This window comes from Odontesthes bonariensis, chromosome 1 (genome assembly GCF_027942865.1).
Source record: "Odontesthes bonariensis isolate fOdoBon6 chromosome 1, fOdoBon6.hap1, whole genome shotgun sequence".
In the NCBI taxonomy this organism is placed as follows: domain Eukaryota; kingdom Metazoa; phylum Chordata; class Actinopteri; order Atheriniformes; family Atherinopsidae; genus Odontesthes; species Odontesthes bonariensis.
Window position 1 is genome coordinate 18,141,283 of NC_134506.1, and position 60,948 is coordinate 18,202,230.

General features: G+C 40.0%; 2 protein-coding genes across 5 annotated transcripts; one reads left to right on the forward strand and one right to left on the reverse strand.

Moving 5' to 3' along the window:
• Nucleotides 1-38,691: 38,691 nt before the first annotated feature.
• Nucleotides 38,692-51,780, forward strand: nkpd1 (NTPase, KAP family P-loop domain containing 1). 3 transcript variants are annotated; one of them, XM_075447947.1, is made up of 7 exons: nt 38,692-38,878; nt 40,971-41,037; nt 43,410-43,526; nt 44,793-45,121; nt 46,620-48,023; nt 50,094-50,115; nt 50,812-51,780. In XM_075447947.1, exons 2-7 carry the CDS (start codon nt 41,019-41,021, stop codon nt 50,931-50,933), a joined length of 2,013 nt encoding a protein of 670 aa, XP_075304062.1. In that variant the 5' UTR covers nt 38,692-38,878; nt 40,971-41,018; the 3' UTR covers nt 50,934-51,780. The 3 variants fall into 3 exon arrangements, with proteins under 3 accessions (XP_075304062.1, XP_075303913.1, XP_075303988.1); XM_075447798.1 differs by having other exon boundaries at nt 50,094-50,898; XM_075447873.1 differs by lacking the exon at nt 38,692-38,878 and adding an exon at nt 39,302-39,469 and having other exon boundaries at nt 50,094-50,898.
• lims1 (LIM and senescent cell antigen-like domains 1) lies at nt 51,612-58,921 on the reverse strand. Of its 2 annotated transcripts, none has more exons than XM_075448119.1 (10): nt 58,755-58,921; nt 57,107-57,263; nt 56,890-56,956; nt 56,091-56,211; nt 55,734-55,883; nt 55,472-55,622; nt 54,256-54,348; nt 54,090-54,138; nt 53,889-53,964; nt 51,612-53,205 (listed from the first exon to the last, which is right to left on the reverse strand). In XM_075448119.1, exons 1-10 carry the CDS (start codon nt 58,781-58,783, stop codon nt 53,091-53,093), a joined length of 1,008 nt encoding a protein of 335 aa, XP_075304234.1. In that variant the 5' UTR covers nt 58,784-58,921; the 3' UTR covers nt 51,612-53,090. The 2 variants fall into 2 exon arrangements, with proteins under 2 accessions (XP_075304234.1, XP_075304166.1); XM_075448051.1 differs by lacking the exon at nt 51,612-53,205 and adding an exon at nt 53,212-53,636.
• Nucleotides 58,922-60,948: the final 2,027 nt, after the last annotated feature.

Below are 60,948 nucleotides of genomic sequence, written 5' to 3' on the forward strand. Positions count from 1 at the left end.
ATTTAAATCTCCACACGCACATGATAAAGGCTAGCTGCAAAACACAAAACAACAGAAGACAATGAAAGCACATACTACGATCTCTCTCTCCCGGCTGTGGGTTTTGTCTGTCCAACACATACTGAGCAACTTGAAGGTATATTGCTTTTCTGATATCTCGCAAAGTGTGACCTTACTCACAAATGCACTTCTTCACCTTCGCCCAACAAGATATGGACACACACACACATGTTCAGCCAGATGAATACAGATATCTCCCCGTTATGTCAGATATACTGCTGGTTGCCCACTGCTGGCTTCAACTTTAAATCAAAAATCCATTATTAGTTTCATTTTGTCATTGGTCATAGCAGGAGCACATGAGAGATCAATGCATCACAATCATTTAATAAATGTCTGGAGCAATAAAAATCGGCTGACGGTTATATCTGTGATTAAGTCATAATCTCGCTCAACAAGGATCCCATTTATGGCAGTAACGTCATTTCCGTTCCTTGCAGAATCTTAAGGAAAAAAAAACTCAGAAGGAAGAATGATTTTGCGGTGTTTGATGGTCAAATTTTCTAGATCTGAGCTGAAACCAAAGTAAGTGCAACCAGAGAGTTAGTAATAAGCCCTGACTGCATAGAAAATGACAGTGTGAGTGGGCTGAGGGTGCCTGCAGAGCTGGTTGATAACTTCCGGTAGCTTCATCACTCTCAGCAAGCCTTGCATAGAATCATGTTCACTGCATTCCTACTTATTGTAAAATATGTATAAGAAAATTATGCTTAAAGAATTCTGAGCCTTTGTTGACCTATCTTATTGAAAAATGACATGCCCAGAGCCCACACCGTAAGAGCGGCAGCAAAACTTGCTATTAAAGCACGGTTCTACTTATGAATACTGAGAAGACTTTCCCTTGTATTATTCATCATTTGATAAAGTGCAGCACAGCACTTGTCATATCTCACCTGCGCTGCCTATTTATACTACCGTGTCAACCAGAAGTAAATTCTCATGAAGCTTATCTGCCACGACATTATGCATAATGATTAAAAGGAGCTCTGCAGGATGTGCAGCAGACACTGATAAACATGATCAATTCACTGAAACAACTCAGCTGTTGAGTGTATTTTAAGACTACCAAGGGTTTATGTTCAGTCCCATTACACTGAGCTCGCTGTTAGTGATTTGACCTTCAGTTCCTCTGTCATGAGCTGGAAATCCAAGGTAAAAGTGACATCTAGCTGGCACTCACTGACAGCAGCTAAGGAGGAGGTTTAGATGTGTGCATGGGAAAGAGATATTAAACCCTGAGAACCCAGAGTGCAAATGACATTTCCTCAGCTCCCGTTGTTTCCTGCAGTTTTTCAAACTTGTCTCCTCCCTATTGTTGTTTTTCCTTTTTTCTCACTCTGTCATCTGACACTTAAATGAACAGCAGGAGGCTTTTACTGAGGGGTTTCGATTACATTTCTTATTTTACAGTCCAATGCTCTATTTCTCTGAAACGTATAGTATGTTAATGCAAGCAGTCAAGCATGAGAAACGCATTTCTAAAGGTTCGGACCAAAGGGAGCTTTAGCATGAAAGAGATTAAGTTATGTTGTGTTGTTTTTGCCGTCTATGTTTTAATGGAGAGTTGAAATCAAACTGTGTTGCGTGGTACACTCTGTGGTCTGCAGAATAAATGGGACCTAATTTGGAAATTTAGTGCCAGTCGTTGGGATTCAACCGGATTCATTTTGATTTATCCAGTAACAGCTGGTCACAGACAGCGATATATGGGAAATTAAAACCCTTAAATCTTTTTCTTTGTACCAAGTATATTTATATCTTCTTAATTTGAAATCAAAATCAGCATGAAAGTGTTACTTGCAAAACAAACATTTGATGAAGTGTTTTATTTCTACAGGAACCTAAAGCTTCTAAAACAGGAGGCGGGGGGGCACTGAAAATCCACCTGCAGGTTGTATGCCTTCACTTCATCTAAAGGTAACGCTACTGTAGTCTTAAAAAAAACTTTGACAATGTCTCTGTTATTAAACCATATCTATTTCATATCTCTATTTCTGTTGCATCATACATCTTTTCCCCATATAAAATTTTCACAGCAGCGCCTCTCTGAAGTGAAATAACAAAGAAGCATTAGTCTGTGTAGTGTGAAACAATTTGCATATGATATCATGTCAACTTAAGGGAAGTTTGTGATTTTCTTCAGCTGTCGCTGACAAAGGTCATCCACTTCAGAAGGGATAAGCCGAGTATTCGCTGTTTTTCATTGTTCATTGCAATTGACAGCTGCAGTTGTGTTGATATAGGTATACAACAATGAAGGTAATAATGATAATCAGTCAAGCTGCAGTGTGTGCAGAAGATTTCCTGTGCTGCTCCACAAAACACCTATTCTATACACACCACAACCTGGCACAGTAATTCCAAAGTAAGTTGTTTTGTAGAAACTTCAATGCATATGAAGAGGGACTGAACCTTTCAATTTGTTTTTTAACTGTAAGCTTAATCAGCTCTGCACTGTGATGCAACGCGTCAATTTGTGTTGATCTTGACCTTTTTTCTTTTTTTAAATAATTAGCATTTCATGGGTTGAAAATGGATCAAAAAAGCAACTGCCTTTTCAAATTATCTTGAACGTTGCAAAGCCAACATAGAGCCAACCAACTGGGAATTTTCTTAAATATGCTAAAACAGAGCGAACACTTAATCAGGAGTCAACCCACCACTTCAAAACCTCAGCCTCCAGTGGGAGTCTGTGAAACACTTCTTATTTTCCAATATGCGCTGATTGAGACTTATCAACTTAGGGTAACTTAGGGTAGTTTTTGTCAGCTAGGTCATTGATATTTTAGGTTTTGCATGTGCAGTGGTTCTGACTTGTCCTTTTGTTTTCAGCACAAGCCCCACTGGACTGCTTTCTTTTTCCTATTACTAATATTATCATATCATATTACATAGCCGCTCACAGACAGCCTCTCTGTTCTTGCCTTGGCTCCCCAAGCTTCGGCTTTAGGCATTACTGCAGCTGGAGCCAGCTGTTCAAACTGATACAGCTCTGTTATCTGCAGGGGATCCAGCAGAGGAAAAGTACTCAATCTCAAAAGAGCGCTCTGTGGTAGGTACCTTACAATACTTCGGCTACACTGAGCAGCTCCCAATGCCTCACGCTCACTCTCTCTTCAGCTTTATCCTCTCCATTCCCTGTGCCCGTCTTACATGTTTGTCTTTTTCTGTATTTTTCGGAACGACGACTTGTTGTGTTTTACCAGATTTGATTTGTGAAAAACATATTTCCGTACAATGTCTAAATTCATTGTGTATCTACCTTTTTAATTTAAATAATCTGTACTCATTCTTTCGAGGGTTACAGCAAGAGGATTCTGGTTCAAATCCCAGCAGGGGCCTTTCTGTGTGGAGCATGTTCTCTCTATGTCTGCGTGGGTTCTCTCCAGATACTCCAGCCTCCTCCCACCACCCCAAAACATGCATGTTTACTGGTGTCTCTAAATTGATCCCAGGAGTGAGTGTGCATGTGTGAACCTGTGATGGACTGGGTGTAACCTGCCTCTCGTCCAGTGGCAGCTGGGATAGGCTCCAGCCCCCCCGGGACCCTGAGTTGGATTAAGCGGTTATATAAAATGGATGTATACATATCTATATATATATATATATATATATATATATATATATATATATATATATATATATATATATATATATATATATATATATAAAACCTCAACCATGCATCCTATACAAATTCAGCGCATTTAAAATAAAACGTTAGATTAGATATATACATGATATGGAACTGCCAAGGGACATTGTAAAGGGAGCAATTTAATACATTAATGTAAGATAAACTGAGCTTACTGCTGTTACGCTCATGGGCATGTACTTTGGAGCAACCAAGGGGTGGATATTTTAAAAATACAAACGTGTAATCGTGTTTGGTCTATGAGGAATCACAGTTTCGATTTACTCCACAGGAAGAATGTCCATTTTACTTTGCTAGTATAATCAATATGATGCTATGGTGGTCTCAGTAATAATGAGGTCGTTGAACAGGTTAGAAGCGGTTTGACCCTCAGCATGCTTTTCAATTTTCTTAAAGTTAGTCCTGGTTAGATAAAAATGTAACTATTTCCTCAAAGACTTTCTTCTTTTTTCTCAATTTTTTTAATCTGCAAACATAGCTGTCTTTGTTCTGCTCACTGGGATGCATGACTTGTACTACCACAAGGATGAGGGTGTAACACATTTGAATATTCTGTGTTCAAAATGACTAAAGCTGTGTTAAATCTTACCGTTACACTTCATTCTCATTCTCATCAGAGCCAGTCATTTAAAACAGTCAAAGTCACCTGTAGAGTCACCTAATTATTCTCTGTAATCTCATCTGAATGGAATATATTGATTGAAGCTACTTTAAGAAAGAATCCTGTAAATTAATTTTGTTTGTACTTGAGCAGTATATTTGTATCCTTTCTTTTTCTCAGCTTAAAAAAATTACACCTACCAAAACAGTGTGAATGTTTGCATTCCCATTTCAGATACTCCACAGCTAGCAAAGAAAAAGATCTGAGGTACAGTTCAAAGGCACACAGTGAGGGAAACATTTTTCAATTTAGTTGCGTGTCTTTGAGGGTTTGACTATGTAAAGAAAAAGGAGGAACTGAATTTTCAGCTTTGTTTGGGTCAGTACAGAGCAACCAAGAAGCTGAACACTGGAACAAGAGTAGGAATTTTTTTTTTCTATTTCATTAAGATTTGAGAAGAAAAATACAAAAATATTAAAAACTATCAAGGCCAAGATTTATTTGAAAAGGCTGCTGTACGCACACACGCACACACACACACATATACATATATACTGTATATTCTGGTGGAAACATGAAAAATGTCTGACTGTGAGATGTGTTGAGTGAGAAGAGTCTGCTCACCCTGATGAAACATGTTACATGAAACTCATGTCTGGATATTTCACTGCTGGAATTAATTTGCTGCTTGCAGGTCTATGACTGACATGTTATCATTCTAATTGCTAAGGAAATTGGAACAAAGAATGACCCAGCTGTGCGAACAGCAACTTCCTACTTTCTCCAAGCATTTTTATGTGAAAGGCTTTAAAAACACAAATTTCCCTTCAGGATCAAGAAAGTATCTATTTATCTATCTTTCTTTTCTAATTTCTTTACATTTTGAAGCTAACTATCAGTAGACACGAAAGACAAAAAAAAAATTATAGACAGGAGAGCTCCAGACCATTTAACACAAATGTTGCTATATGTTCACTTTGTATTTGAAGCTCTGAGATTGAGTGGACCTGACCTCCAAGCTGCACCTGTGCTCTGATAGCTTCTTTTTATGGCTGGGCTGTTTTCAGTCAGCCAACCCATTCTCATCCCAAAGCATCAAATGCTGCTGCTCTGTCTCAGCAGGTGTGAACAAAGTGCACTTTGTCACGGGTGCCTTGACATGCTTGATGTCAAGGAAGTCATTTTAGCATGCTTTCTTACAAACAAAAGAGGAAGTCCACATAACAAAGTTGTGGGGGTGGTGGTAGCACCGTTAATAGTGTGGTTCAACACTACTTTTCATTTACACTCCATTACACTGTTTACCCTTGGGATAAGCTTGGGTTTAAATACCAAAATTAGTTGGTTAAATGTATTTTACAACTTACAAGTGACACTAAAGTTTAAAAGAGTGCCTTTTCAGCATAAAAAAGTGACACTGACTAAAGGATGCCCTCTGCACTGATTTGTGACACAGAAAGCCACCTGACAAAACAAGTGCGTGATGCCTTTTCAGGAGTACCGGATTCGTTCACCACTGCAGATGCTTCATCAGTTGCTTTGGGATTCCACTTTGCCTTATGATCTTTTGTCTGTGAGGTAGTTTTGTTCTATCCTCTGCAAAGCTTCATACCACAATGATAATCTGTCAATCCATTCACGCTGGCAAAACATATATCTGAGTTTTTATGGAAATCAGACACAATTTAAGTAAGATATCACTTCTATAGATCTTGCAATTAACATCACTTCAAAAGTTAATCTGTGGTGTCATATAACACCTTATTTTTCAAAGATTTTGAATCTTATCTAATCAGTTGACTTCTGCCTCGGTTTTGACTGGTTAAGTTGATAAAGTAATATTATCTACAATCAGTGGCCTGCACAACCTGTTATATTTTGAAAACTAACCAGATTCTCTTTGCCATTGTATGACTAACTGTTCCTGTTCATCTCATCTGTAGACCTGTTGACTTGATATTAAGAGCCAAAGGAGATTGGCTGTTATCAGGACTCTCAAATCCTTTGCTGCAAATTTGGATAAATCACAGACACAGTCTTGAATCGCTGCAATGGAAGCCATGTCAGAGCCTGAGCATGACACCGGCTGCGTCTGCAGTAAACAACAGCAGGAAAGGTTTATCCAACACGGGTCACTTGTAAACTAGTATCACAAGTTCAGTAAGGTGTCGGAGAGGAGGACTGATTCCTAAGAATTGGACTCCCATCCAACATGGCCAATGCTGTTTTTCATTTCACATTTATTTTATTTTGACTTCAGGTTTTGATTTTCACTTTCTTCACTTCACTGTTGTACTACATGGTTACAAATTTAAAATACTTGGTTAGGTTAAGGTTTTAAAACTCACAATAAAAGACATAATTTTGAGGAAAGCTTTGCCAACATTCTCCACATTGCCATGTCGATGTGTCCCGACGCTGTTTCTCTCCCAGCCCGGAAAAACTCTGCACAACAATTTTCTTTATGGGTGTTTGAGACTAGCCTGGGTGCCAGCCGAACTTAGCCCCGCCCATAAAATTTTTGAAGTTCGGTCTGGCTCTGCTCAGTTGGGAAATCTCTATGCTCGACATCAAAACAGTCGACCCAATCAGATTGCCAGGGCGGGCTTTATACGATGATGGACAGATGATCAACAGGGACATTATCGACTACGTCACTAAACAGCGCTTGGTTTGAATTCGTTTGAAACAAACATGGCTGCCGCTGGAGAGCTAGGGTGTGTAGATTCTGCCATCGAGTCTGTTCTACAGGATCTCCACATTGCATTCATTTTGAAAGACGAACAGAGGAACGCAATAAAGGCTTTTATCGATAGAAAAGATGTTTTTGCCGTCCTTCCTACAACAAGTGTGTGTCGCGTAATCTACGTCACATACTACGTTGCTCTGATTGGTTGTAGGTCTATCCAATTGAGCGAAGAGGCATTTTTTCTCCTGGTTCGGTTGAAACACGCCCCATGCTCAAAACTCTATCCAGCGGTATCAGACTCACATTCTGACTAGAATCGTGAGTATGACGTAGTCAGGCTAGTTTGAGACGGTCCTGCTCCCCAAACTGCGCACATGTGGTGTTTGTTCCCGCATGCAACCTCTAGTGGTTGTTATAGAAACTGTACGTGGAGAGTAAAAATGTTTTCCATGACGGCGCAAGTTAGGCTGTAAAAAGAGTTTTTTTATCCCCAACCATGATTATTTTTCAAACTCTAACGAAACAGTTTTGGTTTCTAACCCTTCCCAAATGATGTAATTTTCTAAAACCAACCAGAAAGACACCTTTGTCATAATGTGTTGTGTTTACATGGAGACAATGAGCAAAATAGGAACGTTGTTAGAAGAATGTGTTTTAGACCAAACCACAATCTTTATGTATTCCTAACGAACAACCAAAGAAGTGACAAAGCGTGTAACTGACTGAATGTATGTAGGCCGTGATCTCACATCCCATAATGTGGTTTGTAGAAGGCACTCAGCTTAAATGTACCATTCATATCCCTTTCTTCCTCGTGTGGCTCGTTAAACAAAAGACCTTGAGAATAACTTCTGCAAATAAGCCGTATTTCCTTTCTGCCATTTGTAGGGTGGGTAAACAAACCACTTGTATTACCATTTCAGTTTGAGAAATTGTTGGTTCATTCTCGCACTCGCACAATGGGCTCCTGACCAAGCATCAATATGTCTTGGGTGTGAGTGAGAACAGGTTGCTTACACATGCACCTTTTGTCTTGCCTTCCTCAGTTCCTCGTTCAATGATCCAGGGGTGCGATCGTTCCTCCCAACTGCATCATCTTCAAACATTTGTTGAAATAATTTGTCTGGAAAAAGGTCCGGGGCAAAATATAGCAAAACATCTAGTTAAACAGAAACAGCGTTTGTGTACTAAAAAAGATTAATGTTAAAATATACATAAAAGGTCAACAAATTAAATCAATATTTCAGCTGTGAGACAAATGCACGTTCACCTGAATCTGCCTGCGAGCACATCTGAGTGTGTTGTGTGTAAATGATGACATCACTTGTATGCAGGGCTTTTCCACGCACATACACCTACACACCCCTGTTTGGCCCAGCACAAAGACATACACACTTCAAAGGCATAAGGTTTGGATCAAACACAGTGGGTGCAGGTACACAACTCTCTCCATGGCTCTGCTCCCTTCATCTATGCCTCTTTTCATGTCTCTGCTTGCAGAAGCAGTTGCTACAACACTCGAATCTTAATGAGAATTAATGATCTCAAATCAAATAAAACTGCTGTTCAAATGAATGAGATTTTGGAAACTGAGGGTAAAGCAATACTTGACCATGTGCCTTTGGTCATAAAGACCATTTGATTGCAATGCTTGACTTGAATAAAGTGGGTAAAAACTCTACCTAGAAAGCTGACAGCCTTTCAGAACCGTCTCCTATGCAGCCAATGTTGCATCTATCCACTGTAGGCACCTCAATCAGTTTGCTTCACATCACAAGATCCCCTATTTATCAGTGATGATGAAAAGTCTGAGCTAAACTCGAAATAGTTGCATTCATTTCTAAATCTTTTTGGAAATTTAAGTTACATAAACTAAAGACACACCAGTGTTTCCCACACATAGGCTAATTCGTGGCGGTGCGCCACAGATTAAACACCGGCCGCCACATATTGCGTTTCGTTATTATTTTTTTTTAACGCTATTTAAAAAATACTCGTATTCGTTAAGCTGCATTTCATTTCCCTGCTCTCCCTCCGTCTCTCTGTCCCTCGTGTCTCTCTCGCATAGCCTACTCACACACTCACACAGCCCCTCCCCTCCGTGCTTCCCTGGAAGCGTGGAAGCTTGCTAGTCTCAGCGTCGCGTTAGATTAGCTCAACCGAAAGAATTCACGAAAGGTTGGTATCACGTGCACCTTTATAAAATCACACATTAAAAAGTCCTATAAAAATATTTTATATTTTTAATACAATGTTGTCCCGTCCCGTCCCGACCCATAGCAAACAAGCGATTACGCCTTCTTTATAGTCGCAAGTTTGCCGTAAAAAAAAAAAAAAAAAAATGTAGTTGGGTTTGTCGAGGTCAAAACACTAGCAGCTGTGAATCAAATAAAGTAGTTTTTTAAACTCTTACACTGAATGTTTGCTGCTTCAATCCAGATGAGTATTGAAAAATATTTTCCGCGATTGAAAGAGAGAAGTGCGTGTTGAGGATGAGGAGCAGCCTGAACCGGAGGTATCAGTCTGAAACAGCTGAACAGTCCGACCAGTGTAATTAGCTATGTTATTCATTTGTTTACAATGAAGATGTGAAAATCTGCAGATAAGCCGCACCAGGTGTCACACATCCTTACGTCCCCCATAATTTTCCTTGATGGAGAAATTATCCAGGTACTTAAGTCCCAATGTGACATATATGTCACATTACAGATCTCTGACAGTGGGGGGGTGGTATTTTGTAAAAAAATTCTGAAATGGGTTCTATGTAGTCTATTTAGAATTTTAATTTAAGTAGAAATGGGTCTGGGTTCTTATGGGTTAATACAATAAAGTTCTGTGTGACCAATTATTAACGAAGGAATTATTTTGAAGAATTTTTTATGACAAAAATTCAAAATTACAGTAACCCGGATTTTTTTAAGTAAGCGACGCACCTCCACGTTATCAGTGCTAGTGTACAGTAATTAATAAATTATAAACAGCATAGTTTGTGCCTGTATAACGTTGCCCATAGGAAACCGTTTCATGGCCGAATATGTCAAGAGAGCAGCCAGACGCCTCTCGAATATCTTCGGAACAGCTCCAAATTACCACCAACAAGCAGGGGTGAGTAGAACATCATGTTATAATGTGAAATCAAGGGCCCAATGTCAAAAAAACGGTCTTGTCCTTTAATAAACCCCCATTTTGGTGTATTGCAAAAATTTGCTGTTGCCGTTCTGCTGCCCAAGTCTCATAGTCATTCAACTTTATTGTTGAAGTTTGACTTGTATCCCTTGGGGACCTGAAGGTCGCAGGCAGCAGGCTGAGCTTCCCCTCTGCCTTCCCACTCTTCTGCCCCCTCCTCCGTCTGCCTCCTCACTTCACCCATGGGACACAGGGAAGGTGAAGGAGGGTCACACAACTCAAACGCATGGTCAACTCTGTCTGTGCTTACATATCAGAATATACACTCACCCTGAACTCAGCTAGTCAGTGCAGATAGGTATCAACAAACAGACTGATCAATAAAACAGTCATTCAGTTTGGAAATTGGCTAAAATGAGCCTCATAATAACAAGTGTTTTTTCATGTTTTCATCTTTATTGGCCAGTTCGCCAAGTAAATTTAATAACTGCTAGCCACACTCCAGATATGTACCTGGATTCTCAAATGTGAAAAGAATATATTGCATTTCTGGGCTTACTTTGGACTTAATTGTTTTTTATGTTGTTTTTATAGACTTTGCTTGTACACCACAATCGTATTTTGGAATAAGACAGCTGAGGTTGTCTTTATAACCGAGCAGCATTAATCACGCTTAACCTGGTGATATTCATAAAACCTCCTTCCCATCCCTGCAAATTCCTCCAGATGCATCTCCTCAGATTCTGTCTGTATCTTATTAAATGCCTAATGGAATGTGATTGATGACAAAATTTCTTGTGATTAAAAAGAGCTGTGACAGGGATGGTTATATTGTAGGAAGAGTGCAGAATGTCACCGTGATGCTTTTAATGGGTTATGTTCAAATCACCTCTGAGATTTACAGGATTGCAAATAATTTAATATGCCAGTCCAGTAACGTTGTTGTAATAAGCCATCTAAAACAATTTATCGGATGTTCTCTCACAACAATTCATGAGGGTCATGCATGTTTTATGAATAATCAATCAAATCCAAACATCAGCAGGCTGGATAATGAGGAACTATTGAGAGGAATGAGGCCTGTTTAAGCTCAGAGATGGTGGGACAAATATCTTTTTCTATCTACAACCTTTAAAATGACTGTTTTTTGTTTTTTTTTCCTATGAAGGTGTGTTTTTGTCTTCTTTCACATGTCCACCTGTGAAAGACTAGAGTGACAGTGCATTTGAATGAGTCCATTTCTTAAACATGCAGTGTACTTTGATATTTGAGACATTTTTTCCCTATTTTGCCCAAGCCAGCTTTACGTATACAGATGGTGCAGACAGTTGGAGTCCCAATTCAGTCCATCATGGATTATTAAACAGAAAGTTTTATCAGCTCTATGTGACTATACTTAAGCTGCTTCAGTTTGAATGCTGCGGTTACCAGCTGTATAGTTGAGTTTGATGGGAACATCAGTATTCACAGTGATGTTCAGAACACTGGGTTGTTGACATTTTGCAGAAAGAATGAAGAATCACACATATTGAGACAGTATTACTTTAAACATACATGTGTGATGCAGGTCTGATTGGATGTGAAAACTTTGGGGCAGATTTTGATGGATCAAAAAGCTTTTTCATACATATTGCTTAATGTAGGTTCTCTGAAATCAGTGGGTATTACTTTCACGCTCAAAAGTGTTAATACAGCTCAACTCATATCCCGTTTAATGCCTCATAGCAAGTTGCAATTTGACCAGAACTTTTGGATCACCATCACAGAACATATGTTGGAATTCAATTATTCTTCTTGACAGAATAGGCAGAGTTACATTAACTAAATTCATACATTTGAAACAACTTGACTTGGTGGCATAGTCCATGTCTAGTAGCAGATCCCATCAGACTCAATAAACCGATCCACAAGGCAAGTAATGTTGTGAGGGTCAGAGGTGTCAAGTAACGAAGTACAAATACTTCGTTGCTATACTTAAGTACACTTTTTAGGTATCTGTACTTTACTCCATTACTTATTTTTCTGCCTACTTCTTACTTCTACTCATTACATTTTCACACAAGTATCTGTACTTTCTATTCCTTACATTTTCAAAACAAACAGCCTCGTTACTCTTGGCTTCAGTTTTTTTTTTTTTTTTTTAACTATTGGCTTCAGTTTAATGTTTATGTATTTCACGTCATGTGCGCCATCCACACCTAGTGAGAACGAGTGTAATTGGATGAATCATATAACGCAAACACTCATTGGTTAGGCTATTCGTCAAATTAAATCGTCATTCGTTAGAAGCGAGCAGGTGTTCTACAACTAACTGCAAACGCGAAGCTGCCACGCAAAATGTCCGATTCAGAAAAAGATTCAGAAAAAGATGGCGAAATGTCTGAAAGGTTGGACACAGGCGAGAGCGTATCGGGAGATGGAGACGGAGACCAAAGAGACCTTCCTCATCCTTGGCCCTATCCTTTTTCAAAATAGTCAGGTGCAAAAATGACTCAATGTAATGTGCAATGTAAACTCTGCACACCCAAGACCCACATAATTTTGGCGTTCAAGAACTCTCCCTCCAATTTGAAAAAACATGTAGAGGTAAAATATAAGCTTATTCTTTGTTACCACCGAACTGTGAACTGATAATTGATATATTTTGCTGCAGCTTGGCTAGCATAGGAACATGCCAAGACATGCCCGGTTAGCAGCTAACAATTGTCAAAGGCGTTAGCCTTGCCTCTGATGTTTTCGGAATAACAACTGGCATAGTTATATATTTTTTCAGGCAGTAAGACTTTTTTTTGTTTTTTTGATGGGACTGAATTCCAATAAAGTTTGAGAAAGAACATGCTCCTTGAGTGACTTTGTCTTTGACAGTAATGGTTTTATGATTGTTGTCTTGGGCCATATGTAGAACTAATCAGTTTTCAAATTAAGCTTGCAATTCATATAGTGGCATCTACCTTTTTGTGTGTGGGTTTAAAAAAAAAAATTATTTAAAGGTTACTTTATACTTTTATACTTTAAGTAGGTTTTGGAGCACGTACTTTTTCACTTTTACTTAAGTAAAAAGGTCAAGTTGATACTTCAACTTTTACCAGAGTGTTTTTAAACTGCAGTATCTATACTTCTACTTAAGTAACAAATGTGTGTACTTTTGACACCATTGGTGAGGGTTTAATTGGATAATAATCTCACAGAGGAGAAGGTCGGATGTGAAAAACCAAGATAAGGAGAAGACCTCACACTCCAAAACATGCTGGTAAGTCACTGAAGCAGATTCAATAGTAGGCTGATCGCTAGAATAGTAGACTTCATCGGATGTTGCTACCGTACTATGTGTTGGTCAATGTTGTCAAATAGTTTTCATTTCAGAGAAGCTACCAGCTGTAGTCAGAAATGACCATCAACAGTAATTCAATTGCCAGATTAAAGCAAAGGTTATTGGCAGGTTATAGTAACAACGTGTGATAATTACTCACACCATGTGGTCAAGTTGGGGATATCATCTATCTCAAATCTGCATTGCGCCTTTGTGTTGAAGTGTCCTTGGGCAAGACACTTAACCCCGTATTGCCCGCAATATGTGATTGTCGAAAAGAAAGTGCTAACTGTATATCGAGTACACATACAGTATATGATAAGAAGCACTGTATGAGTGTCTGTGTGAATGAGTAACACATGTAAAGCACTTTCTAGAATCCAGACAAGGTTTTAAACAAGGCACTATTTAAGTGTTTACCTTCCCTCGACGGACATTTCTTCCCAATTTGTGATTTCCACCTGGGAAAAGCAACCCCCGTGTTTATTTATGTCTTCTGCATTTGCCTATCCTAAGTTCACTTTGCCTCTTCATGTTTTTGCTTCTCTGACAAAGTTTATTCACATGCTGTTGCCTGTTACTGCACAATGTAATTATAATGATCCTCCATTTCACAAAGGTTTGCCCTCCAAAGTCCTACACAGAAAGCACCCACAACCACAAATTCTTCCACCTACTTCTTTGTCAATCTTAGAACAGTACTCTTCTTAGCCTTTTATGGTCATAAGATGGCTGTTCTCCAGTGGTGAAGGACTACTTATTCTTAGGTAATAAAGCAAAAAAAGGATTTCAGCAAAGTGAAAGAACTTCAAAGGACATTTCAGGACCCAAAATAAATGAAAACCCAGTGCTTATTTTCACAGTGGGTATGAGTAAACTTCATCAATTATATGTGTGTTAAAGACAGTTACATTTCTTTTTTGTTGAACTCTGTCTCAGTTACATTCTATTTGTTATTCCCCAGCCCTGTACTTGATATGGAATGTGGAGTATCCTCCCCAAGAGACATGCAGTCACTTGCTCTATTACCTGCCCATTACTGGGCACCCTTCCAGATGTATGTGACAACGCTGTGGATAGAACTAATCCTGTAATGACACAGACAGTTAATTGATTGCAGTCTGATCTTTATCCAAAGCTCTTCTGTAAGACGGAAATGGTGGCTTGCAAGAAAGGAACTTAACCTTCTCTAGGTGAATTGATTTGAGACGGGGACAGAGCAGGAAACTTTGTAAGCTCATCCAAGCTGTGAAACGGACAAATAATGACTTTCACCAGTTGAAGCACTATTATAAAAAGCATCATGCGAGGTATGAGAGATGTGCTAAAAAAACACTGTCCTGTCAAAGAACAATATGGCAAATCCAATATTATTTCTGTGTATTACATTAATTTCTTGCCACATGTGGAAACACACATGATGCAAGATTGTGCAAGGCTTTGAAGTAAAGTAATAATCCTCATTCCTCATCTTAAAAACTAAGTTATGCATCAGTTTACTGGGAACACAAATAGATCACTCAAAAGAATGTTTCACTACCAGTAGCGGCTCGTGGTCTGGAAAATAGGCGGGGCAGATGATCTGCGTAATCAAAATGCAAGCTTTTATGGAGCATACGCAATAGGCCAATAGACTATGCAATTATACGCAGGGGGGGGCGCACTCGCATAAAAGTCTGCCATACAACAAACACAAAAGCCACGTGAAAATGAGCGAAGAGAAAGTTTGTGAAAGGAATTAATACTGCCTACGTTTCAATTAGAGGGAAACTTGTCGCAAAGCATTACCTAGCATGGCTAATTTCATGGCACAATTCAGATGCGCCTTGCTGGACTCGTGTTTTTTTGCCTTTTCCGGAAAATGCTTCATGTCACACACACCGACAGTGCTCCAACCTAAGCTAGCAGACAAGTAACCTACTGTACATGTACGAAGCTGTCAACACATTGTTTACTGTCTCAACATTGCTTTGCTCATCAAGCTAAGATATTTCATTAAATCACTCCCAGTTTCCCATTTTGCAAAGACTTCGTTCACAATCACTTAAACTTTGTAAGATAGCAACTATAAAGTCAAATCTTTACCTACCACAAACGTGAATCCGGATTAAACAGCCAATATCCTTCATCAAATCCGACATAGTTATCCGTTTTATCCAACAAGTTTGTAGGGGAATTTGGCGGCACTGAAGTTCCCACTGGCTAGATGGGCGGAGTAATATTTCTTAAACCCTTTGAGTCCTTTCCATGTCCAGGGCAGATCATGTGGCTGAAATAATTCAGTATGACTAAAGGCACATTATCTGTCAAGTTACGGCTCAGATTGAAAAAGCTCTATTCGAAACAGACTCATTTCTGGAGGCTTAATATTTTAAAAAAGTGGGAATAAAGATGTTAGAATGATTTTATAAGCCAATGCTAGCCTAGAAATCTAGACGCCCCTAGCGACCGCAAATGGAATTTGCTCCGGGGACTTGGAGTCTAGTCACATGTGGTCGTTTTGCGAGGTTCCAAATCAAAACTTAATCGAGCCAATCAAATCGTGAGGAGCGGGGTCGGAGGCCGGGCTACCTAGTGACGACAGAGGTGCGACGTTTCAGTGTGTAGTTCCAGAGAGAGGTAAACAATGGCTGCACCCGGCGAACAGGCTTTCGAGTTGGCTTTGGCAGCGACTCTAGAAAATTTAGATATACAGTTTTCTTTGCGAGGCGAACAGATAACTGCACTTAAGTTTTTTTTTTTTTAAAAAGGACGTTTTCGGAGTTTTTCCCACCGGGTACGGTAAAAGTTTAATTTACCAGCTTGCTCCGTTGGTGGGACGATGCATTGGTCTCCACAACCTGCTGGTGGTTGTGGTGTCACCCCTTTTGGTACCAATGGATGACCAGCTACAGGAGGCCGAAAAACTTGGACTTAGAGCAGCACAACTTGGCAAAGGCGACCCGGAGGAGATCCGAAGCGGCCGTTGCCAGTTAGTGTACGGGAGTCAGGAGTCCTGGCTTAACAGGGAATGGTGAGACTTGCTAGCCAGCAAAGTCTACCAAGACAACCTTTTGGGACTTGTGGTGGATGAAGTTCACCTCACATACAAATGGTAAATATGTTTTAAAAGTCAGTTTTCGAGTAATATGAACTGAAAGACGTTGGGGGCAGCCGACAATCAAACCTACCACAAACTGCTCTGATGTTGCATGATAGTAACGCATTCGAGGGAACAAAATTGTAAATAGCCCGTATTTTGTCAGATTTTCAACACCTTGGGGGTCTAAACGACTACTTTCTCGCCTGAAAATGTTTCAAATGTTGCTAAAGTTATATATTTACAGAGTTTAGAGCTTAAGAGAAATCAGCTTTTCAGGCCATAGACTACAAACCACGATGTACATTCCGTCGCGTTGACTACGTAAAACTTCTTCATCGCTCTGATTGGTTGTTGCGCCATCCTATTGCGTGGCGTTGAACTTGACAGACAGCCGTTTATCCCGCCCACACTGCTATCCAGCGTCACTAGACCCCTGTACAGCTTTTTGCTATACGGGTCTGGCTTGCTAGGCTAAGCCAATGCTACAATATACTCAGATTGCACAAATCCAATGGGCATATTCAATGAAATTCCTATTTGAGCCAAAATTAATTCAATTATACTTTACGCATTTATAACCTCATTCTGAAGGTCCCATTGGGTATCAGAAGCTTTCAAATTGACTTAGTCAATGCTTGTACATGAAATCCTGTTATATGAAAGGGTTCAGTAGGGTCAAACTAAGTGGTTGTACAGCATGTCCACTCACATCTGTTCTAAACTCTTAAAGTTATAGCTGCATGCCTCTACCTCTTTGTCTCTTGTGTGTCCTTTCTTAACACAATGACTTGTTGGGATAATAGCACACACTTTAGGGCAGTCTCTCCTAAAAGGTATTTAAGGTATTGCTCTCAGTGGATTGCCTTGAAAGTAAAAAGTTGTGTGAGGACCCTAAACAAGCTTTAAGAAGACATTCAAACCCAAGAGATGACCTCACCTCTCCACTCATTGCCATTCGCCGTGTTGTTGGCAATGCAAGGGAGATTTCTGGTGTCAGAAAGTTACAAAAAATGTCAAACACGGCTTCCCTGATCTCCCAACTGTTGGATGCACCAGTAAGCACCTCTTTGAAGCATACAGATGCCATCAAATGAAGAAGGGCATGTTCAACATGACGAGCAGAGGAGCAAGCTTTTAACTGAGACATCCTGAGAGTAACGTCCTGGGATTTCCAGGCACAAACATGTTTTTTATTTAAAAGTGAACACAAATGTTTACGGACCATCTGTACAGCACTTAAAAAATTCAAGCCCAAATGTTCAGCCTACATGTATACATCTATGCCTGAAATGTGACCTTTAAATATGAAAAAAATTGTTTTTATAGAAAGGCTTTCACATGAGGCTCATTCCACTTAGTCATTTGAGGAAATTTCTGTGTTTAAGTAAGGTTTGTGAAAACCTGTAGCCAGTACAGCTGGCTCCATCCTCCTTTTTCCAAACTTTATCGGCTGAACAGACGGTCCCTGAACCTTTTGTTTTTATCAACAATTATCTACATGAAGGTTTACTTCAGAAATAACAGATAAGGGATGTCGGTTTGTTCTGGTGTAAACTGTGAGGGTTCAATTAATGCTGAACCTAGAGTCCTTTTTGTTGCTATGCTGCAGTGAACATGATTGACAGATGGATGTGCAGGAGAAAGGTTACGAGGGCTTTGGAGGCGGCGGTGGAATTATGGGATGGGAGGGGCCAATTGGGAGGCGGCGAACACAGATCACGCACAAGATCATACCATGCTGCCCATATCAATTGGCTCATGCACAGACATCACCAATACATCTTCACCTCAGCCACAGACATGAACACAAGAGGAGAATGTGATGCTTTTCCTTGCTCCTTTTCTGCATGTGCAAAAAATTGTACGAGCACATTTACAAATATGTTGAAACAAACATGCACGGGCACACGTGCTAGATCGTAGGCTAGAAGAGCCCAGTATGTCCCTGGTTGCAGAGCAGCTGGGCCGGGTCATTATCATCTGTGAACTGTGACTCACGCTGGCATTGTCTGGATGGCCAGCAATGATGGGGTGGCATGCTGCGACAGGCTTTAAGTGACTCAAAAGAGTATGTCAGTTTATGAGAAAAAATAAAAGGTAAGAAAAACAGGGACATGGACAGTGCACAAACAGGAACAATTCTTAGGAAGGCATACACGAGAAGGATGAGGAAAACAGATGCAAGCCTTTCAAGAGAAGAAAGGCAAAAAGAAGAAGGAGGATTTGATATTGCAAGGAAAAGGCACAAAAAGGGAAACCATGGCAGAGAAACAGAGAGACTAAACAAGGAAAGAATAAAGGTAGAGGAACCTATTTTTATTTAGATAAAAAGCCTAGCATTGGGATGAGCTGAATAACGAGGCATGGTCTTGTCATTATGTCCCTTTTTCTTCCCAGAACAACCTGTTTGATGTGTACAGAGTAATATAGTGAACAGCGGGAGGTATCCACAGCATCAAAGAGAATTTAAACCACACTGGCCCATTACAGTGTGCTTATATGTGTGTGTTGATGTCTGTCTTTCTAATAGTGACTGACTGCATGTGTGTCAGTGAGCATGCAGCACATCACAAAGCCTGATTGTATCCCTTTGCCATGTTGTGACAATTATCAACCAGCAGGTGTTCTTGGCACGATGTGTCTTAACTACCAATCAAAACTAGCACCCTGTCTGTTCCATTATCGAGTGTAACAGTGGAGGTAATAACAATGAGCTCCTTTTAATGATCCATGACAGTGACAACCAGACCAGGGACAGCATTTGTTTTCTGTGGGGCTCCTTTGTGGCTTCATGCATCAGTAAACACACTCCGCTCTCTGGTGGAGTGAGGAGGTGTTGAACAGCACGAGTAGAGAGGAGTAAGAAGAGAGTCACTGCTATCTGGAGAGTGTTGATGGATGGTCGACTCGGTCTGGCTTGGAGCACACATGAATAATCATATGGTGCTGCTGTTTGCTGCAGACATTCCAAATGCAAACCTTTGATTGTGAGATGAGGTTTAAAAAATGTAACAGAAAGATGTGATCTGGTTATAGCTGCATCTCCAAGCAGATCCAATCATAGCGGAATTTCTAATGTTTTACACTTTGTGCTTTTGAACCATTGATGTTTCTGTTCCACATGAAAACAAATTGATCACAACAACTAAATACACATTTTCCTCTTTTTAAAAGCCTTGATTTTATTGTCTTTTTTATTTCTTATACAAAACAGAGGACTTATTAAATATATGTAATTACCTAATCGATAGTTTCAATCGACATCTCTGCAAAGTCCTATCCGACCTTTCTCAATCTGTGCCTTATAGCTCTGCTTAGTGAATTACAGACATTAATTCTCACTCATGATTATGAGAAATTGATTTTCTGGTTAAGCGTCTCCCACAAGCAAGGCCCACACCCAACCAAATTTTGTTCTTGTATAGGCTGACACTTCAAGGTTTTTCTTTATAGCATACAGATTGCAAGGATTAGTGTCTGAATGTGAAGCACTGCAAAATACTGAGCAAAGTGATAAAAAAAATTAAGCAGAACACACGACTCTCCTTATGTATATATATTCTTTATAATGAATTTAGAAGATGGTTGTCATCATTACATCACACACTGTTTTCAGTCAGGGGTGTAAAGATTAAAGAAAGAAGGTAATGATACAATGAACAGGTGACAGGCAGGTTTAGAATGAAGGATAGTTATGTGGAGCTGTGGAACAATAAAGGCACTACAAAGGAAATGTGCAAAAAACAAACTGGTAGGGATGACATGAATTTAACAATGATCAAAGAAAACCAGAGAACACATATACACTGAGGTAACAAACAAAGTAAACCTACCAGTTTAACATAGCAAGTGCATTTTCTTGTTATCCGGCTTAACTAATCCTAACAATGGACAAGTCGCTAAGGGGTAGTACGGGCTGCTTATCAGCTCTGTAAGTCAACCCTATGTATACATGTTATCCAATATCTGGAAGGCAAAAAATATCTCACTGAAAACCAAACTGCAGATCTTCAACTCAAATGTGAAGACCACTTTACTGTATGGCTCAGAAACCTGGAGAATCACCACCACCATAATCAACAAACTGCAGACATTCATCAACAGATGCCTCAGACGCCTCCTGGGAATCTTCTGGCCCAACACCATCACTAATGCCAACCTGCGGGAACTCACCAAACAAGACCCAATAGAAATTCAAATAAGGAGGAGGAAGTGGAAGTGGATAGGTCATACACTAAGACGAAAAGAAGCAATAACCAACCAAGCTCTGACATGGAACCCACAGGGAAAGAGGAAGACCAAGAACCTCCTGGGGAAGAACTGTCGAGCAAGAAATGAGGGAAGAGAGGCTATCATGGCAACAACTGGAGCGGAGGGCCCAAGACAGGAGAGGATGGAGGAGTTTCGTCAATGGCATATGTTCCTATGTTCCTATGGGAATTTAAAGGCCTAAGTAAGTAAGTAAGTAAGTAAGTCAACCCTAGTCTGCACGTTAATCATGCTGGCATCAGGTGACAAATCATAAATTTCTAGCAGACTGAGAAGCAATACAGCTGCTGTTGTCAAAGCAGGAAGGAGAGCTGAAAAAAAAGAAAAACAATGCAGACTATGTGAACATGTAAATTGATCAGTATTACTGCCATTGATTGTCATGACAGCACGATGATCTGGATCAGATTTTCTATTTCCAGCCACCTAGCGATAGCTGCACCTGTTACGGTGTTTGCTGCTCGGAAGCAGGGGAGTGCTCGGTCTGCTCTTCGGTCTGCACAGTTTACATTGGACGCATTGATATCAAGGGAGGCAAAAATAGCGCCAAGCGATGCGAGGTCTGACTTTTTCATGCAAAACGATTTTGTGATGCAAATGTATCACTCTTTTGAACGCATATTGTTTTGAGAAGCAAGACGCTTTATTTGTTTAGCCCCAGCCAACTAGCCGGACTACCTTCGTCAGCGCCCAAACTCGCCTTGAACTCGGCTCACAGGACGCAGCGGGGGGTAGGTCAATGTTCATAAACGATATTGCTAATATGGGATGTCATACAGCTTCATGTCAAAAGAGGCGAACTATCCCTTTAAGCTCTTCGATGCAGCTGTCCCCGGCCTGAGTCCCGGCTCGGGGCCCTTTGCTGCATGTCCCTTCCCTCTCTCTCGCTCGATGCCCCATTTCCTCTCAAGCAACTTTCCAATATAAGCCACTAGTGCCAGAAAAATCCTTAGAAATAAAAAATACATGTAAGTGTAAGCACGTACTCATCAGCCAACTTTGTTCTATCTATAAGATTATACATCCTGATCTATTTACAGCATTCACAACTCTTCAGCTCCACACATTGATTGATGATGATTGGGATTATTGATAACGATTAATAATAATGATTATTGATGTTTAACCATGCTCACATGCAATTGTTAGTTCAAGTCACAGTGTATGGGACTGAACATTCAAGCTTGAGCATCCCTCCATTCTGCAGGCTGCAGTCAGATAATGTATCTTTGCAGAGTTTGCCACTTAATTTCAACCTGCAATTATCTGTCTATCAGCCCTTTGGGGGAAGTGGAAACAAGCTGTAATTTCAACACTAACATATTATTTCCCTTTATGGAAACTTTCCAGTTGCTTATTTTCAAGTTCAAACAATATTTAACAACAGTTACAGTTAATCAGAAGTCAGTTTGGACACAAAAAACTAATCACTGTTTTCTTGCGATTTTCTACAGTGCAGAACACACTTCCAATGAAAAGGTCACGAGTTTTGTTGGATCTAATAAGCAGTTAGATGTAGCTGTTAAACTCATCATACATTTGGATTTTTATTCTTTTTGTGAGACTGTTAACATAGTTAATATGGTCATACAGTGAAAATGGGACAATGGCAACAGATGCCTCAACACGCCTCTGACACAGCGCCAGCAAAGCTGTGTGCTTCACTGCTGTTTTTGGTTCGACAGGTGTGCAAGATGTTGGGTCCAGAGTTACAGAAAATACTGGTCGGTTAGAGGTATGTGTCATATCAGCTAATGAATGCATTCATTATTTTAATTACAACCTCATTAGCACTTCTGATTATGTTTGATATGTCATGGTGATTATTGCAGGACATGCCTATTAAGACAGAAGGAGGGCTCAGAGATGGACAGGCAACAGGGGAGTCAGAGGACACAACTCTGGGGGGGATTTCTTCCCATGCCAACAGGGTTAACACTGTGCTGCTCATAGCTAAAAGCAAGAGATGCTTATTTCTGGATTAGTATGAGGGTATTACCTCCATGTCTGGCAGCTATGGGAACTGCCCATTGGTTGACATTGACCTGACCTATCATCAGTGGCATGCTAACAGAGCTAGCAATGACTAAAATGATAAAAAAAATCTCCATCTTTTACCATTCCTTCACAGTCAGTATTAGCAGTATTTCTTTGTTGGGCCAAAGAGAGTAAAAAATATAAAACTGCTCATATTGTTTTTTATTTAGGGCTGCTAATTGAGTGAAATATTTAACTGACTGTCCATAGTTATCTTAAGATTAATTGTACTTTTAATGTGTGTTATCAACATAGGATCATACAAATATTCTTGCTTTATGCAAATGCATCTCATATTTATTCAATACAAAACAAATTGTCTTGACAAATATTGTCCCAAACATGCTTCAATATTTAAAAAAAAACATGCTGAAAACCTTACATGGCAAGCTCGAGCCCAACAACAGAAGGTAATACTGACCTGAATGCAACAGTCTTCGACTAGTGTAACATTCACACTGAATAAACCATAAGATGATAATCGTAGACAGTGTAACTGTGTCAAACCTTTTCGTAGGTTGAGTTGCACAAGCATCTCAATTGCAAACTATTCGGCATTTGTCTGCCTCTGACAAAAGGGAATGAGTGTCTGTGCACCAGCTGTGAGTTTTACTAGCAAGAGATATTTAAGACTCAACATATTCCGGTGAGAAAGCTATTCACATAGACCAGGGGTGGCCAACCCGCGGCTCTTTGTCTGGTTTCATGCGGCTCTTACATTCATATCAAAATTTTATTTTGTTTTTTTTCCGCTTCGTTTGAGTTCAATACGGCAGCAATCTCCAGCCTTTTTTGCTCCATGGACCGGTTTAATGTCAGACAATGTTTTCACAGACCGGCCTTTCAGGTGTGGCGGATAAATACTACAAAATAAAATAATACAACGAACACAGACTCTGTGGTATTTAGTAAATATAATAATAAACTTGAATCCACTGTGTACTTGTATGTAACTTTATTAGCAGCGTCCTCCTGACATAACATCCTCTCTGCCTCCTAACGCTCTCTGGTCGCTATGGTAAGGCTCAAACTTGCCTTCAAAATGCAGCTTTCTTTTTCTTAGTGGTCACAGCCTCTTCTTCTGTCTCCTCACTGGGAAGAAGCTTTCCAAACACGCCTGTTTTTGACTCATTTTGCTCGGTTCGTGGGTTTAATATCAGCGTTGATGCGTCACGTGACCGAGACGAGAGTGAGTCAAGAACAGACGGATGGAACGGAGAGAATTCGGTCATTTTTCAAAAATAATGTGGCTCTTTGTGGTAACACAGTAAAAAATGCGGCTCTTAGTCTCTGACAGGTTGGCCACCCCTGACATAGACAGTAATGGCAGATAACTTTGGTCTTGTCGGGAGAACCCTCTGGCAATGTTTTGAAGATAAGCTTGTCATTGAAAAGACCCATTTCTTTATCTATTTTAGCTGGCCATCCACATGACTTGGTTAAAACCCTTCTTCATTGACTGCACTACTGGCCAGTCCAAGGGTCCCATTCACAGAACATGCTTACGTCACAAATATTAGTAGCATTGAGCAAAATTTCCTTTTACTCTGTATCATTGTGTCCATTTTGATTGCACTAGTTTTATTTTTAAATCTTAACAACGTTTTTCAGCCATTTTCAATTTGATAGTTATTTCTATTGATTAGAAAACCTTTTGATTCTGGTATTAATGCAGCAAATAAGCCTCTGGAATTGGCAAAAACTAAATTAAAAAAATTATAATCATAGTCCCAAACTGGTCTCAAATTCAGGTCTCATTGTTCAAAGACCTATGGTGTACCAACCTCTTCATGAAGACCCTGTCATGTGTTCATATGTAAACACACCAGAATGACAGGCGTTTACTCCTGGCATCTAATATAGCTGCAGATGGAGCACCAACGCTCACCTCATGTGTCTCTCAGAGACGCCAATGGGTCCTGGTGTAGATGATTATGAAACTTCTACAGTTTTTACCCTGTCGACCGGCATCCAGTTCAAAAAAATCTGATGTATGCTGTTTTTTGTGCAATGTACTGTAAGATCAATGACTCTAAATCTACATTTAAACATGTTCAAGTTATAGTTTTCAACAGGCAGAATGAAATTTAATCAAGCTGACTTGAAAACAGAAAAATGTGTGTCAAATGTAAATAAAAACTGAATGCAATGATTTGAAAATCTCCTAAACTAATATTTTATTCACAATAGAACATGGGACACGTGTCAGATTATCATCTCATCCCGAATGTGATGGATGCAACATGTCTCAAAAAGGTTAGGACAGGGTCATGTTTACCACTGTGTAAACACTGTGTAAAAGTCTGGGAAATGTCTTTGAACTAATACCAGTAAACCAGTTGCTGGAGCTTTGGGAGAAAAATTTGTTCCATGATCATCTGTACGACTCTAGAAGATACATAGTCCTAGATCTTCTTTTGCATGTTTTGCATTTCATTATGCACCAAATGTTTTCAGTTGGTGAAAGGTCTGAACTGCAGGCAGGCCAGTCTAGCACCTCATCCATTATGAAGCCATGTTTATGTATTAGATGTTAGTATGTTGTTTAACATTGTCTTGCTGAAATATGCAAGGCCTTCACTGGATGTGAGCGCATGTTGTTCCAAAACCTGTGTATACCTTTCAGCATTGATGTTGCCTTTCCAGATGTGGAAGTTGTAACTTCAAAAAAACCCTAATGCACCCCCATACCATCAGAGATGCAGGCTTCTGAACTGAGTGTTGATAACGAGGCAGATGGTCCCTCTCCTCTTTAGTCTGGAGGACATGGTTTCCGAATTTCAAAAAGAAAGCATTCTAATTTGGTTTCATTTAATCACAGAAGAGGTTTCCCCTTTGCCTTGGATCATTTTAAATGAGCTTTAGCAGTGTTTCTGGATCATGTTTGCAAATGCCTTCTTCTTTGCATGACAGAGCTTTAACCTGCATTTATGGATGGCACAGTCATCTGTATTCATAGACAAGGATTACTGGAAGTGTTCCTGAGCCCAAGCAGTTATTTCCATGACAGAGTTATGTCTGGTTTTATTGCAGATCACAATCCAATTTGGATTTTCAGTCTTGCAGCTTGCACGCAGAGAAATGTTCAGATTCTCTTAATATATTGATAATATTATGTACTGTAGATGATCGAATATACAAAGTCTTCATAATTTTACACTGAGGAAGATTATTCTGAAATTCCTCACAATTTGTCTGCACAGTGTTTTTTTCTATTTGTGCTGATTGCTGAATCTGCCAATCTTAATCTTTGAGAGACTCTGCCTCTCTAAGGTGCTCTTTTTATTCCCAATCATGTAACTAATATGTTGCCAACAAATCTAACTAGTTGTAGTATGTTCCTCCAGCTGTTTCTTTTCAGTACCACTTAATTTTTAACCTGAATCCTAACATTTTGAGACATGTTGCTAATGCTTTTCCTGAAATAGTCTCATTTTCAACATTTGGCATGTTTTTTACATTCTATTGTGAATAAAGTTTCGTTTGTCTAATATTTACAAATAATTGTATTCTATTTTTATTCACATTTTGCACACTGTGCCAACTTTTTTGTTGGAGCCGTCCATCAAAACCAGCCTGCACCTTTTTGCCAAATAAGACCTTTAAATTGTCAAACATGGGATGAAGATTCTCCATGCATGCCTCTTTATGTGCTTCCTCCATCAGTAGGTACATTTTTACATAAACCACTTGATTAGGTTCAATAATCACCGTCACATACACAGGAGCTTAACAATATTCAGAGGAAAACATGGAGTGGAAAGCTTGACGTGATTCTTTCGGCTCTGATGAAATTAGCGTCATGAAAATGGAAATTGCATTGAATATATCAGGACAACACCAAATTAAAAGTGGGGAACGACGGAATATAGCAAAATTGGCCAACCTGAATCTTTCTGCCACTGAGATAAATAAAGTGGCTACAGTTTGAAAATGCATGGTATGTGGTTTTGAAAATTTTAATTTTGGATACAAAGCAACCAAACATCCTAAAATATTTTCATTTTGACAGATAAGTTCTTCACATCAAATCTTTAGGAATAATTCATTTGACACAGTGTAGGGTTAATACAACACTGCACAATGTTCACTGTGGAAGCCACAGCTCCAGTGTTAACTACATATTGATCTGTGCAATCTAGAACTGCCTCTCTTCCCTCCAGCTCGGATCTCTGGAGGGTGAGCAGTACTGCCACATCATACATACAGTGCCGACACACAACAACACATGAAAGGTTACACGTGTACACAAAAACACACTGTGGGAAGAAGGAAGTGTGTGTGCATGAGAGCGAGTGTAGGGGAGGGGGGTTACACTCGAATACATGACTAATAGACTGTCGACACAGATAAATTACTTTTTAAGCAACAGAAAATTGCTCTATGTTCCATTCACTGAACACTAGTTTCCCCTCTTTTCTCGCTCTGTCTTCTCTCTTTCTTTGCCTTGTCCTTTCCTCCCTCCTCCTTTTCTCTGCTCCCGCCTCATCGTATCTCCATCCTCACACCCTCTTCATCTCTCCACCCTTGCAACACTGACTCCATTCTCTTCTGCCAGCCCCTCTTGTTCCTGCCCTACTGTACTTCTATTCACTTTTCCGGCCTTGTTACCAAAGCAACAAGTAGCAGAGCTTTGAGAGGCTGTTTTTTTCTGTGGTTTGCTGAAGAAGGAGATAGAGACAGATCTGAGACTGCAACAATTGTGGAATTATGCAAATGAATCCAACCAGTGACAAGGGATTAGAGCGGACTCTTATACAACTGACAGAGGGGGTTGAAATGGGCTCTGAGATTCCCTTTAAGTGATTCTTGTCTCATTTATCAGATTCATAGTCATGTCAAGACGTCTGCATGTCCACTTGTTTGCCTTTTTCAAGCCTAGACGTTTGAATAGATGCATTACATGTGCCCTATGTAAACAAACCTGATATCTTTATAATAAATTAAATGTCTTTTAAACAAAAAGCAAAAGTAAGAAGACACTATCTTCACATCTTGATGCCTCTGCTACAGAGAAATCTAAATATGCATGTTTTGCTTTATGTCGGCCCAGGATTCTGCTGGTCGTAGTGATCAGCTGGCCCCGCATTTGGGTGGTCATTGTCATGCAAAACATCTCTGAGCTCTCCTAGGAAGGTGAGGAGACGCTCAGTGTTGTAGGCACCAAGTTCAGCATGCCGGTGGAGAAGCCCTCTAGAACTCATGGCAGCGCAGAGAGTGATGTTTCCTCCACGTTGGCCGGGCACATCAACGATAGCTCTCCGTCCTATGATGTTACGGCCTCTCCTCATCCTTTTTGTGAGGTTGAAGCCAGCCTCATCCACAAATAGAAATTCATGGGGTCTGGCCATGGACTCCAACTAAAAGATCCTCTGTGGAAACAAATAGCGTTTTCAGGTGTTCAGAAAGACAGTCAATACAGCACATTACAGTACGATAGTATAGTATTGCATGTAAAGTACTGTAGGCCACCGTGTACATGGATTGTACTGTACTTACTTGCACATACTGGTGACGGAGGTGTTTTATTCTGTCAGAGTTGCGCTCAAAGGTACCCTATAGGCCTGCTTCATGCGTACTCTCTGGCGCTTGAGGACTCTGTCTATGGTTGTCAGGCTGACATTGTCAATGTTCGGAAAGTTCAAATTGTCACCAATGATCCTCTGGCACGAACTCCTCTTCTTCTGCCTTGATCATCCATTTTTGTTTGGAACCTTCAGCAAACTGACTTATATAGGTGTGTTTTCACATCATTTGCAATAGGTGTTTTCAATTATGAGTCGTTGTGTTTACTGAATGACACCAGGGGTCCGTTTCACAAAGCAGGTTCAACCAACTCTGAGCCTATTCCTGAACTCTGAGTTGATCTACTCTGAGATAGAAAACTCTGAGTTTTCGGTTCCAGAAACGCTGATTTGAGTGAGTTTAATCAACTCTGAGTAAGTTCACCTTGAGTTGTGCGTGTGCGCCACAACTTCAAAAAGCCAGCATCAATGGAGCCCCGATTCGACGAGTCACTCACCATGGCAACGGGGAAGGGGAGGGCTACGTTTTTCACCAACCTCGAATTGGAAATCGTAATGCGCTCATACGGCGAGTTTCAATACGTTTTTAGAAATTAGTGCAACACCGTTGCAGCAGCAAAAGTGTAAGTTTAAATGTAGTCCTTTGCAATCACAATAATATTACAGGGGAAACTGCTTGAATTGTAGCCCATTCATTTATTTAATTTAGGTGCATTCCCACGGGGGGAGAAGCGCACTTGGCAGTTTAAGATGAAATGAAAAAAACATTGTTCAAACAGGTGAGACCTCGGCATGGAGGTACCTCATTTTGATCATGTTTTACACTGTAAAATAAATATTAAGTGGCTATTTGACTGTGCAGTTATTTTATTCCCAACATAATGCTGTTTTCACACACATAAACTATGTCTTCTCATCTATATCATGTTCTGTTAAATAATTAAGCCTATTTAAACTAACACAGACTTCTACTCAGCCAACAGAAAGAATGCAGATGCCGGTAAAACGGGTGGTGGCCACCACCTCTAACGGGAGGCCAGTGGCTGAGGGAGTCCCTGGAGGGAGTCCACCCCCAAGACACGATCGCCTTTATAAAATATAATAGGCATATATATGTTTTTTTAAGCCTATTCATACAAATATTTATTTGTCTTTTATGTCTTTTTTTTCTTTTGTCCCAACACATTCTGATAGTGCCGCTCAAAAAGATAATTGTCTGTAAATGCAAAAATCTATGCGCGGTCTGATAACCATCTCCGACGAATGTTTATTTCTCCGCACAATAATGCTGCACCTTCATCCACGGGATCGTTGTCAAAAGGACATGCCATGTTCGTGAAAAAAGTAATCTCCTACTGTGCCTAATGGACTTCTAAAAGTATAAGAATTCGCTCTGCTGACTGAATGAATGAGGAAATCAAACGGCGTGTGTGGCTGAAAGAGGGCGGAGACAGAGAGAAACTCAAGGTTTCTTGAATAAAACCTGGTCCCGACCAGGTTAGGTTCAGAGAGTCTGTTACTCCGGTAACTGACCGAGAGGTTAAGTTACCTCTCTTTGTGAAACAGGCTAGAGTAACCCCTCTTTCTCTGGGTTGAGTTACCTCCCTTTGTGAAACGGAAAACTCAGGGTTTCCCTCATTTCAGGGTTAACCTACTCAGAGTTTTCACTAAACCTGCTACGTGAAACGGACCTCAGGTATGTTCATTGTGTTCAAGTTTTGCTGACTGTGGGTGGCATTTTGCATCACATGAGCTTCACAATGCATATTGGAGCATACATATATGCAAAATGTGTTTTAGCAAGGCAAAATGTGTTTAGAGTTTTGAGAAAAAGGGGATGGGTTTTGTGAACAGTGTCTACAGGTGAATTGTGTTTGTGGTTGTGGCAAATGGGGGGTAGTTTTACTAAATGTGTTTAGGCAACTGGTCATTTGGTTTAGAGTACTGGATTTTGTGTTTTGGCAATAGAGAAAAACTGTATTAATGTGTGTCTGCCACCCTACTCCATTCCTAAACCCAATAGAAGAGTTCTTCTCATCATGGCGGTGGAAGGTCTATGACCACCAACCTTACACCAGAGAGAACCTTCTCAGGGCAATGGACCTGGCCTGTGATGATGTGGCTGTGGAGGCGTTCCAGGGCATTCTTCCCACGTTGTTTGGCTATGGACAATATTGCCTGTGACGTTGATGAGGTCCTGTGGCCCGACCCAGCCCGACGACGTGATGCCGTCCAATGATTTCAGTGTCAACATACTGTGTCAATTTACATGTACAACGTACTGTAATAAAAGAAATCGCACCCTGAACATTGTGTTTTCAATTGTTACTGTACTGTATCTATTGTGTGGAATGGATCCTCCATGGAGTTTACAGTACTCATTTCTGCATTGAGTTGTGCTATTACTGCATTTCCTGCATTATTCATTATTCCTATGAAATGCACAAATCTATAGTAAATGCCCAATACATATTTGAGAATAAATAAGGGTTGCTCAAATGCATCCTGGCAGTTGTGAAACTGTAAAAAGAACAGTCTCACACTCTGAAAATTGTGTTTTCAATATTTTTGGTAATGTGGTTAATGATGCTCAGTAGTGTTTACGTTTTTGGAGGCCTTGAGCGGTATTGTGGTGTCAAAGTTTGCTTTTGAGCATATGAGCAACTGTTTTGGTGTGATGGATTGGTTTTGAAAAGAGACTGTCACGAACATGTCCTTTTGACAACGATCCCGTGGATGAAGGTGCAGCATTATTGCGCAGAGAAATAAATATTCGTCGGAGATGGTTACCAGACCGCGCATAGATTTTTGCATTTACAGACAATTATCTTTTTGAGCGGCACCATCAGAATGTGTTGGGACAAAAGACATAAAAGAAAAATAAATATTTGTATGAATAGGCTTAAAAAAGACATATATAGGCCTATTATATTTTATAAAGGCACTCGTGTCTTAGGGATGGATTCCCTCAGCCACTGCCCTCCCGTTAGAGGTGGTGGCCACCACCCGATTTACGGGCATCTGCCTTCTTTCTGTTGGCTCAGTAGAAGTCTGTGTTAGTTTAAATAGGCTTAATTATTTAACAGAACATGATATAGATGATGACTCTAAATTGTCCTTCGGAGTGAGTGTGAGTGTGCATGGATGTTTGTCTCGTTTGTCTCTATGTGGCTCTGTGATGGACTGGCGGCCTGCCCAGGGTGTACCCTGCCTCTCGCCCATTGACCGCTGGGATAGGCTCCAGCCCCCCCGCGACCCGACTGACAAATTCAGCGGTATAGATAATGGATGGATCAAATCAAATCAAATCAAATTTATTTGTATAGCACATTTCATGTACAAACAGTTCAAAGTGCTTTACATAAAATAAAAGCATTGCAGCAGGGAGTGCAAGAAGCATTAAAAATACATAAAATAATATAAAGAGAAACAAATAAAATCATTTAAATGAATTTAAAATCAGGCAACAGTCTAGATAAGTTAAAAGATATTTCATGCATAGACACATGAGAAAAGAAATGTTTTTAACCTGGATTTAAAAATGTCTACATTTGGTGAAAGTTTAATCTCCACTGGCAGTCTGTTCCACTTATTTGCAGCATAACAGCTAAATGCTGCTTCTCCATGTTTAGTTTGGACTCTGGACTGGACCAGCTGACCTGAGTCCTTGGATCTAAGAGCTCTGCTGGGTTTATATTCTCTGAACATATCACAGATGTATTTTGGGCCTAAACCATTCTGGGATTTGTAAACCATCAGCAGGCTTTTAAAATCTATTCTGTGACTGACTGGAAGCCAGTGTAAAGATTTTAAAACTGGTGTGATGTGTTCAGATCTCTTAGTCCGGGTTAAAACTCTAGCAGCAGCGTTATGGATGAGCTGCAGATGTTTAATGCTCTTTTTGGGAAGTCCAGTTAAAATGGATGGATGAATGGATGGATGATATAGATGAGAAGACATAGTTTATGTGTGTGAAAACAGCATTATGTTGGGAATAAAATAACTGCACAGTCAAATAGCCACTTAATATTTACTTTACAGTGTAAAACATGATCAAAATGAGCCTCCATGCCGAGGTTTCACCTGTTTGAACAATGTTTTTATATTTCATCTTAAACTGCCAAGCTTCTCCCCTGCGGGATTGCACCTAAATGAAATAAATGAATGGGCTACCATTCAAGCAGTTTCCCTGTAATATTATTGTGATTGCAAAGCACTACATTTAAACTTACACTTTTGCTGCTGCAACGGTGTTGCACATATTTCTAAAAACGTATTGAAACTCGCCGTATGAGCACATTAAGATTTCCAATTCGAGGTTGGTGAAAAACGTAGCCACTCCTCTTCCCCGTTGCCAAGGTGACTCGTCGAATCGGGGCTCCATTGATGCTGGCTTTTTAAAGTTGTGGTGCACGCGCTAAACTCAAGGTGAACCTACTCAGAGTTGATTAAACTCACTCAAATCAGCGTTTCTGGAACCGAAAACTCAGGGTTTTCTATCTCAGAGTAGATTAACTCAGAGATCAGGAATAGACTCAGAGTTGGTTGAACCTGCTACGTGAAACGGACCCCAGCACTTTTGTGAATTTGTTTGCATCAGCAACTGGTGCTGGGACGATCGCTGTGTGTTCAGGACTCTTTGGTGCAACCTCACAACTGGTCTTGGTGTTATGATGCAGTGCGTTGTACTTGCACCGAGATGTTCCATGTGTGTTCATGAAATATAAACCAAACCAGGTTTAATGCAGTTCCTTATATGATAAAGTAATTAATTTGCAAGTGTGCAGGGGAGACTGCAGGCTGTGCTAACTGAAAAACTTGAGTACGAGTGGCAAGATTCTCAAGAGAAATGTGTGCGCATGAGAGAAGGAATTGGAGGGGTAGATAAGACGACGCTATGGAAGGAAAGGAGGGAGTCAACACTTGTGTTTTTACAGTGCATCTAGCTATATCCTCTTCTTTGCTTCTGATAGAGGGCAGATTTCATTACAGCCTAATAACACCCTCCAAGAGGTCTCAAGATACAGCTATTCTATCTCCACAAGAACTGCCATGGTCTTTACCGCGACAATCCAGCCCCTGTCAACAGCCGTCAACCCCTACAACCCCTGAGCCGACTGATATTGACAATAAAACAGGAGGCAGGATCAGCAGGTTGCCGTGAATGTGTGCACACATGCGTGTAAGTTTTCCTGTTGGTGAAAAGGTCCAAGAGTGGACACTAAGAGAGGGGCTCAGTGTGCACATGGTAGCTATACTCTCACAAGGCGGGATAAAAGCAGATTTCAAGGAGGCATGGAGAGGAATACAGAGGCACAGGCAGGCGCACAGAAAGAAAAATGTATAACGATCCCTGTTGTCAGAGCCATGACTTCTGGACAGCTCTGGTAACTTGCATTCTGCTGCAGAGGAGATTGAGAATTCTAAGCCTTGTCATGCATCATAAATGTAATACCATATGGGACTGTAGCTCTCACACACAGCAGAGTATCGGGAATTTGTGCACCACATCAAGACGAATACATTGCCTTTTATGAGGTTGTGAAGGACATATTGTGTGGCAGGCCTCATAAACATATGCATGTTTCTCTTATGAGTTTTCCGTAGAAATGAAGAAAGTCTTACAGGATGACTGAGGAGGCTTAAGAGGCAGATAAGCACAGACACTATTTACATTGAAATGGCTTTGAGGGGAGACGACGATGAGAAGTCAAAATGGAAAATTGTGAGAATGACATTATGTGATCTTTGGTCTGAATGTGAATAGAAACAAGGCTGAAGATGCAGGCAAAATAATTGTGCATAGGAAGTTTGCACTGATAGATACAAGATCAGCATGCATACCATGTCTCTTACCTGTGCTCCAGAGAGGCTCTTCAGGGCAATGTCATCCCTGCCTTTTTTTTTTTTCCCCAAATATTAGCCGATGTTTCAAAGAAAAAGTGGATTTTGTGTGGGTGGAGGAGGTATCATCTCATTGTCTCTGGTGGAATTGTTAAAGCAGACACTGTGTATAGATCTTTGGGGGTCACAGCATTCAGAAACCCCCATTTGTTGTCGCAATCCTCCCCGTGGTAACAATAAAGGACAATCAGTGTGTGCGAATCAGCACGTGGCAAGAATCTGGACCCCTACACCTCAGGGTGAAGACCCTTTCATCTTTGCTTGGTGCACAGCTCTGCAGAGGGAACAGATAAGCTTAAGACATAATTCCAAGATTTTGCAGTGCTTACACTCTGGCCGTTTGTCTGTCCTCTCCCTGTGACTTGGCATCGTCTTCACAGACACTGATCAATAGATCTCACCAACAAGAGGTCTTGAGGCCAATTAGGCTGGGCAAGCAGGGCCAGGGCCAAGCTGGTGTAAGGCTGCGTGTCAATACTGAAGCTTGTCTGCCCTTAGGAAGAATGGATACAGAATAAAGGCAGATATGAATTACTTAGTGTGAATGTACTAACTATTATGACCTTTTGTGACCTCTTAAGTTAAACACTGACCATGTCAGGACCAATAACGTTGGGACAAAAGCCCGTTCTTAATGAGGCAAGGATCATTTTTGAGGTCCTGGTTAGGGTTAGGTGTTAACGGAGGTTAGGTTAAGGTTAGGATAGGAGATTAATGGGTTATGGTTGAGGCTAGGCTGACTACAACGAATGTGAGTCAAAATGTCCTTAAATAAGGGTGCCTGAGCTGGCTTGTTTGTGTGCATCTTATGTATGTGTTCTGCAGTCACCTATTTACATTTAATGACCCTTTCCGACAGAAGTTCCAAAACATCTTAATCCCTAGACCGCACCCCATTTTCAATAAATGCCTTCTTCCCTGTCTGGTCCACTCCTACATACCAAATAGAGCAGGGAGATGAAGGGCTGCTGATCAAATGTCACAGTCCTGCTTTCATGTACAATGCTTCAGCGCCCTCTGTTGGTGTGTTAGATATCCACATGAATTTTGAAAAAATATGTCACATCATTAGGCATGTGGTCCTGGCAGCGATGGGCTACAGCCCCCCCACCCCGAACCCTGAGTAGGATGAAGCGTGTATGGAAAATGGATGGATCTGACTTTTTTATGCATCCCAGCTAATACAAATTATCTTTAGAGTGCCAGCTCTTGCCACAACAAAACAACTGCCATCCAACAGACCTTACATATTACTATATTAGTTTAATTTCCCCTTTGCCTTAGCGGGAGATTACTCCAAGATGCCCCAATCCTTAGTCGTAATTTATCTGTGTCTGATGCTTATCTCAGATTAATCACTAACCGAAATTATTCATCTTAATTGCAAAGTTTATGCAGTGAAAGGGCAAAGTGTGATGAGGGGTGCATAGAATGGGAGATGATATCCACTTCATTTGGTATTGATTTTTTTTTAAAAAGACTCCTAGCCAAGCAATAACTGAGAACTGTCTTTCACTGACACACAGTCTCACTCTCTGTGTGACAATCAAGTTAATTAAAGCAGTTGAACAATCAGGTACTTGGAGTAAAGACAGAATTATTCACCCTCAGGCCAAGCCCTTTTAATCTTAATCAGACATACTCTAATTAAACTTCATCTCTGCAATATGCCTAAAGATGTAGTCTTTTGCTCTTAGAAGTTTTAGTGTTAAGTTGTCAACGATACTTACACCAAATGTTTGGTTGCAAATACAAACGAAAATCATGTTCTGTTGATCATGTGTTTGTGAAAGTTTGCATGTAGAATACAGGATGTCTGCTCTGTTACCGCGTAGTTAGTGGCTTTTGCATCCTGTAATGGTGCCTGTCCTATGAGGACTCAAAAATATTGTTGCAGCAGTGAAACATTCATAAATGACAACATCCAGGTTCATCCAGGCATTCTACCAACACTCTAACGCTATAACCCCATAAAAAGAGATGTTGAAGAACAGATGTTTTTAAAGATATTGTAAAGAAGCAGAAGTAGGTGCAGAAAAGGTGGCATTTATGAAGAAAACCTTCATAAAACTAAATAGACTAATTTACCCCAGGAGTTTCAACCAAACTGGCATGTGTGTTAAGGAACAATAACTTACCTCAGAGCAAACTGCTACCTTTTCTGTCTTTTATGCAACAAGTGACCTTTTCAGATATTCCCAGTGAACTCAACCAGGGACTCTTATCTTAGATTCAGTTCAGGGTTTCGAAAAGGCTTTTCAGGAAGGTAATTTTTCTTATGCGGGGCAAGATGTGCAACTCCCAGCTGGGGTCTTTCTGTGTGGAGTTTGCATGTTCTCCCCGTGTATGCGTGGGTTCTCTCCGGGTACTCTGGCTTCCTCCCACTGTCCAAAAACATGCATGTTAGGTTAATTGGTGTCCCTAAAATTGTCCCTAGGAGTGAGTGTGTGTGTGGTTGTTTGTCTCTGTGATGGACTGGCGACCTGTCCAGGGTGTAGCCTGCCTCTCGCCCGATGACCGCTGGGATGGGCTCCAGCCCCCCGCGACCCGACCGACGGATTAAGCGGGTATAGAAAATGGATGGATGGATGGATGGGGCAAGATGTGTGGTCTTTAAGGCTCAGGTTTAATGAGGATATTTTATCAGACCAAAGCCTAGAAGAAACGGCGGGGGGGGGGGGGCACAATGAAAAGTAACAACTTATAATTTGCTCATTTTAAGTATCCACAGAAAATAAATCTGTCGTGATCTGGCTTGGCTGTGGAGTTTGTTCTGTGTTCTGAGTTGTAGGTTGGGCTGATCAGGTTTCACAGAACCCCCTCCTACAACTACGGATTCATTTCCCAGTCAGCTGATGTCAGCTTCACCCCTCCCGTTGATGTAAGACCATTTACTTCCTATTGACTCTTCTGGACATTACTCACCTGAACTCACTCTCTCATATTCATCTCTCCGTACAGTTATTCAGCCAAGGTTGCCCCATTGTTTTCCCCGGCCGTTCTCCAGTACTCCTTATTTCCCTGAATAAACCTGTGTTGCTCTGGTGAAATCTTGCTCTTGAGTCCATCTCTCGTTTTGGCTTTTAGCCACCATGACATCCCCGAAGGATTCTTACTTTAAAAGCAACATTTGTGAGTGTCTGGGCAGCTTCTCTTAAAGTGGCAAGACAGTGGTGAGAAAAACGTAAGCAACACAAAAAATAAAATGATCAGTGAAGGTATAACCTGGTTTATACTGATAATAATGATACTAAAATATATATAATCATGGAAACGTGTCTTCTCTGTCCCTCCAGTGTCAGGCAACACGTGCAGAACCATAAAAGAAAGAACATTAACAAAACATTAAAATTGGAGTTCAACTATTCAGCCAACTCAAAATTCTTTAAAACAACTATGAAGTGCAACACATAATATCAGAGAACATCAGGCCGAAGGACACACCGTGTGCCTTTTAAGTTGCCTCTACTTCCTCTTATCAGTGTTGTAAAACTCTTGGTGTGCAAAGTTCACCAACAGCTGCTGCTATTTTAACATCAAAAGTACAGATCCAATATTACACTTTTCTGATGTTAAATCTCTCAAATGAAATAACAAAGTTATTTCCTGCTTCCATAACCAGAGCATACAAGGTTTTGTGTTACAGTGTAATATACAATATATGTTTACACCAGTTTTTCAAATACATTTGAACATGTATTTTGATATCTGTCCACCAATGATCGTCTCAGTCTAAAACCTTTTAATTTCAACCATTATGCACAAGAAAACTGAACTGTTTACATGCTTTGAATGGAAATATTAGAACTATATAAATTGTAAGCAGCTACCTTGATTATTTTTCTTCCCAAGGACAATCTGATGTAGTTTGTGGACAATTTATGTTGCAAAGTGCAATGCAAATCCGTGATATAAGTAGGGTAATGCAGAAAAAAAAGTAAATATGCCAAGGGAAATTACGCTTTTAGCTTGTTTTTCAAAGCTTGACTAACCAGTAATGTCAAAACAAATTCTCCTCCGAGCAAAATGCTTTGGTGTCAGTGTTTTGGCATCTTAACTGTTTTGCATGTCAGTTCATGCCGAGCACAGCGATCCAGTCATTCTCAACCTGGGGGACTCCAAACTAGGAATGCAGTTCATGAATCATGCAGACCCAAGGCTCTGGCATAAAATCCCTAATTTGTTCCATTTTTCCATGGACTGAAAAAGTTGAACAGTTGATGCCAGAAGCTATTGGAAGAATGGGGAATTTTCTACCTCGTAATGATTTCAGGCACTGCCTACTTCACAGAGATTCTGTGAATAAAGGGAAGATTGGGAGCAAGGGCTGATGGAAGGGCTCGGAAAAATGAGAGTGGAAGAAACATGCAGCTTCATGTCTCAGAGATAGTGTAATTCAGTCGTGTGCGTGACCTTATTTCCTGGAAGGCATCAGGCCTATGGACACAGCGTGTGGTTATCAGTTGCCACTCCTTCCTCTTTTCAGTGTTGTGAACTCTTGGTAATAAAAGGATCACCACACCTTAGCAGCTGCTACACATTCTCTCTGTTTTAAGATCGAAAGCACCGATTGAAGATTACTTAAAACAATGATCAGAACTGACATTTAGCACAATACAGGTAAGCTTGTGGAACCAGAAATGTATTTCTACTTTGGAAAGGCATTTCGGCCGTGGTTTATGGACGCTTAAACCATGCAGAAGTTTTATGATTATGGTTTTGTACATTGTTTTCACCGGCAGTACCATCAAAGTTAAATATAAACTTAATCGTAAATGGAAGTCTGTGTGTAACTGCTCTGCAGTCAGTTTCAATTTGAAGGGCAAGTTCAGGCGAGAACTAAAGCAGAAAATGTGTTGCCAACAGGGAAAGCGACTGAGTACTAATATCTATTGACACAGCTAAACTGACATAATAGTCCCCGTAAGAACAGCTAGAGCCTATGGGGTGCCGTACCCAGATGTTAGGATATCCTCTTAAAAACATTTACTTAAATGCCTGTGAACTAATTATTGAAATAGTATTGTGAGTTATACTGAATTTTTTTCACTTTTTTTCTTAAAAAGCTGCTCTAATAACTATAATGTCTTCATTGAAGAAACTGAGGAATCATTCATAGTCCGAGATTAACAACCCAAAAAGCTACTTGTGGAAATCCAAGTACAGAAATGAGATCAGGCGTGTTGATTGTAGCGGTGCCCACTCTTTAAGGTAGGTTACTGGTTGATTACTGGCAGAGTTTGATTACTGGCAAACTTTCACATTTCTAAGAAAAAGAAAAGCTGTTGCTTTTGGTTTTTTGGGGGCTTTTATGCCTTTAATGACAGTTAAGAGAGACAGGAAGTAGGGGGCAGAGAGAGGGGTAACGACATGCAGCAAAGGGCCGTTCGATGCGGGACTCAAACCAGGGACAGCTGCAGCAAGGACTATAGCCTCTTGTATGTGGGGCACCTGCACAACCCACTACGCCACGGACCACCCCAGAAAAGCTGTTGTGAACCCTGCAGGGATCACAAAAAAACTTTCAGCAGGTAGTGGGGCGAATTTTGTAGAGATTCAAAAGCTGCAAGAGGCTTTTATTACCCATCAGAGAAAAAAAAGAAAGGAACACAGAGGGAAGGAAGGAATAATTAATGAAAAGAGAGAAATAATTTTTTTTGCAAAACTTCACTGTACTTTTGAGGAGAGTGCACCCCAACATGAAACTCAATCATGCTTTGGGGCTCCAATGCTACCTCAAGGCCTGGTTCCTTCACAGTCATTGAGAACAATGAATTTAGAATTGCACCAAAGATTTCAGGGCAGCAGTCTATGACCTGAAGCTATTTCACCTCCTGAAATGGCCGTTTAAGGTTTTAACGTAATTGTGATGCTGTGGCATGTCCTGATCAGAGGCGTTCCATCCAGACAGCCCAGAAATGCTGATTAACAGAACCCGACTTTGTTGGAGGAAACCCATAGTAATAAGTGATAAACTTTTTCTTGCAGCTGCACTTCATTACGACAGCAGCTTTATCATATTTACATCGTTTTCAGTTAACTGATAACAACCAGTGAATACATGCATTAATGTGGATAAAACAGTACAGTTCAAATGAAATATCGGTGGTATTTTCATTGAAATTTAGTAATAAAATCTTATGTCTGGTCTAAAAGTGTTTTGGTGTTTTTATTCAGTAATGATGCAGTTTTACATTTTGGCAAACTATAACTTTAAAAAGGACTGGCAATTATAAATATTAGTCAGTCACCGATAAATGATCACCAGTGGTGAATGTTAATCAGCAGTTAATGGTTTGCGGTGCAACACCTTTGTACAGAATGTAGGCAGTAAAAAACTAATTTTGTGTTCAAAAATAATTTAAAGATGTCACCCAAAGGACAAACAACTTGACTTATAACCCCATAACTATTTAAAATACCATCAGTGAATGATGAATTGACAATTAACACATCCACTGATTACATTTTATAAATCTATTATATCAATAAAATCTGTAATAAATCTATTATGAATATTCAAACGTCACATCTCTCTGAAACAACAACATCTCCTGAGAAGAAATTGCCCTTTATTGCGCCGTCAAGGGGAGGGGATGCAAGGGTGGCAAGTGAGGCGAGAGCCACAGCTAAACAGATTACACGCAGCTGCAGAAACATCTCCTGTGCAAAGTCCCGTGCCGAGATCCCTGCTGTTTCTCATTTTTCACAGATCGAAGACATTTGCTGTGAAAGCCGTATTCCCCACCATACAGTCATCATGAAGGAGCCCACAACAGGTGAGCTTTCCGCAGGACATCACTGGTATGTGTATGTAGCAGAGGGTCTCCCTTCTCCTCAGACAAGCTCTAATTTTACTTTCACTTTCACTTTGCAAATTAAATTCTCCCAGACACCCTCTGTGAACACTGTAAATGTCTGTATCTGTGGTACGTGATTTTCCCCCATTTTATTTTTATTCTGTTTGGTGAAAACACTGTCCATCTGGGTGATATTAATCACCAGCAGTGGCAATATGTGAGTCTGTGTGCTGACGCCTAGCAGTAACAATCACAAAGGTGGTTTGGTGTGCTGTGGCTTGTGCTTATTTGAATAAAATGATGGAAACAGCCTGTTGAATGCCAAATCTATTATTTAATATTGCATTGGAAGAGCAGTCATTTGTCAAGTGTTCTTGGGTAAGACACTGAACCCTACATTGCCTCAAAATGGCTGATCTGTGTGTGAATATGTGTGATAATGACAAAGCACCACGTAGCCTGTATAGAACAAGAAGTGCTGTATGACTGTGTGTGTGAATGGGTGAATGTGTCTAAGTGGTTAAATGGACTAGAATAGTGCTATATAAAATACAGTCAATTTACCATTTAAATGATGATTGTGTTGGTTGATCCAAGTGTTACACTTCACTGCTGTTCAATTCGTACCACTTCTGAGCTATTTTAGGTACGTAAATCTATGTACTATCATCCTGAGAGATGCAAGCGCCATTTGGGAATCAAACCCACAAGTGACAAATACTCCGAAAAACTAAATCTACCATACAGTGCTATTACTGAACCATAACCACCCAACCCTACACAGGACAACCTCCATGCTTTAAGGCTGGTGTCAAGCGGGGCAGCCTTCATGCATACATTCCTCCTATACAGGAAAAAAATCGAAAGGATAATTATATTGTTCCATATGAGCTTTTGACAAAATGATTTGGTTGATAGTGTGTTCGAAAATTATTGGTTTAACTCTGCAGTCACTTAAGTAGCTGTGATTTCTTAATGCTCTGAGGTTTCTCTGAACAGCCTGGCTTATGCTTCTTAGAGTCCTCTATCTAACCTCAGCCCAGCATGACATCAGTTCCATCGAAAACATTATAAAACTCTGCAAGATTTGTTTTGAGGCCGTAGCCATTTGCTCCAAAATTTGCCCTTTTGGGAGGTTATAATGTCGGGAAGGTTTTGACATGTAATGATGCACAGAACTCAAGTACGGAGTGTCTGCAGAACATAAATAAATCATGTTTATGCACCATCAGGATTCTTATTTTTGTAAAAGCATTATTTGAGAACATACAGTACTGTGCAGATGTTTTGATCCACCCCTCATTGTAATTTTGTAAAGTGGTCTTGTGAAATAATTCCCCAGGCTTTCTGAAGGTCCTTGGCTGCTTTTTTCCACTCATTTTCAGTCCAGTCCTTGTGCTTGACTATTCTGATTTTTGTTTGTTTGTCTTGTTTTGTTTTTTTGGTTGTTTATTAAGCTAATTAAAGCAGCTATAACAACCTATTAATCACACGAGCATATAAAAGACACCTAACTCAAAAGATGAACCAGTGTTGTGTCAACACACAACAGGCAGCTTAGCAGTGAACCAATTTTAAATGATCTTTGAAATATCTTTGGGTAATTTACTGAAAGCATGTCATAAAGACATCTTTGAAAAATGGCAAAGATAACACACGTTTAACAGGCAGGAAATAGTATTTTTTTCACCAACAAGGTGGTTGTCAAGAAGTCATTTTTAAGGAGGGAAAACAGGGTGAAAAGTCTCAGGCATGCCAAATGATACAAGAAATGGACTGAAAATCACAGGAAAAAGGTCTTATGGATTAATGAATTAATGAATCCTCCCCTCCTCAACATTATTGAAGCAGTGTGGGATCATTTTCCCAGTGAACATAACAAAAGGCTGCCAACATCCAAAGAAGAGCTTTTGACTGTCAAGAAGCCTGGAGAACTATTCCTGAAGACTACTTTATTTTTTTTTATTTTTTTCAACAAATTGCAGCACATATTTGCCATGTTCCTAATATATGAAGACATCAGGGGTACTTGAAGGCTTTTCCACAGTACTATGACCTATGCTTTGGTAATATATATGCACTGTCATTCAGTTCAGTGCAGCATCATACACAATAAAAAACTAGTTCCCTTTAATCTAAACTGCTGTCTGTAATAACAGTAAAAAAAAAAAGATCCAGTTCTTTCCATGTGTAGAACATTCTGTCCCTTACTGTAGCAGCTTACTGTATCTCAAATAATCCTTCAACGCAAGGTCTTTGAATTAAAGCACAGTGGCTAAATACATGTGGATGTAAAATGGAAATACAGAAGGATTTTACCATGTTGTATTTTTTTGTAAATCTGCTTTCAGATGACATCTATGCATACGCCCTGTCCAAGACCCTGACGAAGGTTTCATCACCTGCCACTGTGGGGCTGTACTCTTTGTGTCAGGATCGAATAAACATGATCCTCAAACAGATGGAAGGTATAAACCATAAACCTCATGCATGCTCACAGGGTTTATGGCACTGTTGCTTCATCGACAGTGTTAGCTCTGAACGTAATTGTGTTGAAGTATGATCTGCGGGATGCAAACTGTTCCAGTTCACGTGCGACACGATATTACAGCACATAAAGTTACAGCATATGGGGTCTGAAAATAGCCGAGCACATTCCTGGTTTGTGAATCAAGTGAACACCACCTCAGAACTGGTACAGGCTTTAATGACTTCTTCACAAGTGACTGACTCAAAGTGGAGATTGGTGTTTCTGTTTTGCAGGCCTCTCGGGGATTCAGACAATAATCTTCCTAAGCGGAGTACAGAGAAAAAAGAAAGATTAATTTATCCCAGTTAGAGACGTGCACTCATCACACTCTTCATACACTTCTCTCAAGACATTTCTTTCACATAGGAAGTAAATAATAGTCATTACAAGTGGTTGAGTTTAAAGGCAACCCTTTCGATCACTACATGTTCAAACAGTTCTCTCAGTATGGATTATGACAGAGTAAATATAAGCATAATATAATATATTATGGCCATATCTGCAAACCTTATGTCTGCAACCCTCAGAGAAATGTTTAAAAATGAGTGAAAGACAGCAGGAAAACAGCAAATCACATTCGACAAATGAATTCATCTTGCACCTAAAATATGTGACAACTGGAACCTGAAGATATAAGTCTGCTTATCAACGAGTGACACTGGGCAGACAGAATGGAGCGGGTGCAGGTGTAGCGAAGGGCTCCCATAGAAAAGACAAGTTATTTTGTGTTACCCTGAAGGTCCTGCAGTGAATGGCTGATTTCTCTTCTCTTTTTTTAACCTTGGCAGATATACTGCACATGTTGGACCAGGCTTGATAATAAAAATCCACAGAATAATGGGGCTCCAAGATGTTGCAAGACAGATGATAAACAGTGTTATTCATGAACTCTACATTCATTATTTGTAATCTTGTCTTTCCTCGTGACAATGAATTTTGGCAGAGGGGCCAGACTGATTGTTTTCTCTGGTGCAGGTTTCGGATTTAGTGCCATGCTGTTGGGCATTTTATCTATTACCGGGAGCCCAATGAGCAAAATTCACCAACTTCTATTTATCTTTAACGGTTTTGCATCCAAGCCAAACTCCCATTTGTTTCACAAGTCGAGATATCACTCTGCTTTCATTTCATACAATCCATGCATGCACCTCAACCACCTACATGATCCTCAGTGTAATTATTCTAATTCTTTTTGTTTTCTTAGAGTACATGGACCAGGAGGCTTCAAAAATTGAGCAGGAATATGATGAAAGACCAAAGCCCCGAACGGCTAAGCCTTCGTTTTTTGGCTTTCTGGCCCTTATTGGCCGGATGCTCTTCGACAGACCTGTCTGGACAGAGAAGAACCAGCGTCACTGTAACGTTAGATTCATTTATGTGCATTTTAGTGCTTGGCATTTTGCAGGCAGTGACCTGCTGTGGGCAGGCATAGTCATTCGACTGATTCAGGCCATGCAGATGAGCTTCGGAAAATTCCAACTTGCGCTCTATAATGTGGCTCAACATAATGAAGAGGATGAAATCAAGAAGAAGGTTTGTAAAGCTTTTCAATTTTCTTTTATGAAAGGTGACCAATGCTTTTTTGGGGGGGTGGCCTTTTGGTCAGTATGTGGTTTCACTTTGTCGTGCAAGTAAAAACGGTTTGCTATGTTACCAAGACTACTCTAAAGGGAGGTTTTCTCTCCAGCAGAAGACACTGCTCCTGACTGGCAATTCATTCCTTACTTCCACTATTCTACTATTTCACTCATAACGTTTAAATGACGGGAATTTTTTTTTATTATTGTTCAATTCAATTCAGTTTCATTTATATAGTGCCAAATCAAAACAAATGTCATCTTTAGGGAATTCAAAGATACAGTCCAATACTGTTAGTCAGACCAAAAACAGCCTTGAAAATGCACATATACATGTCAGTCAACTGAGGGCTTACAAAATCTAATCTCTATAAAATGGACCAACAGACCTAGATAATGCTGTTTGGAATTGAATCTTTCCCACATGTAAATGCTAAACTAGGCTCAAAGTAGTAAGATATAAGTGTAACACAGCCAAATTCTCAACAAAGTTGCTCTCAGTACTCATTTTTCTATTTTCTTTGTCAGACGTCTAGACGTGATTTGAAAATTAGCCCATTAAGACTACGTGTCAACTCAAGGTTGCTTAAAGCATTTGTAGACTTTTACTCAGCTGTAATAAAATCCTAGCTATGTAACTGCAAATGACTTAACATTGGTGCCGTAAATTCAGCTATACCTACATGTACAATGATCTCCACATATAGACACGCACTTGTACAGTCCACAGCATCAGGCATACTTAGGTTAATGATTCTGTTCCACGAACATACAATGGTCCACTTAAAAAGCCAAGTTGGACTTTGACTGTAGTTCGACTCAACTTTAGTGTCTGTGGAACACAACAGCACGTTTGAGCAGTGGCTGGTTGGACGCGCCTCACAAAGAGAACAAGCAGCTGCACTACACCATTTCTCATCAATCACCTGACTTGGTTTCTCCTTCAATTTGTCACCTGTCTGCTTTCAACAGAAAGAAAATCAATTTTGACTTAGGAATCGCACCAAATGAGAAGACAAGATTGCAAATAGGTCCAGTAACTTTGGAGATGTTTCAGTATTCAGTTTCCGTACGTGGAATGGAATTGAGAGTTGATGATTAAGAGAAAGTAACAACATGATTAAGTTCCAACTTTATATGATGTTTTGCTGTCATTTTTTATTGAAAAGTGAAATGTCTCACTTTTAGCATTTGATATGTTTTCTGTTCTATAGTGTAAAGAAAAAAAAAGCACATTATATTTATTTTTAGTTTTTTACATAGCATCCAAACCTTTATGGAACTGGAGTTCACGACTATATGAAAAAAAAACATATGATCACCACTGCGGCATGGATCCATATTGTGAATACAGTGAATGTCCTTAGATATCTATGTAGTGACTGTTTATTTCATTTTGGACTGTTTCGTGTCTAACCTGCTTCTTGTTGGATCTGTTCTTTTTAAAAATTCAGGTTGTGAAAGACGGTCCCAACGACTGGGATTCTAAGAAGATTTGCTGCTGCCCCCTGTGGTTACTCGTCCCATTCTTTCTCATGCTCCCAGTTATCATCCTGGTATTGCTGTTGGTTTATGGTTTTTCTAAAGGTGAAGCGTTACCAGGAGATGGGAAGAATGAAACAAATGGCCATGTGGATGCCTTTGAGGGCCTGTTCCTTGCTTCATTAGGAGTCCCTGCATTGAGTGCACTGAAGTTTATTTTTCAGATGGGTAAGAATCTGATATTCAGCCAGGATCTAAACATTAGGAGGACGATGGACAATGAGCGCATCAGCAGCCAACTGGGCTTCATGAATGAGGTCAGAAAGGAAATATGGTTTTTGTCACGCTTCGTCCAGTTTATGGAGGTGTTTGAGAGGAGGAGGATTCGCATAGTGCTGAAAATCACCAATCTGGACCGCTGCACCCCCAAGAAAATCACCGCAGTTCTGGAAGCCATCGATATTCTGCTTTCAGATGAGGAGGGCCCATTTATTTCCATTCTGGCGGTAAATCCAGATGTTCTTTTAGAGAAAGTGAACTTTGCAGATGGATGTTTCTGCAAAGAGGACAGGGCTTATGCACTTTTGAATCGTATAGTAACTCTGGCCTTCACTGTCCCACCACTGAGCGAAAATTTAAAGCGCAATTTATTTTACAGCCTCACAGACAAACACAGAAAAAAGAGATCGTCAGCAGACACATCTGTTCTGGAAATTGTATTGGAACCAAGCGCGTCATATCCACTGATCAATAGAAATACAGCAGCACTGGATGTAAAGGAAGAAAATTTGTTCAAGCACATCCTGGCCATCAGTGAAAGGAAGCTAAACAAGTACATGTTAGATGACGCCATCTCTATGAGGAGGGTGATCAACTCAGTTCGGGTAACTGTTATAATCATGATGGCCCTAAAAGGAAAGCTTTCGAGACCAGAGAACATTGCAGCATGGGTGGTCTTAGCTAATCAGTGGCCCTGTCGACTCAGCTGGATCATCCAGTGTGTTGAGGATGCCAAGCAGAGAGCGGCTATTGATGGGAAGAATGCACATGGTGATCACTCACAGAGCTTATGGGAGGTCTTCAATGAGTCCAGGGAGGAGCTGTATGTGATGGGAGCACAGATTGAAGACCTTCTCGAGCAGGATGGAGATCCTGAGATGTTTGAAGAATTGCTCAAGGATGACAATTTTGAATTCACCGTAAACAGCTTGGCGACATTTCAAGTGGGGATGGTGAATCTGGATCAGTCTATCAAGAGGGAGCTGGCTCTCATCAGAGGAGCGTCCAGGCTGAAAGGTTCTGGTTGGATGAGGGATCTGGCTCCTCTGCCAATCACAACTATCATCAAAATGAGCACAGCTGATGTTTGTAAAGAGGTGAGTACTTCTTTAAAGTTATAAAACTTAAGATTTCAGACTTGGTTGATTTAGCAACACCTAAAGTTTGTGTTGGTCACACAATTTGAATAAAGAGACTAACTGTAGTAAAATTAACACTTAAAATGTAACTTGCAGGGTAACAACTTCACTGACTTAATGTATATAAACATAGCAAGAACTAGAATTTTGAAATAATATGTCTGTAACATTTAGAAACAAAACACAGCTTTTCAGTTTCACAGCATGAGAAATATGGCATCAGTACAGGAATGTTGATACGGACAATGTAGATGCAAATAACACACCACAGCCTGGTGAGATAACATATAGAAACATTTTTCCCAAAACCTAGTCCTCCCTACATGTTTCTTCACTGTAAGTCACAGTGTTGTTCGTTAAGCTGCACTTTTAAACTGAGTTTTGGATGTTTTCTTTCCACTGGTCTGTTAAACCTTTCTGCTGACGATAGAAGAATTTCTTTTCAAATTTACTGCATCAGAGCATCTGGTTCATATCCTCTTTAGATTTTAACTTAACACCGAGTCAGTTTCCTACGGAAGCCAAGAGCGGCCTCGCCTGCAATTATCTCAAGATCATGAGTTGATTATTTTTTTTTTATATACTAGTAATGGGATTTTTGAGGTTGACTATTCAAGCCAATTAAAGTCTATTCGTCGTGGCGTCAACTGTTGCTTTCGCTGCAGGAGCAAACTCCGGCAGAAACAGCGCCGTAAAACATTAGTTTCATTGTTTATCTAGGCATGCATGTGTAATTCTGCGTGCTGCAGTGAGTTTAGTAAATATCTGTTCTTGACATCTTGAGTGGCGTCTGTGGGTATAGAGTTGAGCCTCGGCCAGTAGTTGCTCTTCAGGCAAATCACACTGTTTGTGCTGACAGGAAAACTACTTTTACTACGTTAATTAATAAATTAAAATAATCAATTATTTTTGCAAAAATTAGCCTTGTTATCTCGTAATAACAACACAATTAACCCGTTAGCGCTACAAAACAAGCTAGTTATAATGAGATGATGCTCTCTCTCTTGGCTTCTGCAATTTTCAGCATTAGTAACATATTCAATTTTGATTGTGGGTAAAAAACATAAAATAAAATTAAAAATTAAAAATTAAAAATTAAAAAAACAGGTCGGGGACAACTTCAGCTTGAACATGTGTTCACCTCTTTATGCTCACTCTCATAACTTTCAAAGGAACAACCATGTGAGAGTTGTCCTTCCTCTAACAGCGACATTGAACCCAGCATGTCACTCGCCCTCATCTCAAATACAAAAGCAGTGAATCATAGCTCATACATAACTTGTATGCTACGATAAGAAACAAACATGACAAACATTCATCTCATCTAGCAATGAGCAGTGTAAATAAAACCAGATCTTATCTAAAGGAGCCGACCGATTTGGTCGTGGGTCGAAACAATTAGTAGAATTTCTAAAAAGGCTATTTTGTTTCCATTTGACACTTTTTTGACCATGTGATCTGCCCATGATCCTCACAAAAGTTTGTTATAAAGTAATATGGTGAACATGAACTGAAGCACATGTCTAAATTTAGTTAATAGAAAAGTACTTCACCTGCAGTTTTTGAAGATTTCTCTTTTTTTTTCCCCATTAGTGCCTTTAATTGACCCCAAAGAAAGTCCATGTCTGCACCCCATGAATAAACTGTTATTGATAAAAAACATTTCCAAGTAGCATTTTCAACTCAGAAATCTGTCTCACCTTCCTTAAAAGCGGTTGTATTTTGATAAGAAAAAAAATCCTAAAATAATTAAGATTTCTCCATCTCACAGATTCCTCTTGAATCAAAAGAGGTTAAAAATGAAAGAGGAGTTCTAAACATTTATTTGACTTAGAAAAGCTCATTTACGTTACTATTTAAAGAGGTAGGGGCGTTTTGCTGAAAACGCCGTTGTCAATTTTCACTAAGATCTTTGTCACAAAGCTGTATTTGTTACACACAAGATTAATTCAGATCAGATCAGATCAACAAGAAATTATTCGTATTACTCCACCATGTTTCCAATCTTGTATTTTCTGTTTTTCTTAGATGGAGAGGATGGAATATGACAGTAAGTACACTGATATTGTGAAAGCCAATAAGCTGAATGGCTCTGCACTGGTTTTTGGTGACACAGACGACCTTAAAGCCCTGCTGGGTATGAGCTTTGGTGAGTGGGCAAACTTCAGACTTCACTTTTTGAGTTTGTCCTCACATCGACGATCACATTACAAGAACAAGCTGCCATCACCTGTTCATTCTGAGGACCACCTGTTAAAACTCCAACATGCTCCCCACCATTACTCATCTAATCTCAATCTGCTTCACAGCTGCACATAGAAATCCAAATCATCCCAATTAACCGGCTTTTACCATGACAGAAACAGCATGTTGTCAAATCCATTACAGATGGATTAAATCAAAAGATATCAACGTTACTCAAAAAAAAAAAAAAAAAGTGAAAACCATAGTCACTTTCATGTGTGCGTGCTGCATGGGGCTAACTAATAAGTGTAAGACAGAGGATTTAACTAGCAAACCATAGCATGATAAATAAAGGTTGAGGTGTAATGTCTTTCAACAAGGCTTTTTGCCTCCCCCTCCAGCATGACCTATGGGACGACCTTTGGGCTTGGGAGTTGTGGCTTTCATTTACTGTGCCGCTAACTTTTATCCCGTCTCGCTCGTTACCTGCAGCTTAAAAAGTCGTCATTGTCTTCCAATTTGATCCCTCATTCATTTGACCTGTTCGGCCTATCCTCTACAGATCCCTTTAGGGTGTTTCAACTCTTCACTCCAGACGTTCTCACCCGTGGTTCAGTGTGCCACACAGAGCATCCCCGAGCCTCTGCAGGTTTTACATTAAGCTCTGATACACAAATAATTTAGTTATATTGGTCTGGTTTATGACACTGAATCCAAATGCTTGATTTTTTTTTTTTTCTTACTTGAAGGTCTGGTTTAATCCTCTATAATTGTGAATGCATAAAATTTTTTTAAAAAAAAACATTGCTTTCGAGCAAGAAATTAAGTGCGTGTTAAATGACACAACACAAAAATGATATTTACTTGAGCTGTGATGTGCCGGCACTGCTGCGGTATTATCTGAGTGTTCAGTCATGTTTCTTAAACACATTTCTCAGCAAGTATTTTGAGATGTAACAGTATGAGAAGTACAAGTGACAACAAAGCTAATGATGCTAAAATCCCATTTAGGAGTGTCAGGCAACCTTTAGAAAAGCATCATATAAGAAAATAGAAAAAAGCTGTGAAACGCGTGAAGGGAAGAAACACATCAGCTGCTGCCCGACAGTGTTAAAAAATTATTTGGAGTATAACTTACCTTTTTTTTGTCAGCCGATGGTCTTTTTCTGTAATTATTTTGTATGTGACTCCACTTTAACTGTGTCTACTCTGAAACCTGTGAATGCTGACAGCTGGTCATACTGGTATGCTTCTAAAAACTTAACTCAGTTAACATCAGCGTTAACTAGATGGTTTCATGAGGAAATCCTTTTCTAGAGATTGAACTGGCATTATTACTTAGTTATTACATATGAATCAAACTCAGAGATTTTCACTTTATTGATCATTCATCAGGAAGCACAACACTGTATGTGAAGTACAGTAAGCGAATTCTGCATTTCATGCTATTCAATTAAATGCAAACTGGAAAATGAAATGTAAATTGCTTCATAATAAAAATGCTCACCCAAGCAAATCTGTTTGGTTTTTTTGTTGCGCGGCCCTTCTGATTATTTCAAAATACATTTCAAGCTTACAAACAGCCCGAGCAACGTGCTGACTCATTAGCGACATTTTCACATCAAAGCATTCTCATGTTAAATAACCGGCTGGAAATTCATTCCATCTGGATCCCTTTGAACTTTTCACAAAGTTGCAAATGTTAATTTAGCTAAAAATATCAAACACCCCCGGGGCATTTACACAACACAGCATAGCATTACATTATCGTACACCCAGAAGTGACTTTTTTTTCTCTACGTTAATGGGTTATTTCAAAAGGTGAGACAAGGATTTTGAGGTCTTTTGAAGACAGCTGCACCTCTGCCTTAAATTCTCCCAAAGTGGATGTTCACCTGTAGCCATGCAGTAATGCTTTGAGTGAGTTATCTTTAAATACTTTCCCTCCTGCTGCCGTACTCGTCGACATTAAGGCATTGTGAATCGAGTATTTAACATCACAGACTTTTGACATACATTTATCACAGTTTGACACAAATCACGATCACATAATATGCCAAAGATGAAACTTGTTCACAGTAAAAATTAATTCACAATTGTTCAAGATTGCAAAGAGGCACCGTTGCAATGTCCCAAAGAAAACAGTGGTTATTTTTTTTACTCACACTAAAGTACAAAAGATCATAACGAAGAGTCCATTTCATTTCTGCTTTCAGTAGACACCGTCAGAAATAGAAGGCATAACTACACTAAATGTACAGGCAAGTTGGATTTAAACTTTTACTGGCATTTAAATAAACTGCGCTCAAAATCAAGGCACAGGAGTAATTAAGCTGAAGAATCTTTTTCAATTGAAGTTTTACACACAACCGCAAACAAATTACACTCAGAGGCTTCATGAAGTGAAACATTGCAAGTATCTCAACGGAGAAAACAACAAATACACGACTGAGGAATGTATTTTAAAAAAAAACAAAAAAACCTGCATATTAAAAGGGGAAGAAAATCTGCAGTTTGTTATGTAAAAGATCACAGTGGTAAACGTGTATTTTTCAAGGTATCCCAGATTTCTATTGTTTTCATACTGGGCCGTTCTGTTTGTTCATTAGCAGGATTACTCTAAAAGTTATGGTTGGATTTGCACTCTTTTTCCCCTGGAAGAGAGGAAGACCCCAGCCTATAAGTGATTACTTTTTTTTTATGTTGATCTGCATTAGAGAACCATTGTTCTCTTAATGAGCTTCTGCGGACTACTTTTACGATTCACCGCAGCCGTTCCTCTGGATATTTCACCACCAAAAGACACAGCAGGAGCACTTCCGGGTTCTTTATCCTGACGGCTCATTTTCGTCCCAATGACTCTGCCAACTTCTTGAGCCTTTTCTTCAGCTCAAGAGGAAACTTCTCATAACACTTTTTACAAACAGGCTTCATGTCAAACTCTACAAACTTGTTCCTGCAAAGATGAAAAAAAGAACAAAACAAAAGGATAAACAACAACGAAAACAAAAGACTGATCTATTCATTCAGAACATAATAGCTTAAAACTGATTCTTTACTGCAGTCCAACAGAGCCGTGCTCATATTTAATACATTCAGAGGCTTCCCAGACACCAACACGGCCTTCACTTTAGAACACAAGTGAGAAAAAAGGACTTGCTGCAAAGCGGGAAGCAAGGAACCCCAGAGAAGGAGAAAGGAAACAGAAACAACCAACGGACGAAGTGGTGAGTTGTTCAGAATAATAACTACAGGCAGACGGCAGCTTTTTTCTTGCGGTCTTTGGCATCACGCTCACGTCGGGCGAGGCGGCGTTTCAGCTCCTCGGGCATGCGTTCATAGCAGTGCTTGCACACTGGCCTCAGGTCTATTTCAACAAACTTATCTCTGGGTTACCGTAGATGCAGCAAGCGAAGCATGTAAAAGGAAATATTAGAGGAAAAGAGGGAAAAGGAAAATAGGAAAGTAGTGTAGGAGGAGAGTGAACACACACACACACACACACACACACAGAGAGAAGCATTAATACTGGCAGTGTTAGAGAAAAATGAGAGAGCAATAACTATAAAGTACTCGAAACGCTCAGGTTCTGATTTTCAAGTTGGTTTGTTAATGCAATGAGTGCACGGTATCACTTACTTGAGAGTGAGTTTGGTGTTGCAGGTGGAGCACGAGAAGCAACTGACACACCAGGCTTTGTTGAGAGCAGACACAACTGTAGGTCATACAAAGACAAAGAAGGCATTATGATCACTCGGCTGCTGTATCTTAAAGCAACACTTTGTAAATTACTGAACCATTCACCATACTAATTTAGCGCTTTATCACACTGATACTCACCATCGCCCTCAATCACACGGTTGCAGAGATAGCACACGTCACCGAAGAGCTTGACGGCAGAAACAAGGAGATTAAGTGTTTATCTAGAAAACACCGATTCTTTTTTTTTTTTTTTTTTGGAACTTTACCAATATAGCAACAACTGTGCCAAAATGTTACTTCTCACCTGGTTATAATGAGTCTCGCAGTAGGCCAAACCCTTTCTTTCATAATGGCGATGACCGAGGAATGGCTTCTCACACTTGGCACAAACAAAATGCTGTAAACAAAAACACAGGCTGCTGAGGGGAAGGGGCACCTCGAACAAAGACTTGTGGAACTGGCAAAAGCGGTCGGTGCCAACACAGATGGAGTGGGTGCTGACTTTTTGTGCAGTGCTTTAAATATAAAAAGCTTTCCACAAGTATACGGAACAGCCTGCCAGGGGGTGCAAATGCTTACCTGCCTGCAGGTCAGCTTCTGGATTCATTTAGCAGAAAATAAAAACATCTACCATGGGCCACACTAACATCACCACAAACACCAACGACAGCTGCCTGCTCTCTACATGGAAGGACACGACCTTCAAACTTAAGTATACAATACAAAGACTGATACATACAGGTAGGAACATCATTTTTAGAAACAAAGGCCTGTGGTCGTCAAATGTACGAAGCATATAATAAGAGTAACTGGCTGACAGCCAGGTCTCCTTTCTAAAGCCTGTCAGATGTATCCCTAAAGTGGTTAGATGCTAAATGTATCTAGCCAATTACCATCTTTAGCATTAAATTGCTTGCTACACATGGTTTATAGCCTTGAGCTTTTTGAAAACTATGAAACTCAGCAGGGTGCAGTCAAAACAACATCATTTGATCGTCTACATTCTGTTTCAAAAGAAGTAATTCTTTCACAAGTGGTCGAAAACTGCACTGCTGATAATATGTACAGTAAGGAGGTGTTGTCTGCGACAATTGTCCACCATTATTATAATGATACTCCTTCTAAAGTAAGTTTTTAACAAAGAAAGTTGTGCCATTTAAGCAAGCGATCCTATCATGAGTCTTTGTGTTTAATGACATCTTTGCTATTTGGACAAAACTGGCAAATGGACATATGTTGTCCACATCAGTTACACTAAATCTTCTTTTTCTATCTGATAACAAAAGAAAAAAAGTGAAGTATCTGTGCTTACTTTTTTCTTTCAAAATCGTTCCATAATCATCATAAACACATCATAAACACAGTGTACGTGGTTTGCGTTTCTTCAAATAAATCCCTGACACGAAGCAACCTCCTTCGGTCATATAGGCCTTGCAACAATTCAAAGCTTAGTTTGAAAGTGTAGGAATGCGACACTGTATGAGGTGTATGATGAATTATCTCCGTGCTTGATCACAAACCTCCACGTGCCACTGCTTGCCCATGGCATTGACCACACGTCCTTCGATAGGCCTCCTGCAGGCACCACAGATCGGCACACCCATCTTGTCGTGGCAAGGCAAACAGTAGAGTTCTCCCTTCAGTTCTCTGGCATCTGCCGTCAACTCCTTACTAGGGTGACAGAAACATTTGAGCAGATGAAATGGTGAGGAGGTCTTCAAAATACCAGAGGAAGGTCATTTAGCAGGTGATTTTCTGTACTAATAGTGTTGTGGGACTGACCCACAGTTGTTGCAGTTGAAGTGGTCTGGATGATATGGGTCATTCTTAAAGATCAGCGGCTGCTCCTCAATAATCGCGTGGCACTTCTGGCAGATGTACTTGCCCAGGCCGCGAGCTTTTTCGCGGTTGTGGCACGGGCGACACAGATGCCTGAGGAGAAAAAATAAATAAATGATTAGAGCTGTCAAGAAAGCTTGGATAGTCTCAAATAATGTTCTGATGCAATTCATCATAGCTGCGAAATAATTCCATTATTTATCAAAATGCAAAGCGAGTAAGCAGCTTGGTGAGTGTGACCACCTGTTCTACAGGCTGTCGTGCTATTTTATTAAGACTTCAATAAGACTGAATGCTTACCTGCCAGCATTTTTGACAAATCCCACATCTGCAAGCACAGCCTGGCAAATGTCGCAGCAGAAGCAGTCAGGGTGCCAGCTATTGTTCATGGCCTTAATAACACGACCTATGATGAACTCCCCTGGGAGAAAGAAACCATGAGGGAGAGATCAGCCCGAGTTGAGTTTGACTTCGACATTCAGCGGGGCTAAGTGCACTCTATCAACACGTTTCATTGTTCGATTGTAAGACAGCATTCTGCATTACTTTCTTTCTATGATCACAACACAAGACCAAATTCAACCGCACTTCACTTTGTGCGCTAAAGGGCATGTTGGGGAACATAGACCAAAACCTAAGGGGGAAGGTCTAAATTACAACTAGAACATTTCCATGATATGATAAAGTTTGGGAACTGATGATATAGCCTGAGCACAGTTGAGACAAAAAAAACCTGAGTCTTTTTGTTTTTTTTACAGCGCCACCTGCTAACCACACAACGCACGTGTCTTGTGATCAGAGCAACACCGATTTCCCTGAAATCTGGGCCATTTTTCTGGGATGTCAAAAATCTGTCTGCAACATGCGAAATATGACACAGAATCTTGTCATGTGAACCAGGCTTCAGAGAGTAAAGTTCTCATCAACTCAAGGTTTAAGTTCAAAACTCCGACACTGACATGTCAGGACGTCAGTCCACTCAACGCTAGTCTTTTTACAAAACAAGTTATTCCTAAATAAGAATACGAGAGACGAGTTAAACGCAGCAGGGATCATCTTTCTGTATGTTGTGAGCACAGAAAAATTAAACAACACTTACCACACTGGTGACAGCAAGGTGCAAAGAGCATCTGGAAGTCGTGTTCACAATATTTTCTTCCCTCAAACTGTAAAGAGAAACATTCAAAAATGTTTGTTCCATATTACATACCCAGACGGATTTTTTTTGTTTGTTTTAATCAAAGAGCATAGCTTATTGTTTTGCTTATATCTTAAATAAGACAGAGTGACTATTATACGGTATTGGAGTGCAATACCTCGTAGAAGAGTCCCTCGGGAAACTGCTGGAAACACTGGGCACACACAAAGCACTGCTCGTGGTACAGCTCTCCATTACTATTGACTATCTTCTCAGTTGGAGCAAAGCCACTCTTACATCGCTCACAGGCTGCATTGGCCAGGGCATTAGCAATGCTGTTGTAAGAGACAATAAAATACACTACATTATATGATACATTACTCGCCCAATCCCTTGATCCCTAAATCAATGAAAAAATAAAAATTTAAAAATCAACAAAGGCATATGTTTTATGAACTAAAGAGCAATAAGCTTGTTGAACACAAATGCACTGAGTTTAGGTTTTTCTAAGTGATTCCTTCTTATCAATTGTACATAACTCGAGAACTTAAAATAAGAACTTGTTGAATGAACATAAAAAAATAAAAACATTGAAAATTGTCCACACAGCCATACGGTTTTCTTTCAGCATTACAAAATACCGCTGTGTTAAATTAATAAGTTTGGGCTGGGTCAACATAGTCTATTATTACCTATCATCTCTTCATTAAAATGATTTACAAAGGCTTGGTCTCAATTCAATTGAGTGCGTTGAACTAATTGTAAATCAGTCTTGTCGTTTCAATTCAAGTCCGACAGAATTAACAGACAAAATACTTGTTCATGCAAGCAGGTTCAGATTTGTTCCAGTTAAAATGACGTAGAACCACCAGAATTACCGTATGCTGAAAGAAAGCCATACAGTTATGTGGAAATATGCTCAATGTTTATAACATTTATGAAAACAAGTTATTCTTTGAGGGAGGGAAGATGAATAACTGATTTAAGTCTGGGCCAATGTTTAACATTTGTCAGATTGCTCCTAAATCTGACTGCTGGACTTGTGTTAGCAGCTGTGACTCAGTGAATGGAAATAATACTTGAGCTCAAACACTGTTGCTCACTGCACAGCCATCACCTAATATGGTGAAAGAATAAAGGTGCTGAGGTGTGACTGAGACAGACTGCAGGATGGAAACATATACATGTGATTATTAATGAATACGACAAGTGACCAAATTCTCCTTCTGTTAAAAACAAGCTCCTCCGCACGTTCTGTAAGTGTTTCAGTAAAGTCAAAAGACAAATGGGACTGTGACAGTGACTTGAATGCAGAGATGCTAAAACGTCAACTCACACAAACCAACTGTGAGTTAAAAACAGTTATTATATGTTGTCTCTATTTATTTATTTATTTATTTTTTTACATCCCGTGCAGTAGTTTGTCTGAAAGCAACATTAAAACGTTATTTTTAAGGAAAACTGAAGAGTCCGTGAATGTCAATAATTCGCTTCAGGTTATTAAACTCAGTTATCTGAACGAGCCTCTAAGGAGCCGACTAATTAGCATGCTAACGGTACGATGGGGACCAAATACACTTCACGACAATGAGAATACCCTTAACCTCTAACTAATAACACATGTAGTGTATATGTTAATCTCCAGTGAAATCTCAATCAGTTTATTTCAAAGTATGCATCTATTTGAGCCAACTTTAGCCCCGCGGTTAGCCACGTTGCATAGCTAATAAGACATTAGCTTTAGCTCATTAGCTTCCGAAGTTAGCTGACCATTGATGGGTGAACGTGAGAATTTCAACGGCTTGCAACAAACTGAAAAAGCATACCTGCCCGTCATTCCTGCCACCCCGAGCATCACCTTTTAAGACAGCTTGTGGAACTCAGCTGACCACATAAAAAAACGGGACTTGTTTCTTTTGCGGAGTTACCGAAGTTTGCCTACTTGTATGAGCTGGCAGGGGTTGGTTTCCTGCCCCTGTGGGAGTGACCGTGAAAAGCTAACATCGCTAGCTTTACTACATCAGCTGCAAACTGAGCTGCTGTGCTGGGAGATCATGCCAAACACTTCTGAGATTCACATCAGACTGAATCATAGAAAGCTTGATTTCGTCCTAAAAATGTAATGAATTGGGAGGATTGATCAATAATTGCAAAATGATGTCAAAATCTATATCTTTTTGGATATATTCCTCCTCATGACATTAGGAATTAAAATTATTACTGATCATTACTACAGATTGGTCATTAAAAAGAGGAAATTTCACTCTTAAACCTCATTATACTGTTTTTACGTTTAGTAATCAATTGTTCCACCTGATGAATACTTAGAACCCTGAAGTATTGCTATATTCCTCTACTCTTGTTTGTGTTATTTTTGCAAAACAGTTTCACAAAATCTGCTTTGTCTTTGCCACGTTGGCTTCACATGGCAGGTAATACTTAATTGCTCCAGTAGAAAGCCACTAGTCATCCCTTCTTGGTTCCTGAGGTCTCTCATCTGAGAGGCTTGGTTTAACATCTGACAGCTACTTAAGTTAACAGGCATAAAAAGAACATCCAGGAGCGACTGGGTCTGTTCAGAAGAAAACACAGGGAGAGGGGAGGACTGTGTGAGGTAAATTGCTCAAAACTTTAAAAATAATATTACTCAGAGAACTTTTTCGATTCAAATGAATCAAAGGAACAAGCCTGCACACGAGGCTGTGATCTTCGGGTTCTCAGGTTGCACTGTAATAGGAGTTAGTAGTGGAAACCACAGCACGAGTTCAGGGACACTTCTGAAAACAAAACAACTGTGAGTGAACACATCTGCAAATGTAAGTTAAATCTAAAAAAGAAAATAGAAAAACTCACATTTTATGTAAAACTAACAACAACAAAAAAACAGCTACCATATTTAAGATTAATGTAAAGCGGAAAACTGACGAATGAAAATTCTACATTCCTTTTGTACATCATGGAAACTGCGTACTTCAGGCAGAATAGAAGATGGATAATCCGATGTTGCTGTCAGCATAAATTGCAAAATCCAACAGTTGTGATGATCCAGGGTACATTCGGGCTTATGGGGATGGGTAACTTACACGTCTGTGAAGGCATCATTTATGTCGAATGATAAATTCACATTTTGGAGTCACATGTGACACCACCCAGATGGGGAGATTTTCAGAGAAGGCGTTCCACATTTTACAAACACAATACCAAACCCATTAATCGCATAAACAACAGCATGGCTCCACTGTAAGAGTCTAATTACAAAACTGGCAAAAGGCCTCTCAAAACATGAAAAGGAAAATGAGCTTAAAAAAAGAAGATTGTAGGCTACTGACACCAAACAGCAGCACTGAATACACTTAACTATTCAGATGGGACTACTGGACAATTAAATGTTTTTTTGTGGCAAATACTCAAAAAGGTAGGAGGAAGAAAAAAAAACTATGCAAGAAATGGCACATTTTTAACTCCAAAAGTACTCCAAAAACTTAATTTAACATTACCAAGAAGCCATTATCCTCCAGTGCCACCAGTCAAAACTGACACCCACCTCAGGTGTCCAGAAGTGAGAAAAGTGTTAAGTGTTCAAAGACATGTCCAAGGTAAGAGAGGCAGAAACCCACCACCAACTGTGAAAGATTCACAAGTGAAAGCATCAAGATTGTGCCAAGAAATGTCCAAAGACAGATTTTTCAAAGGTTTTATGGTCAGATAAAACGAGAGTGATACTTGATGGAGCAGATGGATCACTAATGGACACAGAGCACCGCTCTGAGTCAGGCGCCAGCAGGGTGAAGGAGAGGCCCCGTATGGGCTGCTATCATTAACAATAATGAGCTGGAGCTGGCAGAAGATGGACTAAAAATCAAATCTCAACCCAGCCGACAGTTTCTGGAAGCTGTTTTCTTCCGGCAAAATGCCCAAAAACAACAAGATTCTTCTCTTTCAAATCTCAGCCGCAAGTGTTCGTGGCAAAAACTGTCAAATTCACTATTCAGCTGAGATGTTTCAACAACAGCTTTTTTT

Bases quoted from the DNA above. Each gene is read 5' to 3' on its own strand.
- lims1 (XM_075448051.1), bottom strand. From the start codon at position 58,783: ATGCTCGGGGTGGCAGGAATGACGGGCAG. The intron at 55,623-55,733 runs GTCAGTCCCACA...CTGTCACCCTAG, and splicing joins TTCAACTGCAACAACTGTGG to TAAGGAGTTGACGGCAGATG. The intron at 53,637-53,888 runs GTAAGTGATACC...ACGGTAACCCAG, and splicing joins AACACCAAACTCACTCTCAA to AGATAAGTTTGTTGAAATAG.
- nkpd1 (XM_075447798.1), top strand. The intron at 43,527-44,792 runs GTATAAACCATA...TTGTTTTCTTAG, and splicing joins GATCCTCAAACAGATGGAAG to AGTACATGGACCAGGAGGCT. The intron at 48,024-50,093 runs GTGAGTACTTCT...TGTTTTTCTTAG, and splicing joins CAGCTGATGTTTGTAAAGAG to ATGGAGAGGATGGAATATGA.